Source organism: Papio anubis, chromosome 13 (assembly GCF_008728515.1).
Source record: "Papio anubis isolate 15944 chromosome 13, Panubis1.0, whole genome shotgun sequence".
Lineage (NCBI taxonomy): Eukaryota > Metazoa > Chordata > Mammalia > Primates > Cercopithecidae > Papio > Papio anubis.
In genome coordinates, this window is record NC_044988.1 from 105307760 (window position 1) to 105377925 (window position 70166).

Sequence of the window (70166 nt, forward strand, 5' to 3'; positions counted from 1 at the left end):
AAGCAATCCTCCCACCTCAGCCTCCCGAGCAGCTGAGACTATAGGTATGCAACACCACACCTGGCTAATTTTTTGTATTTTTTGTAGAGAGGGGTCTCACTATGTTGCCCAGCCTGGTCTCAAACTCCCAAGCTCAGGCGATCCTCCCACCTTGGCCTCCTACGGTGCTGGGATTATAAGCATGAGCCACCACACCTGGCCCCAGTAGGCTTTTCTTACTGAGGGATCTCCTGAGACAGGGCCTTGCTCTACTGCCCAGGCTGGAGTGCAGTGGCCAGATCACGGTTTACTGCAGCCTTGACCTCCTGGGCTCAAGTGATTGCCATGTCTCAGCCTCCCCGAGTAGCTGGGACTACAGGTACATATCACTTTGCCCTGCTAATTTTTGCATGTTTTGGTAGAAACAGGGTCTCACTATGTTGCCCAGGCTAGTCTCGAACCCCTGGGCTTGTCAAGCAATCCTCCTGCTGATCCTCGGCCTCCCAAAGTGCTGGGACTCCAGGCGTGAGCCACCGCTCACCCGGCCTCCTGAAGCGTCCTAACGGGAGACATGCATGAGTGCGTGTGAAGCCCGATGGGGTGATTCCCTCACCTGCACCCACCTGCCCAGGGCTGGGATGTACCGGGGCCAGCCCAGCACCCCCGGGACATTCTCAACTGAGGGCTTTGCTTTTCTGTAGAGGATGAGAATGGAAACACAGAGCCCCGGGCACCCTGTCCAGGGCCGTGCTTTAAGTTTAATGTGCATGGGAAGTCTGTAGCCCCAGGGCCCGGCCCACAGCTTCAGGATGGGGCAATTTCACAGTGTGGGAGCAGAGCAGGAAAGAAAACAGATAGGAGACCTATGAACTATGTACTTTGAATTTGCAGAATAAAAGATTTAGTTGTCATTCAAAAAACAAAACACAGGCCGGGCGTGGTGACTCACGCCTGTAATCCCACCACTTTGGGAGGCTGAGGCAGGCGGATCATGAGGTCAGGAGTTCCAGACCAGCAAGGCCAACATGGTAAAACCCTGTCTCTACTAAAAATACAAAAATTAGCTGGCTGTGGTGGCGCACGCCTGTAATCCCAGCTACTCAAGAGGCTGAGGCAGGAGAACTGCTTGAACTCAAGAGGCAGAGGTTGCAGTGAGCTGAGACAGTGCCACCGCACTCCAGCCTGGGAGACAGAGAGACTCCGTCTCAGGAAAAAAAGAAAAAAACAAAACAAAACACAACACAACACAGGTCAGGCGCAGTGGCTCACGCCTGTAATCCCAGCACTTTGGGAGGCTGAGGCAGGCAGATCATGAGGTCAGGAGTTCCAGACCAGCAAGGCCAACATGGTAAAACCCTGTCTCTACTAAAAATACAAAAATTAGCTGGCTGTGGTGGCACACACCTGTAGTCTTAGCTCCTCAAGAGGCTGAGGCAGGAGAACTGCTTGAACTCAAGAGGCAGAGGTTGCAGTGAGCTGAGATAGTGCCACCACACTCCAGCCTGGGAGACAGAGAGACTCCGTCTCAGGAAAAAAAGAAAAAAAAAAAAAAAAAAAACACAGGCCAGGCTCAGTGGCTCATGCCTGTAATCCCAGCACTTTGGAAGGCAGAAGTGGGTGGATCACTTGAGGCCAGGAGTTCGAGACCAGCCTGGCCAACATGGCGAAACCCAGTCTCTACTAAAAATACAAAACTTAGTGAGCATAGTGGTGGGTGCCTATAATCCAAGCTACTGGGGAGGCTGAGGCAGGAGAATTGCTTGAGCCCAGGGGGTGGAGGTTGCAGTAAGTCAAGATCACGCCACTTCACTCTAGTCTGGGCAAACAGTGAGACTCCATCTAAAAAAAAAAAAAAAAAAAATTAGACGTTGTGGCGTGCATTCGTAATCCCAGCTACTCGGGAGGGTAAGGTTCGAGAATCACTTGAACCTGAGAGGTGGAGGTTGCAGTAAGCCAAGATCAAGTTACTGCACTCCAGCCTGGGCAACAGAGTGAGACTGTCTCAAAAAACCCCGTCTCTACCGAAAATACAAAAAATTAGCCAGGCGTGGTGGCAGGCGCCTGTAGTCCCAGCTACTTGGGAGGCTGAGGCAGGAGAATGGCGTGAACCCGGGAGGTGGAGTTTGCAGTGAGCCGAGATCTCGCCACTGCACTCCAGCCTGGGCGACAGAGCAAGCTCCGTCTCAAAGGAAAAAAAAAAAAAGAAGTGAGATTTGTGGGCTGGGCACAGTGGCTCACACCTGTAATCCCAGGACTTTGGGAGGCCAAGGTGGGCAGATCACGAGGTCAGGAGATCAAGACCATCCTGGCTAACACGGTGAAACCCCATCTCTACTAAAAATACAAAAAACTAGCCAGGCATGGTGGCAGGCGCCTGTAGTCCCAGCTATTCGGGACTAGGCAGGAGAATGGCGTGAACCCGGGAGGTGGAGCTTGCAGTGAGCCAATATCGCACCACTGCACTCCAGCCTGGGCGACAGAGTGAGATTCTGTCTCAAAAAAAAAAAAAAAAGAAGTGAGATTCGCAACTTTCGAAAAGCATTTTTAGTATTTCTGCCCAAAGAGTTTAAACTAACTTTAGTTTTAAATCTAAACCTCAAAAACAATGAAGAGACCTAGAGGTGTGAAGAGAAACATTTTCTGAAAACATTCTTACTGAGCTAAAATACAGCCAGAGCTCTGCTAAGGTTCCCACACCAGTGGGCAGGGAAGGGAAGAGGAGGGGCTGGTTCAGAAGAGAAGTTCATAACAAACAGCTCGGAACTGACTGCTTCCAACAACAACGAGCAGGCTTCACAACAAACAAAACTCATTTTCTCATTTTAAGACACAAGTAATGGTAACGTTTTTTAAAACGAAAAAAAAGGAGGAGGCCAGAGGCAGGCAGGCGCTGCCGTGCTCAGGCCCAGCACCTGTGTCCTGGGAATACGGGCTCAGCTCCAGTCCCTTAAATCCAATACAACACGAGGCTTTGCCCACCAAACGACGCCACAAGACCGCCCACATGCTGCGGTGGCCCCGGCGCCCACTCCGGGTGGGAGCAGCGAGCACGGAGCCGTAGGGATGCAGCCTCCCAGGGACGCATGGGCTGCTTCTGCGGCACCAAGAAAAGACCAAGATAGGAAATAGGAAAAGGGATTTTATTAAAGAAAAGTCATCTGTGAGTGACTAAAGTAGCATGCTTGACGTTAACACTCTGGGTTGAAACCTATCTCCGTCAAATAACACGTGGACTCTCCAAGCAAACGTCTACGGGGCAATTCAAGCAGCAACTCAAGAGCCCAGAGGAGCACTGGAGAGGAGGCCATCACTCCACTTCCCAGCACGACAACCACTTTTTTGTAAACACCTGGCAGATGCTAAAAATACGGCTTTACACACGACCGTCACCGAAGTTTATAAGCAATAAGATCAGAGAGCGGGAGCAGCCGCGGCGCCTCTAACAGTCCAGGGCCGAGATGCCGAAGGTGAGTTTCAGGTGAGGTCCGCTCTGCCCAGTCTCCAGCCGCGCCAGGGGGCTGCTGTGGCCGGACAGCCAAGTGGGACGGCGCCACCTACGTGCGATTTAGTGTCTGGAAGATTCTAGAGATCTGCAGCATGACGGGACCCGTTTCTGGATCATTCATCCACTGGGTGCTGTTCAGCGGGTTCTCTAGCATGTCTTCAAAGGCTGCAGGGAAAACAGAGCCAGCCTGAGTGCCCATGCCCCCACTCAGCCAACAGGCACAGGCGTGACTTTCCTCTTCGGCAGCTTCCTAACGAAGAGGGTGTGTCTCCAATACAAAGGCCACACAGAGCTCACTGCTAAGTGTGCACTCTCAGGCTGAAACCCACCCAACTCTGCCAGATGCACCCATCAAATCAGATCTGATCACAAACAATCATGCACTCAATTCTGGCAGGTGGGCAGCATGCCTGTGCATGCTCATGGCACCCACACTCTGGGCAGCTGTCTGGCAGCCGCCAGGGCTCAAAAATCATCTCCCCCAACAACTCCACTTCCCACCCGGAGAAGGTCAGCAGATGCAGAAAGGACACACAAAGACACTGTTGCAAAGTTAACAACAAACTGGAAAAACGTAATGCTCAGCCTTAAGAAAATTACTTCTTTAAAAAACCAGCGCGTTTAAAATGCAACACAGCACTTCTTCAAAATGAAAACTTGGGTTTTAACAGCTTTACAAAACTGTTTCCCCCCAACAGGTGGATTTTAGCAAACAGCTCTCCACTCCACCCACTGTGAAGGAGCACACGTTCTGCTGGCTGCCGGCCCCTCTGCAGGATCGACGGCTCCATGCTGACCTGACACACAGGGATGCGCTTCAGCATAAGTGGCCCCAGGTCTACAGGCTCCAGGGACAGTGCTCACTACAGGAGTTCACAGCCATTCACGGCCCAGTAGCCCGTGGCTGAGCACAGAGCTCAGAGTGAATCCGACTTGGCTCTGTTCGTGATTGGAAACAACCCCCAGGCCCTGAAACAATCTCTGGTGTTCTGATTAAAAGTCCCCAAAAACCACTTTAAAATCTCTGAAAAAGCCAGGCGCGGTGGCTCATGCCTGTAATCCCAGCACTTTGGGAGGCCAAGGCGGGCGGATCACAAGGTCAGGAGATCGAGACCATCCTGGCTAACACGGTGAAACCCCGTCTCTACTAAAAAAATACAAAAAGTAGCCGGGCGCGGTGGCGGGCGCCTGTAGTCCCAGCTACTCGGGAGGCTGAGGCAGGATTATGGCGTGAACCCGGGAGGCAGAGCTTGCAGTGAGCTGAAATCTGGCCACTGCACTCCAGCCCGGGCGACAGAGCGAGACTCTGTCTCAAAAAAAAAAAAAGAAAAAAGTCCCCAAAAACCACTCTTAAAATCTCTGAAAAAGCCAGGTGTGGTGGCTCACGCCTGTAATCCCAGCACTTTGGGAGGCCAAGGCAGGTGGATCACAAGGTCAGGAGATCGAGACCATCCTGGCTAACACGGTGAAACCCCGTCTCTACTAAAAATGTAAAAAATTAGCCGGGCATGGTGGCAGGTGCCTGTAGTCCCAGCTACTCAGGAGGCTGAGGCAGGAGAATGGCGTGAACCTGGAAGGCGGAGCTTGCAGTGAGTCAAGATCGTGCCACTGCACTCCACCCTGGGTGACAGAGCGAGACTCCATCTCAAAAAAAAAAAAAAAAACCTCACAAAAAGTCCCAGAAAGACAATGACAACCTGATGTCTACGAGAACACACTATAAGGTACGAAACAGCTGTTTCACACGCAGGGCGGGGAACTTAATTTCCCATTTCCTCTCAAAAACAGCAAAATAAATTCTGGAAGGATGAAAGAGTTGAACAAAAAGATAAAGAGTTAAATATGAAAAACCACACAGATGATTATTTATCTGAGAATTTAATGTTTTTGGAGACAACGACTTGCTTTGTTGCCCAGGCCGGAGTGCAGTGGCGTGATCACAGCTCACTGCAGTCTTGAACTCCTGGACTCAATGATCCTCCCACCTCAGTCCCCTGAGTAGCAGGGACTACAGGCACATGTGCCACCACTCCTGGCTGATTTTGCTTTTTTGTTTGTTTGCTTTTTTTAGTAGAGAGGAGGTCCTGCTATGTTACCCAGACGGGTCTTGAACTCCTGAGCTCAAGTGATCCTCTTGCCTCAGCCTCCCAAAGTGCTACGACCACAGGCATGACCCACCATGCCCAACCTGAGGAAGGACTTTCTTCTCTATATCCTAACTTCTGTATGTCAGAAAATGCCACACAAAATTAAGAGAGCAAAAACCGTTTACAACACGCAACAAAGGCAGATGTGCTTAACATCCAAGAAGCTATTAAGGAAGCTCCAGGATTCATATTGCAATAGAAAAACAGATGCGCCGGGTGCAATGGCTCATGCCTGTAATCCCAGCACTCTAGAAGGCAGAGGTGGGACGCTTGCTTGAAGCCAGGAGTTCAATACTAGCCTGAGCAAAAAAAACGAGACCCCATCTCAACAACAACAAAAAAATTAGCTGGGTATGGTCGTGTGTGCCTGTAGTCATAACTACCCAAGAGGATGACTTGAGCCCAGGAGGTCAAGGCTGCAGTGAGCTGTGATTGCACCACTGCACTCCAGCCTGGGTGACAAAGCAAGACCCTGTCTCCAAAAAAAGAAAGCAAACAAATAGATGATATGCATACACAATATGTAAAAGAAGAAATGCAATGACCAACAGAAAAGTATTCAACATTGCTAATACCAAAAAGAATACAAGTTAAAACAATGGAGGTCTTGTCTATGATATGGAGGTGGGCAAGTGTGTGTGCTGGGGGCAGATCTTGCATGGACAGTGGCGCCATCACTGCACTCTAGCCTGGGTGACAGAGAAAGAGTCTATTTCTATTAGAAAAAAAAAAAAAAAAAAGTTATTGGACAGACCCCAGGGCAGCACACACTAATATCCTAAGGTATACAAACAGCTGGAGAGCTAGGAGGAATATACTTTCAGTGTAAAAGGAATCACTAAGAATAAAAATAAACTCACAAAAGACCATTCTCAAGTTTTAGAATTTGGGTACAAAGAAGATCCCTACTTTACACCACACACATACTTCTAGGTAGATAATGGACTTGAATAAGAGAAACTTTTAAAATATTTGGGAAAAAAATTTTAAAAAGGAAAACGTGTTTCTGACTTTGGGATAGGAGGGTTTTCTTTTTTCTTTTTTTTTTTGAGATGGAGTCTCGCTCTGTCGCCCAGGCTGGAGTGCAGTGGCACGATCTCGGCTCACTGCAACCTCCGCCCCCCAGGTTTGAACAATTCTGTGCCTCAGCTCCGGAGTAGCTGGGATTACAGGCGCATGCCACCACACCCAGCTAATATTTTGTATTTTTAGTAGAGACAGGGTTTCACGATCTTGGCCAGGCTGGTCTTGAACTCCTGATCTCGTGATCCACCTGCCTCAGTCTCCCAAAGTGCTGGGATTACAGGCGTGAGCCACCACACCCCGCCATGGAAGGTTTTCTTTAAAGCTTCACATCCTAAAAAAAACCACCCTGAAGGACATCAAAACATGGGATTCTGCCCATCAGCATGAGTAAATAAGCCAGAAACTGAACAACGGCATCTGCAGCACAAATAAATGGGAAAAGGGTCAGCACCCAGGAGGTGAGGACCTTTCTGAATGAATAAGAAAACAATCCGGGCCAGGTGCGGTGACTCACACCTGTAATCCCAGCACTTTGGGAGGCTGAGACGGGTGGATCACGAAGTCAGGAGATCGAGACCATCCTGGCTAACATGGTGAAACTCCGTCTCTACTAAAAAACACAAAAAACTAGCCGGGCGAGGTGGAGGGTGCCTGTAGTCCCAGCTACTCAGGAGGCTGAGGCAGGAGAATGGCGCAAACCCGGGAGGCGGAGCTTGCAGTGAGCTGAGATCTGGCCACTGCACTCCAGCCTGGGCGACAGACTACACTCCAGCCTGGGCGACAGAGCGAGACTCCGTCTCAAAAAAAAAAAAAAAAAAAAAAGAAAATAATCCAAGAGAAAAGAAGGCCAAACGCTGAGCGGAAGATCTCTCACGGCTGAGGTTCTACAGACGGCCAATACACTTCTGAAAGAAGGCCAGCCTTCAAGATCAGGGCATGGCCATCACAGCTTCCAGAGACACTTCCAGCCTGCTTGGGTGGCAAAGGCCCTCCCAACATCCCGGAACTCGGCTCCTGGGGACCAACAGGTCTGTAATCCCAGCACTTTGGGAGGCCGAGGCGGGTGGATCATGAGGTCAGGAGTTCGAGACCAGCCTGGCCAACATAGTGAAACCCGTCTCTACTAAAATACAAAAAATTAGCCAGGCGTGGTAATGCACGCCTATAATCCCAGGTTCTCAGGAGGCTGAGGCAGGAGAATTGCTTGAACCTGGGAGGCGGAGGTTGCAGTGAGCCGAGATCACGCCACTGCACTCCAGCCTGGGTGACAAGGTGAGGCGCTGTCTCAAAAAATAAAAAAAAGGGGGGGAACATCGCGAGTGGCACCACATGCAGACAACCCAATGACCCCTGGATTCCCGGTGCCTTCCATCAACAAAATACTCCACAACCCCCACAAAGAACACAGTCAGTCAGTCACAGAGCCCTGCTTAAAATGTGATTCTACTTACACAAAGGCAGTAACAAATAAGAGATTGTTTGAGGAGACACAAATACAGCAAAACTCTACAGGGAAGCAGAGAGGTAAGCCGCGGCCACGGCGACGGCCAGGCTGGAGGGAGGGATGAGGTGCGTAGGGGAGGGGCACCCCAGGCCCAGAGCTGAATGGCAGATACACGGCTATTAGTTTTATCCTTCATTAAAGTTACAACATCATATGTACTTTTGCATGTAGGTATCTGACAATAAAAATAAACAATTGCCACCGAAGACCCTGAGGAACAGTAAGAGCAAAAGCCCACACCACACCTTGTTCTCATGTGAGTTCCTAAGCTGCTGGTGTGGTCTCCACCCTGCTGGCCCTCGGAAAGCCACTGGCACTGGTTTTCTGAAGCCTGTGTCAGAGTCGTCGTGCAGGAGACAGTCACACCACGATCAGAACCTGACCTGTGGGCTCCATGGTGACGTAGCAGAGCTACACCCGCAGGATGCCAACCTGCATGGCAGGACGTGCTGCCAGCGCACGGCGATCCTCAGCGCTGGATCCTCCGCGTCGCCTCCACAGCACCTGCACGTCCTACGAGGGAACCAGCCAGCCTCCCCGACCCGCGACTTAGCGTAAAGAAGGCGCACATACCTAGCAATGTTTTTGGGTTGGTGAGGCCCAGCTGCACCACTGGGTTATCCAGGATCGCCTGAAAGAGAGGACTGTCGGGGTCGATGCCCTTGTCCAGCTCCTCTGGAGAGGGCTTCCGGTCCCCCAGCAGCCACTCGCACTGCAAAGCCAAGAGCACCAATGCCACTGTTAGCGCCTTCAGTGCCTCTGCAAGATGCCACCCGCAGCAGGCACAACGGCTCCTGCACCTTTCTATTGAGCCCCTGAGGCTGATCTCACTGGAAGGGACCCTACCATGAAGACAAGCCCAGTCTGGATTCACTGCTGTGCATGTCAGACCAGGCCAGACTGAGAAGGAAGAGCTAGTCTGCTTTTCTCTGCAGACGCTGGCATTGCCCAGCTTGCCTGTGGTCCTGTTATGGGCAGTCAGTAGTGCTGGAGCCATGAGGACACAGGCTCCTCATCTCTGTCTTGGAGGCGTGAGCCACCAACTCCACTGGCAGGAGGGATGGTGGGGGGGTGTCGGCCACCACGGGGCCCTCCCCAGGCACAGCTCCATCAGCCCAGCTGGCACGGGCACAGGGGCTGGGTCATTCTTGGAGTCCGGTTTAATCCAGATAAATGAACGGGTGTGGTGGCTCCATGCATGTAGTCAGCACTTCGGGAAAAGCAAAAGCAGGAGGATTGTCGAAGCCAGGAATTCAAGATCGGCCTGGGCAACAAAGGGAGATCTCGTCTCTAAAAAACTAAAATCAATTAGCCAGGCATGGTGGTGCATGCCTGTGGTCCCAGCTACTCAGGAGGCTAGAGCAGGAGATCCGCAGAGCCAGGAGGTCGAGGCTGCAGTGAGCCGGGAATGCTGCATTCCAACCTGGGGACAGAGTGAACTCTGACTCAAAAAATTAAAAAGGCCCAGTGTGATGGCTCAAGCTAATCCCAACTTTGGGAGGCGAGCAGGTGGATCTGAGGTCAGAATCGAGACTATCCTGGCTAAGCAACATGGTGAAACCCATCTCTACTAAAAATAAAAAAAAATTAGCCCCGAACCTGCAGTGTGAGCGCCCTGTAGTCCCAGCTACTTGGGAGGCTGAGGCGGAGAATGGCATGAACCGGGTGGAGGGCTACAGTGGCCGAGATCAACTTCACTGCACTCAGCCTGGGAGACACAGTGAGACTCCGTCTCAAAAAAAAAGATAAATGAACAAATTACCCATCCATAAAATATGTATATATAAAGCACCCTTTTAAAAAGACAAAGCCGGCCGGTACGGTGGCTCAAGCTTGTAATCCAGCACTTTGGGGCCGAGGCGAGGATCCGCGAGGTCAGAGATGTGACCATCCTGGCGAACACCGTGAAACCCCATCTCTACTAAAAATACAAAAACTAGCCAGGCCGAGGTGGCTGAGCGCCTGTAGTCCCAGCTACCGAGGAGGCGAGGCAGGAGAATGGCGTAAACCGAGGGGCCGGGCTTGCAGTGAGAGCTGAGATCCGACCGCTGCACTCCAGCCTGGGCAACAGGCGAGACTCCCGTCTCAAACTCCGCTTCGAGAATTCTGTATTTTATTTTATACTATTTCACGCCATCTATCCCTATTAATCTCACTTAAAAGAGCCACAACCCTTCCACATATGGCTTTCCTCCCATGCCTGGGGCACTCATGAGGCTCCCAGCCTCCTGTCCTCCTCACTACAGCCGACACTCACTGTTAACCTCACCACAGCCGACACTCACTCACCACAGCCGACGGCTCATTTCACTGCATTTGGCCTCTTGCAGCCCGACACTCACTCACTACAGCCGACACTCACTCACTACAGCCCAACACTCACCACAGCCCGACACTCACTCACTACAGTCGACACTCACTACAGCCCAACACTCACCACAGCCCGACACTCACTCACTACAGCCCAACACTCACCACAGCCCGACACTCACCACAGCCCGACACTCACTCACTACAGCCGACACTCACTCACTACAGCCCAACACTCACCACAGCCCGACACTCACTGTTAACCTCCTGACCCGACACTCACTCCACAGCCGACCTCATTCACTTTCTGTTAACCTCCTACAGCCCGACCTCCTCCTGGCCGACCTTACTCTTCCACTGTGCCACTCCACCACAGCCGACCTCCTCACTACGGTGGGCATCACCATTAACCTCCACCACAGCCCGACCCTCCTCACTGGCGGGCCTCCGTTTTTCTGTTAACCTCCACCCTGGCCGTGCTCACTCACTACGGTCATTGAGCCTTCTTCTATTAACTTACTCACCACAATGCACTCCTCCTTTCTGGCCGACCCACTCATTCACCACAGTAACCTCACCTGACCGATTGCTCGGTCGACCTCCTTTCTGACCCAACACTCACCACAGCCCGACACTCACTCACCACAGCCCGACACTCACCACAGCCCAACACTCACTCACCACAGCCCGACACTCACCGCGGCATTCTGTTGGTTGTTGTTCACTCTGAGGGCGTCTATCACCTCCTTCTCGTCGAATCCCATCTCCATCAGGGAAATGACAGCCTAGAGGACAGCACAGCCGTTAGCTCACTGGGGGTGGCAGGAGGCCGAGGAACCAGTGCCCTGCGTGCAGAGAGGGAGCCCTGCTCCCCGGCACCCTAGCGGGGGGTGCTCCCAACAGCACTGCGGACGTTCTCCGTCCACGTTCTCTTTCCTCACAGCTCTATTGAAACAGATCTTGGTTTTCAGCATCCTAAAGCCGAAGAAGCGAAGGGTATGACTGTAGTTAGCAGAGCCAGGGGGTCGGTGCAGCTCCCAGGCTTGTCTTCAGGGAGCCACAGGTTGTGGGGAGAAGCCACAGGTTATGACAGGTAGAAATGCATCGCTTATGTGGACATGAGGCAGTCAGGCCAACTTCAGACCCTTTCAGGTTTGTCCCAATGACTGTGTGGATAAGACTGTCTCAGCAGCCACTGCAGGTTTACCCCAGAGGGGCTTGTTACCCAAGAATAAGTGGCATTAGAGAAAGGCCACATCAGTAAATGCAATCTCAATGGAAACAAAAATGTCATTGTAATCCGTGAAAAAAGGTTTTATTCAGATGTTATCTTAGAAAAAAATATCCTAAAACTAATTTTTTAATTTTAATATTGAACAAAACTTAAGCTACAACTAAACATATACTAATTCATTTTTGGGGAAGGGCGTACATTTTTCTGGACACAATTCATGTAACAAGATAATACATCCTTTACTCTGGAGATTTATAACACAATGTTAAAGGGGTCTATCTTGAAAAAATATAAATAAATAAAAAGAAGGCTTTATCAAAATTTCAAGGGCCTCTCCTAATCCCTGAAAGGTCAGATCCCACTCTCTTGAAGCCCCCAGAGTCCTCTCCGTCTTTGTCAGTTTTCCGGCCACCATAAGGCCATAAGTGTAGGGGTGCCGGCCCCACACAGCTCCCAGCACCACCCAGGCTGACTTCATGCAGCACCGCGCCCCACGGACCGTGCGTGTCCGCAGCCAGTCTGGACTGCATTGTCAGATACTTCCAAGAGAACCTGGCAGAAAAAGACTTGAGCTGGGGTGGAGCTCAGGAAGGATGCTGGCTGGAGCTAAACTGTGTGCATGATCAGGGCAAAAGTCCCAGCCAGGCGCACTGGCTCACGCTTGTAATCCCAGCACTTTGGGAGGCCGGGGCGGGAGGATCACCTGAGGTCAGGAGTTTGAGACCAGCCTGACCAACATGGGGAAGCCCCATCTCTACTAAAAATACAAAAATTAGCTGGGCGTGATGGCACACGCCTGTAATCCCAGCTACTCGGGAGGCTGAGGCAGGAGAATCGCTTGAGCCCGGGAAGTGGAGGCTGCAGTGAGTCGAGATCGCACCACGGTACTCCAGCCTGGGCAACACAGTGATACTCCATCTCGAAAAAGAAAAAATCTCCGTATCTTCTATTTATGGTCCTTCCTGAGCCACATCCTAACTCAAGGAGCTCCAACAATGAACTTTGGAAGAACTCACCATACAATATTTTGGTATCAAAGTCATATAGAAGAGCCTGGAATCTATTGAATTCAAGGACAGGATGCCCTTCTCACTAGCTTCAATAGGAAGCACTCTCCCTCATTTGTACCTCAGCCCAGGAAATGATGCCCCAGTACTCCTGAGGCAACACCTGGCAGCCCCCGCCCTCCCTCCCAGCCCATGGGGGCAAAGACTTGCTTGTGTGCAGCAATGGGAGAGGGGCAGCCACTCACGGGCTGCAGGACCTCGGGGCCTGCCAGCTCTGCCCCTGGCCAGCAGGTATCCTGTCCACCACCAGAAAGGAACGGGCAGCAGGAAATCTGTTTTGGCCTCAAGTCAGAGCTCTCCAATCCTTTCTCGGTAACAAAGCTAATATCTCGATCTCTACTGGATACTTGCCTGATCTCAAGACTCATACAGAAACCAAAGGGTAGAAGGACTGATAGGCTGGCCCCTCAAGCCTTGACCACCTTGTAACCATTTTCATCAAAGACATTCTACAGAATATTCTGACACAGAGAGATGACAGGAGGGAATGACAATGGGGAAGATCTTAGGAAAATGAGCCCATTAAGATTGTTAAGAATGAGTATCTCTATTTAACAAAAAGGCTTAAGACGGCAAGAAAGAATATGACTAACAACCTCTAAGGGACCGTGTAGCACCACAACACGGGAGAGTGCAAAGTCCAGCCTCAGCGCACAAGGGACCCAGCTGGAGAGTGGCCGCTCCGCCCGACAGGCTTCCAGGATCAGATGTGAACTTGGCTCCCTAGGAGACAAGCACAACGAGACACACTTTCTGCTAAACCTAGAAATGCTAGATAAAAATAAAACAAAAATGCTTTTAGGCTGGGCACAACGGCTCATGCCTGTAATTCCAGCACTTTGGGAGGCCAAGGCAAGAGGATCACTTGAAGCCAGGAGTTCAAGACCAGCCTGGACAACACAGGGAGATCCCTATCTGTACAAAATTTTAGAAATTAAAAAATTAGCCCCGTTTGGTGGTGCGTGCCTGTAAGAGCTACTCAGGAGGCTGAAGTAGCATCATTGGAGCCCAGGAGGTCAAGGCTGCAGTAAGCCATGATTGTGCCACCACACTCTAGCCTGGGTGACAGAGTGAAACTGTCTCAAAAAAAAAAAAAAAGAGAAACTTTTAAATGCATAGCTAAACTCACAAGAAAGGGATATCCACAAGTGACAAAAACCAAGAAGGAAGAGACAGAAAACTAGCTCTGTGAAAGGGTGTGCACAGGGTCTAACGTCCACACACAGACAGAACGTGCGCCTTGGGCCCATGGGAGGTAGACAGTGGGAAATGAGACCCTTACTGAAAACGAGGACCCTGAAAAGATGAGAAGAGGGACTAGAAAAGCATTTGTCTCAATGGGATCTAACTAAACTGAAGAGCTTCTGCACAGCAAAAGAAACGACCATCAGAGTGAACAGACAACCTACAGAAGGCAACATTTTTACAATCTAACCACCTGACAAAGGGCTAATATCCATAATCTACATGGAATAAACAAATTTACAAGAAAAAAAAAAACCCATTAAAAACTGGGCAAAGGACATGATCAGACACTTCTCAAAAGAAGACAGCTGGCTGGGCGTGGTGAATCACTCCTGTAATCCCAGCACTTTGGGAGGCCGAGGCGGGCAGATCACTTGAGGTCAGGAGTTTGAGACCAGCCTGGCCAACATGGTGAAACCCTGTCTCCACTAAAAACACAAAAATTAGCTGGGCGTGGTGGGTGTGTGCCTGTAGTCCCAGCTACTCAGGAGGCTGAGGCAGGAAGAATCCAGCCTGGGCAACAGAGCAAGGCTCAGCATTACTGATCATTAGAGAAATGCAAATCAAAACCGCAATGAGATACCACCTCATGCCAATCAGAATGATGATTATTAAAAAGTCACGAAATTGGCCGGGCACGTTGGCTCAAGCTTGTAATCCCAGCACTTTGGGAGGCCGAGACAGGCAGATCACGAGGTCAGGAGATCGAGACCATCCTGGCTAACACGGGGAAACCCTGTCTCTACTAAAAAAATACATAAAACTAGCCAGGCGACGTGGCGGGCGCCTGTAGTCCCAGCTACTCGGGAGGCTGAGGCAGGAGAATGGCGTGAACCTGGGAGGCGGACCTTACAGTGAGCTGAGATCTGGCCACTGCACTCTAGCCTGGGTGACAGAGCGAGACTCCGGCTCACAAAAAGAAAAAAAAAAAGTCAAGAAACAACAGCTGCTAGTGAGGCTGTGGAGAAACAGGAACGCTTTTACACTGTTGGTGGGAACGTAAATTAGTTCAACCACCATGGAAGACGTATGGTGATTCCTCAAAGACCTAGAAACAAAAATACCATCTGACCCTGCAATTCCATTACGGGGTATATACCCAAAAGAATAATCGAAATCATTCTATTATGAAGATACGTGCACACATATGTTCACTGCAGCACTACTCACAACAGCAAAGATATAGAATCAACCCAAATGCCCATGGATAAGAAAAGAAACTGGGTAGGCTGGATAAAGAAAATACAGGACATACACACCATGGAATACTAGGCAGCCATAAAGAGGAACGAGATCACGTCCTTTGCAGAGTCATGGATGAAGCTGGAAGCCATTGTTCTCAGCAAACTAACACAGGAACAGAAAACCAAGCACCTCCTGTTCTCACTCATGAGTGGGAGCTGAACAATGAGAACACATGGACACAGCGAGGGGAACACCACACACCGGGGCCTGCCGGGGGCTCAGGGGAGGGAGGGCATCAGGATAAATAGCTAATGTATGCTGGGCTTAATACCTAGGTGATAGGTTGACACGTGCAGCAAACCACCATGGCACATGTCTACCTTTGGAACAAACCTGCACATCCTGCATATGTATCCCAGAACTTAAAATTAAATTAAATTTTAAAAGAAACAAAGGGCCGGGCGCGGTGGCTCAAGCCTGTAATCCCAGCACTTTGGGAGGCCGAGGCGGGCGGATCACGAGGTCAGGAGATCGAGACCATCCTGGCTAACATGGTGAAACCCCGTCTCTACTAAAAATACAAAAAACTAGCCGGGCGTGGTGGCGGGCGCCTGTAGTCCCAGCTACTCAGAGGCTGAGGCAGGAGAATGGCCTGAACCTGGGAGGCGGAGCTTGCAGTGAGCCGAGATCGTGCCACTGCACTCCAGCCTGGGTGACACAGCGCGAGACTCCGTCTCAAAAAAAAAAAAAAAAAAAAAAAAAAAAAGAAACAAAGAAAAGCGTTTGTCTCCACGGGACCCTGTGCAGGGAAGACCTGAGCTGTGAAGCCGGGGTTTACACTGCAGGGCATGAGGGGCAGGGGCCCCACTCATCACCGGCAGAAGCAAACTCAGAATCAGCCCAGGAGGATGTGTACAGCCTGGCCACAGGGAACTCCATGGAAGACACGAGCCCGCAGGTGAGGCCACAGCACAATGTCACACACCCCAGGGAAACCATCAACGCCACATGTGAGACAGAGCATGCACATGGAAGCCCTGACGGAGCGGATCTGCCGTCTGAGCACGTCGGAGAAGACAGAGACCTCCAAGGAGGAAGTAAGACCCGAATCAAAGAACAGGAGAGAGAAGGAAGAACGGGGAGATGAGGTGCGGGCGAGGAAGGTCCACACACACAGGCGCAGGGACCCTGCAGCCCTGCAGCCCGCACCATGGAGGCGGTTGGCCAGCCTGAGCGGCCCCTCGTTCACAGACACCCACCACAGCAGATGACCCTCCCGGTCTCTGAGCAGGACCCCCACCCCGCAGAGATGCTGCCGAATAGGGGCAGCTTGTGGACATGAGTGGTCAGCAGGAACTGTAAAATGTCGTTTTTCAAAAGGTGACGAATGTGGCAACAGAGAGGAAACTGGGGTGCCTGGATTCAAGCCGGGATAACTTACAGGGGTGCTCAGAAACTCGGGCCGCGGTCCAGGCTCGCCACTTCCCAGGCCCACCTGTAAACCCCTTCCCCAGCTTCTCTCTCTCCTGGGACATGAGCCAGCTCAGCCCAAGATCAGCCACACAGCCCCAGCCTCCTTTCCGTGGCGCCACCTCAAGGGAAGACACGGCGACTCTGCCTGGTGACAGGTCTAGTAACACATACCCGAGCATCAGCCCGAAACTCCCTTTTCCTCCGGATCTTCTTGAAGATTTCCGTGAGCTCATCTCTGGCCTCCTCGTCGGTGGTGCTGGCTCCTGCGGCAGCCTCAGGGGCGGCTGCGGTGGCCCCCTCAGCCCCTGGGGGAGCCTGGCCCGGAAGAGGCGTGTCTATGGTCGGATCTTCTGCGTGTTCAATTAGCCACTCCATGGCCTGAGGCACCGACATGCTGCAAGGCAAGAGACTCTTTCCAACACCCCCAGGCTAACGGACCGGGGCCTTCGCCTCCTGTCCATTCCCAAGAGTCTCTGCTATGGTAGTGACTTCTCCAGCATCAGCTGGTGGCCCTTATAATGAGAACCTGAATGAACACAGGTGCAACGGAAGCTCTGGTCCTTGCCTCAGACCACCTTGAGACCCTGGGCAGAAACAGAAGCCCGTCTAAGGAGAGGCGAGCGGACCCGGAGGTCTCTGCTGGGAGCTTAGGGATGGAGCGCCCCCGGCTGCCCCTGGATCTCGGATTATTCGTTTTAGATCTGAACACAGAAGCAGGACCAGTAACTCACACGGAAATCCTGAGAAGACTGTTAGAGGCCGTGTTCCTGCTACGAACGGGCTTCCCCTTGAGTTCTCATACAACGGCCCAAAGAGAATTTATACAACGACTGCTCTGCCACATTCACCCCAAAAACGCTTTGCAGGCCCATATTTAAGGTACCTCTTGAAAACCCCACACGTTAGGAAAGATTCAGTCAAACAAAGAGTTTAGGGTAGGAGGACGTCACCCACGGTGGGAGCCCCACAAGACCAGGCCCCACGTGTCTCCGGCAGGGGAAGGAGGCGGCCCCCACGCACTGGTTCAGCTGAAGGGCCTTGGTGGCTCTGTTCTCCGGAAAGCCCATCTCCGTGAGCTGCCGCAGGGCGGCCTCGTCCACGCGCTCGTCCTCGTCCTCGTCCAGCATCGCTGTGGGGAGACGACAGGGCCGTGAAGGCTCCAGCCTCAGGCCCAGGGGCCTTATCTGAGCACAAACATTTGCAGGAATGATCTGTCTGAGCTCTGCCTGCCCACCCTCAGGCGTATCAACAGGCGTTGCCGGTGAGGCAGGCCCCAGGCCCTCAGCACAGAGGTTCTGGTGGTGCGTGAGCTGCAGACGCTCCCCCAGGCAGGCAGCGAACCACGCCTGGAATGCAGCATCAGGGCTGACTCATACCATTCGCCTTCTTAAACAGTTCCACCGCATCTGGGTTCAGTGCTAACAGCTTCTGCGCCACCTCAATGAGAGACACCAGGATCTTCCGGAGTTCTGTCTGGAACTGCAGTGAAAAAAAAGGAGATCAATTCTCTAAATGTCCAGCAAACCTACTTGGACCTATGGCTTGCTCCCATCCTGGAACTCCGATCCTCAGAGTCGAGATGACACTGCTTTCCTGCAAGACAGCAGGATCAACTGAGGGCAAGGCAGGGGATCGGCAGGGCCAAGGGCCTCCCTGAAGGTGGGACTGAAGCCAGTGGAAAGGGACACGAACGCCCGGTGGCAGTCGCTCAGTGCTGGCCTGATACTCAGCCCGTGCCCAGTGAGGAAACCGCCGGTCCAGCCAGCGTGGGTGGGGGCGAGCTGAAGACCTCTCTGGCCTCACTGAAGAAAACAGAATCATCTGAGGCTCCACACCCGTGAGTCTGCCGGCCCCCGGTGGAGGCATGCCTGCCACACAGCGGTGGCCATCACTGTCCTCCCCAGGCAGGACAAGCTGTGGGACGGAACAGAGATGCCCTCCAGAACAGCGAGAGGTCAGGTGTCAGCTGTCCCTTCTCTCACACAAGCGTGAGCCTTGGTGTGGACACCACACTACAGAAACACCTGTGAGCTGGACACACACAGGATGGGAGACACACAGGCTGGCTGCTGGGGAAAAGTCACCATGCCCCGGTCGGCACAGAACTCTCTGGAAGAGACCCCAACAGGTTCATTCCTAAAATCAAACAGGGGTTATGGCAGCAGTGCCCTTAGGTCGGACTGGCATCAGATGAAGTTGGAAGCCAGCCGTCCTCCCACCCCGGCACAGCACGTGCCCCGCTGCTGGGGCGTCCACGTGAGCACTGCAAACACTTTTCTTTTTTAACTGAGAACGTTCTGATCCAAAATAACTCACGGGTTCAGATTTTTTTTTTTTTTTCTTGAGACAGAGTTTCGCTCTTGCTACCCAGGTTGGAGTACAGTGATGCGATCTCAGCTCACTGCAACCTCTGCCTCCCGGGTTCAAGCGATTCTCCTGTCTCAGCCTCCTGAATAGGTGGGATTACAGGTGCCCACCACTATGCCCGGCTAATTTTTGGTATTTTTAGCAGAGACGGGGTTTCACCATGTTGGCCAGGCTGGTCTCGAACTTCTGACCTCAGGTGATCCGCCCGCTTTGGGTGCAGAATTCTATCTAAACATTTCTGCCAAACCCAGGGCCGGACTGACGTTTTCCCAGGGGTATGTATCTTTCCAGCCCTGCCTTCAGATGGCTTTCCAACTCTCACTTGGAAATAATTTTTGATTTACAGAAAAAATGCAAAATAGTGCAGTCCTATAGACCCCCTCACTGACTTCCCCAAATACTCCTAGAGAATCTCCTCTTGCTGCCCCGCCCTGCGGGAACCCCCCACGGCAATCCCCCACACGGGGACCCCACGCGCCCGCCGCCGCTCTGGGCCGACACTTACATCTCTCATGTTGGTCTGGACCGCGGCCCGGTCCATGTTGTAGGAGGGCAGGTTGGCGGTGGCCCGGAGTATGGCCTCTTTATCTGGAGCTTTCTGGTCTTGTTTTTTCTACACAGAAAAGTAATCAGAAAGTCAGACATGAACGTAACAGCACCAAAAAGCAAGATGATGAAAACTGAACCAGCAGAGCTCTGCCCAGGAAAGACTCCGTCTCCTTCAGGAGCCAGAGGCGTAAACTCCTGGATGAGCTGGGGGAGCCTGGAGAGTTCTGAGCAAGGCCCAGGGACAGCAGACGTGTCCTCAGCGCCTGCTCTGCCGTAAATGAGAGTGAAGCGGTAGGTGAGGGGCAGAGCAGGAGCAAGGGTCACAGAACGACAACCACACGGGGGCTGTGGCAGGGCTGGGGCAAGGGAGGCGACTCCAGAAAAACCACCCAGGCTGCAGCTGAGCCCTGAGGCCAAAATCACGAACTCATCTCTGCTCCTTCTGGAAGCTCCTGACGGGCAGTTATGGCAGCAGAAACTCACGAGAACAAAAGTGATGGGAGAGGAACAGAACCGGAAGAGTGACAGCACATTCTCAGAAGACGGCAGAGGATGAGGATGGAGGGATCAGCGGAGCTACGAAGGCTCAGGCCAAGAGCACAGCATGGACGCAAGACCATTCCAGCCTCCTAGAACTGCATCGGTGGCAGGAGACAGGGAGCGAGCCTCAGGAGCTAGGACTCCATCCTCCCCCACCCTGCCCTGCGCTCCCCTGCCATCCAGTCCTACCGGCAACTCCCAGAGAGCTGGGCTTGAGACCCCGGGCCAGAAGCCCTCAGCTCATGAGAGGGAAAGCGGCACCCCCAGCACCCTCGACAGGGAGACCCAGCAGCAGGGGAGTGGGGCAGACACAGCCATGAGGTGGGAGGGGGCAAAATGGCAGGGTCTGCACCCAAAGGGCAGTGCCCCAGCCAGCCACCCAGTCCCAAAGCACTGCTAACAAGATCCAGGGCCTCTGGAAGGTGGCATTCAGCCACAGACAGCCGGCCAGACGTTTGAGGAAAGCTTCCAGCACAAAAGACAAAAACCCAAATAAAACAGGAACAGGCTGGGCGCAGCGGCGCACGCCTACAATCCCAGCCCTTTGGGAGGCCGAGGTGGGTGGATTACTTGAGGTCAGGAGTTCGAGACCAGCATGGCCAACATGGTGAAACCCCATGTCTAATAAAAATACAAAAATAAGCCAGGTGTGCTGGTGCACGCCTGTAATCCCAGCTACCCGGGAGGCTGAGGCAGGAGAATCACTTGAACCTGGGAGGTGAGCTGAGATCACACCACTGCACTCAAGCCTGGGTGAGTGACAGTGAGACTCTGACTGAAAAAAAAAGAAAAGGAACAACAGAAAGCAGCACAAAGTGAGGGGCCAGCAGGGAAGACGACAGTGTTTATGAGCCAGGACACACAGCCCGCAGAGGAACACACCAGAACGCTAGAAGACATCCGAGGAGGAGAACCAGCTTAGGAATTTAAATACGTTACAGCCAGATCAAAAAGGCTACAGAATGCTTAGAAGATAAAGCAAGGAATCCCTCAGAAAACAGGCCTACCGGCCAACTCATAAGTGTTACAGAAAGAGAAAAGAAAACAAGGAGATCAAAAAACCAATTCAGGACATTTTCCAGGACTAAATCTCCCAGAACCCAAACATCTGAATTTCCAGAGTCAATGCGCCAGGCAGAGCGAAGAGAAAAAGACCTGCAGCAGAGACACCGTGGAACATCCCAGAACGCTACAGCACACCAGACGGCAGAAGGTTCTAGAAGGAGCAGAGGAAGGGGAGGCCTCGGCTGGTGCAGGGAGGAGCGGCTCAGAGCTGCCTCGTGTGCTGCACACGGCGGTGCCCCCTCCACAGCTCCTGCGCTGGAATGCAAGGCCTCAAGACGGTTTCCCCTCCCGGGCACTAGAGGAAGTCAGGCTCCACCAGACCAAGGGACAGGTCGAGAAGAAGAACAAGACACCTGGTCCTGCGGCAGGCAGAACTCGAGGACGGCGGCACGCTCCCCGTGCCTGGCAGTTGCCCGTGCGTGGCTGCAGAGCATGAGCAGGAGGACACAGTCCACTCTGGGTCAGGTTACATCACGCGGCACAGCCGACTCTGGGGAAAGAGCATGATCCTTGGTGGGCCTCACCTAATCAGGCAGGTCCTTAAAAGGGATGGGTCTCTTTCTGGAAAGAGAGATTCAACACTTCAGAAATCCCGCTGCTGGCTCTGAAGGAGGAGGAGCCTGTGTGGGTAGGAATGCGGGCCACACCCAGGCCCTGAGAGCAGCCCCCAGCCGGCAACCAGCAAGAAAATGGGTCGGAACTGGACTCTGCCAACCGCCGGAAGACCTCAGGAGCAGAATCTTTCCCAGCCTCGGAAAGGAAGGCAGCCCTTCAGCACCCTGAACACAGCCCTTCGGCACTCTGATTTCAGCTCGAGACCCTGAGCACAGAAACCAGCTGAACTCACCCAGCCAGACTTCTGCCCTACAGAACTGCAAGCTACAAGCCGCGTGCTGTTTTAAGCGCCTACGTGCGTGGCGATTTGTTGGGTGGCAACGGAAAACTTGCATAGACTTAGCAAACTCTACCACAGGAGAGAGGCAGGAAAGCCAAGCTGTGCAGCAGGCCTGGAAGGCAGCGACTCAGACAGATGCGCAGGCCAGAGGGATCTGGAGGGACAGCCCCAGGAGAAAGGGAACACCCCGGCAACCTAACATCTGTGACCATGTTTCCACAAGCTTTATCAGCTCTGTGGAAGAGCATGAAAAAATCAGCGATAAGCCTATAAGAAACTCAACAAGCAAACGAAAGGAAGAGGCAAGTATTAATTCCAGGAAAAACAAAGTTGTGTGAGAAGGATGGATAATCTTAATCTATTTTGCTCACAGCAGAAAACTATACTTCAATTATAATAGTAATGAAAGCCCTGAGATCTTCAACCAGCATTATGATCTAACCTCAAGGGAGGAGAAAGGGAGGCACTACAGCTTCTTCGTTAAGAAGTCAATAGAGACTAAAATTGGTCATTCAAGGAATACTACTATACACATATTATTTAGAAATCAGGAAGAGAATTGTGAAAGATAACAGAGTTATGAGTGGTTGGGCCAGGCTTGGTGGCTTACGCCTGTAATCCCAACACTTTGGGAGGCCAAGGTGGAACAGACCACCTGAGCCCAGGAGTTCAAGACCAGCCTGGGCAACATGGCGAGACCCCATGTTTAAAAAAAAAAATACAAAAATTCGTAAAGTGGGCCGGGCGCGGTGGCTCAAGCCTGTAATCCCAGCACTTTGGGAGGCCGAGATGGGTGGATCACGAAGTCAGGAGATCGCGACCATCCTGGCTAACATTGTGAAACCCCGTCTCTACTAAAAAATGCAAAAAAAAACTAGCGGGGCGAGGTGGTGGGCGCCTGTAGTCCCAGCTACTTGGGAGGCTGAGGCCAGAGAATGGCGTGAACCCTGGAGGCGGAGCTTGCAGTGAGCTGAGATCCGGCCACTGCACTCCAGCCTGGGCGACAGAGCGAGACTCCACCACAAAAAAAAAAAAAAAAAAATTAGTAAAGTGTGGTGGCACACACCTATAGTCCCAGTTGCCTTACTCCGGGGGCTGAGGGAGAAGGATCACTTAAGCCCAGGAGGCAGAGGTTGCAGTGAGGTGAGATCGTACCACACACTCCAGCCTGATGTGCACTGCCTGGCTTGTGCCAACACGCCCAGCTAATTTTTTATATTTTTTGTAGAGACAGGGTTTCATCATGCTGCCCAGGCTGGTCTCAAATTCCTGGGCTCAAGTGATCCTCCCACCTCAGCCTCCCAAAGTGCTGTGACTACAGGCGTGGGCCACTGCACCCAGCCAAGACCACTAATTCTTATTAAAAGATTTGTAGTATCATTTGACCTTTTAAAAACATACGTCACTTTGACTTAAAAATTAATTCATAAATACAAAAATTAGCTGGGTATGGTGGCACACACCTGTGGTCCCAGCTACTCGGGAGGCTGAGGCAGGAGGATTGCTTAAGCCCAGGAGGTCAAGGTTGCAATGAGTTATGATTGTACCACTGCACTGTGGCCTGGGCAACAGAGTGAGATCCTGTCTCTGAAACAAAAACAAAAACTAAATTAAAAATTAATTTAGGGCCGGGCGCGGTGGCTCACGCCTGTAATCCCAGCACTTTGGGAGGCCGAGACGGGCGGATCACGAGGTCAGGAGATCGAGACCATCCTGGCTAACACGGTGAAACCCCGTCTCTACTAAAAAATACAAAAAACTAGCCGGGCGAGGTGGCGGGTGCCTGTAGTCCCAGCTACTCGGAAGGCTGAGGCAGGAGAATGGCGTGAACCCGGGAGGCGGAGCTTGCAGTGAGCTGAGATCCGGCCACTGCACTCCAGCCTGGGTGACAGAGCGAGACTCCGTCTCAAAAAAAAAAAAAAAATTAATTTAGGCCAGGCACGATGACTCATGCCTGTAATCCTAGCACTTTGGGAGGCCGAGGCAGGTGGATCACCTGAGATCAGGAGTTCGAGACCTGCCTGGCCAACATGGTGAAACCCCGTCTCTTGTAAAAATACAAAAAATTAGCCGGGCGTGGTGGCATGCACCTGTAATTCCAGCTACTCGGGAGGCTGAGGCAGGAGAATCATTTGAACCTGGGGGACAGAGGTTGCAGTGAGCCAAGATTGCGCCACTGCACTCTAGCTTGGGTAACAAGAGCAAAACTCTGTCTCAAAAATAACAACAATAATAATAATAAATTCATAAAAATATGAATTGACATCTTACAATGTTTCAGTTTGCAAATATTTGAAGAGAAAAGGTAAGCTCCTCAAGTTAGCTCCAAGCTACCCATCCAAGGGTCTGTGGGGCAATGGCTATCCGGTCAGACACCACTGTTTATATTAGTTATGGGCCTGTAAGTCTGAACACCAACAGTCAAACTGTAATCTGAGAACTGTGAATGCTGCCTGCAGCAGTTCCCAGAAACAGGCCTGACTCAGGGACAGGCGGAGGCAGGCCCAGATCTGTTCACTGCAGATGGGTGGGGCGGCAGCCTGTGTGTTACTCATGCGTGGCTAGGTGTGGCTGAAGATAAGGAGGGGACCCAAGCCCAGGGCGCTCTTCCTGGGGACCCATGGTCCCAGAGAAACCCCAAAATAGCTTATGCACTCCCAGGCATGGGCCTGGCCCAAAAGAGTTGGGCCCGCTGCTTCTCTGCGGTGAACACTCTCCTTAGCCTCTCAAAGCACGAGTAAGAAACTCTACCCTCGAGATGAGTAATGCAAAGACAGCAGGGGAAAGTGGCTGCCCTTCTTGCCAGCAGGCTCCACGCTCGGCCCGGGCTCGGGCCCTGCTGTGGGGTAGGACGTGCCACTTGCAGAACGCATCTTCCTCTGCTCAGTGAGCTTTCCAAAGTGTGAGCTTCTGGGGCAGCCAGCAAACACCACGCTGCACGGTTCTCCTAAGGGACACGCGTGAGTGGACGGCGCAGACCACGAGTCGGTAACGTGTGTGTGAATGTACACACCAAGGACATCCAGTTCTGTTTTGCAAGAAACAGACAAGACAGGCAGAACTCAGCCCCTCTTAGTATGAAGAGTGCAGGCTGAGTGTCCCCCATCTGAAATGCCTGGGACCAGAACCCCTCTTAGTATGAAGAGTGCAGGCTGAACGTCCCCCATCTGAAACGCCTGGGACCAGAACTGGTTCGGATTTCAGGTTTTTTCAGATTTGGGAATATCTGCATTCCAATAAATAAACTCGAAAAGCACCAACGAGCACTTCCATTAAGTGTCATTTCGGCACTCAAAAAGTTTCGGACTGCGGTGCATGTGGATTTTTGGATGGGGATGCTGAGCCTGTGCAGTGTGAGGCGCAGCTTGTCGCGAGTGCTCCCTCGCCGGCCACTCTCTGCATGCGCAGCCCTTATTCCGTGTGGAGGTTGGTTACCAACTTCCCTCCCTTTTTCTGTCAGGACTGACTTGGCTGCTTGAGAAGAGGAGGGAACGGGAGCACACGCAGATGAAGGCGGACAGCAGCACGGGAGTGAACTGTCACGCAGGATGTGCCCCTACTCTCCTCTCTGTCTCAAACAACTCAGAGGCAGGTTTTCTGTGCTGGTCCCGTGAGCAGGGACCAGGACTGACATGGATTAAACAGGCTCTGCCAGGAGAGAGAACCCCTTATAACCACATCTACTGTAAATGGCAAATATGTGGGTTGGTGAACAACTAGTATGGAGAACTTCTTTATAATTCTTTTTAAAAATTATTTATTTATTTATTAAATTTTGAGATGGAGTCTCACTCTGTTGCCAGGCTGGAGTGCAGTGGCACGATCTTGGCTCACTGCAACCTCTACCTCCCGAGTAGCTGGGACTACAGGTGCGCATCACCACGCCCAGCTAATTTTTTTGTATTTTTAGTAGAAACGGGGTTTCACCATATTGGCCAGGATGGTCTCGATCTCTCGACCTTGTGATCCATCCGCCTCGACCTCCCAAAGCCCTGGGATTACAGGCACGAGCCACCGTACCCGGCCTATAATTATTATTTTTTTCTTTTTTTTTGAGACAGAGTCTCACTCTGTTGCCCAGGCTGGAGAGCAGTGGCACGATCTCAGCTTACAGCAAGCTCCACCTCCCAGGTTCATGCGGTTCTCCTGCCTCAGCCTCCCGAGTAGCTGGGACTACAAGCGCCCACCACCATGCCCAGCTAATTTTTTGTATTTTTTTTTTAGTAGAGACAGGGTTTCATGGTGTTAGCCAGGATGGTCTCGATCTCCTGACCTTGTGATCCACCCACCTCGGCCTCCCATAGTGCTGGGATTACAGGCGTGAGCCACAGCGCCCGGCCATTTTTTTGTATCTTTTTTAGTAGAGACGGGGTTTCACCATGTTAGCCAGGATGGTCTCAATCTCCTGACCTGGTGATCTGCCCACCTTGGCCCCCTAAAGTGCTGGCATTACAGGCGTGAACCACCGCACCTGGCCTATAATTCTTAAATGTAAACTTCTACCAATCAAGGTCCCCAATTGCAAACTTTGAAATTTACCTTTTCTTCTGCTGAGACCTCAGCCATCTTGGGAAGTGGTGATGGAGCACGCTTTTTTATCAATAATAGGACGTCTAGAAAAAACAACATGTATATCCATCACACTGGTTATCGTTTCATATCCACAGAACGGCATAAAGGGTGCTAGATGCCCTGAGAACAGAACAGCAGGGGTTCGGCCAGGCGCGGTGGCTCCCATCTGTAATCCTAGCACTTTGGGAGGCTGAGGTGGGCAAATCACCCAAGGTCAGGCATTCGAGACCAGCCTGGCCAACACAGTGAAACCCCATCTCTACTAAAACTACAAAAATTAGCCGGGCGTGGTGACGCACACCTGTAATCCCAGCTACTCAGGAGGCTGAGGCAGGAGAATCACTTGAACCCGGGAGGCGGAGGTTGCAGTGAGCCGAGCACCACTGCACTCCAGCCTGGACGACAGAGCAAGACTTCGTCTTAAAAAAAAAAAGAAGAAGAAGAGCAGGGCTTCAGCTGGGTGCAGTGGCTCACTCCTATCAGCCCAGCACTCTGACAGGATGAGGCAGGCGATCACTTGAGCCCAGGAGTCCAAGACCAGACTGGACAACATGGCAAGACCCCATCTCTACGAAAATACAAAAAATAGCTGCACATGGTGGCACATGCCCACAGTCCCAGCTACTTGGGAGACTGAGGTGAGAGGATTGCTTGAGCCCAGGAGGTCAAGGCAGCGGTGGGTCTGACTGTGCCTCTGTACTCCAGCCTGGGTGACTGAGCGACACCATGTCTCCAAACAGCAGGGATTCCTTTGGTCTCCCCAAACCAAGGATCTACGCCGGCCTTCCCTCCCTTTCTCATGACATCTGCGTGGCCCCAGCTGAGGCACAAGCTCCCAGGCCTGGCACAAAGCCCCGGTGACCCGTGGCCCCGGAGGCGTGAACAGCATGGCCCCAGTAATTGTGCAACGAATTGGTGACAATCCTGCATAGGGCCCTCATTTTAACCGGCTCAGTTTTGAAAAAGTCTGTGAGGCTGGAGAGTTGACTCTTAACCCTCGGAGGTCAAAACCTGAGATGTGGCTCATCCTCAGCCCACGACGGTGACCACCCCCCACTGGCTTGGAGCTTGATGGCCATCTCAGTGGGTATCTGTTGCAAGACTTCCAGGATTTTCAAAACAGCTAACTTCAAGGAATTCCATCAGTAAAGGCATTATTTGAATGACATAACCAAAACTGATGTTAGCTCTTCAAGTGCCTTCAGACGCAAAACCATAAGCAATTAAATGGCCGTGTGTGTCTAACGCTGCACTAGAATGCTGACAACAATCCCCACAACGAAGGTGAAAGCTGCAGAGCCCCTGGAGTCTCTCGCTTTGCTCCAAACAGAACTAAAAGCAAAATGCACGTGTGGCGTCTCAAATGTCTGCTGCTTGTTTCATTTCAGTGTCTGCTGTTTTTCACAGGTATTCTATCACGGAACTCCTTTTAATAAAGGAAAAACAGAATGCTCTTAGTCGATCGCATTTTCGTGCTCGTGTCCAGCTCGGAACACTGACTCCTGTGGGTGGACCATCCCCTCCTAGCTCCAGCGCCCCCAGCAGCGCACGATGCCTGATGCCAACCCGCCCGCCCACGGCAGCCTTACCTTGGTCCTGGATGTTCTCTTCCAGGATGGTCCTGGCATCACTCAGCACCCTCTCTGAGGCAGCGTGGATTAATTTATGATGGGTTATACTTTTGGGATCTTCTAAGCTCCCATGAGCACACTGGGGAAAAATAGATATTTCAAGGTAGAAAATAAGTACATCGTAATTCTAATAACATAGGGCCTGGCATCCCAAGCCACACCTGGAATTTACTGGGTTTCCTTATGAGCTAAGAAATTACACCATGGATGAAATTCAAGAATTCCCACTAATAGTAGATGGCAAATGAAGCATCACAGCGCCAGATCCCCTGGGCCAGTGAGCTGATCCCCAGCCCACGGAGTACTCCTGAAGCAAGCTCCCAGCTCTGACATACCACACACCCTACTGACAATTCACAGCCACCAGAATTGCTTCTTTGGTCTAGAAAGATCTGGAAAATAATTTTAAATGAAAATAGCAGATCCATTGTTTTCTGATGGTCTAAAGACCTACCTATGTTTTGGGCAGTCGTTTTTCTTTCTTCCACAGATGCAAGAAAGGGGCCCAAGAGACTGCCCAGAAAGAAGAGCGGCTCACAGAGAGCCCGAGACTGGGATAGGAGGAGCACTTGGCATGATTGCTCTCGGCTTGGCCGAGTTCACGAAGCAACAGCCATGCTGCACCCTGAGATTGGGGTAAGAGGGGCACTTAGCATGACTGCTCTTGGCTTGGCCCAGCTCACGAAGCAACAGCCATGCTGCACCCTGAGATTGGGGTAAGAGGGGCACTTAGCATGACTGCTCTTGGCTTGGCCCAGCTCACGAAGCAGCAGCCATGCTGCACCCCTGGGCGGCTCGAAGGGGGACCGATGGGCACACAGTCACCAGGACCCTGGAAACCCTGCAACACCCGCACAGGGAACGGGAGGCAACACGTGGGCAGCAGTGAGGAGATCCCCCTCACACACACCACAGCCACCTCTGACCAGTGCTCACGGGGGACCTGGGAAGCCATCTTGACAGCTACCGACTGCAAACTCCAGGAGGACGTTGGAGCAGACGGCTATGATCCCTTCCAACCCTGCCATTACGAAGACCTCACAGCCAACTGCTGGCAGGGGTGGATCCTGCTCCTCAATTCAGCCAGCATCCTCTCTGCAAAACAGCACACAGCTGTCCCTGACTCATGCACATGGCACTGGCTTGCGGGATCTCTGCTTTCCTTTGGACACGGGGGCTCTGCGTGTCAGCTCATCATTTTGTGAAGAACGGCAAACACCGATGGTGCCACATGATGAAGACCAAGGTCGGCACATGTGCCTGCGTGTTCGTGCCCAAGTCAGTCCAGAGCTCCACGACTCCACCCTATTATCTATCTGCCTCAGCACCATACGGCCCGACACATCACACCACACCCCAGCACACCAAACAGCGCCCACCTAAATACCCACCGTTTCCACAGCCTGGCCTGAAAACCCTTCAGAACTCAGAGCTTGGGCGGCGAGAAGGCTGACTATTTTCTTGCTCTTACAGATCCCCTGAGGTTAGATGGTAGAATTACCTGAAGATCAGAAAAGGATGAAACCCTCAAGGGGCACTTTCTAAACCTGGTAGCGGGCTCAGCCCGTGGGTCAGGAGCATGGCCCAGCCTGGAGCGGGGCCGGGGCACCACCCCAGGACAGGCCGTCCTCGGACGTCTCAGGTGGCCGGGCAGAGGCCCCGCTGGCAGCTCACTTTCTACCTCCCTTTGCTGCCACAGAGGCTCTGAAACACCCAGCACACACAACTGCTTGCTGGGAAAGAAAATCTAAGCGCACACTTCACCTCTCAACACTGGCATTTGAAGAGTAACTGGAATTTTCTGTTACTCTCAAGACTGAAAACAGTTTTGAAAAAGGGGCTGTCACTCCTTCACACACAAAACTGGCCAGGCTGAGGGGATGTGAGGGGGGACGCGGCTACTGGGAAGACACACTCCTGCCATTTACGACAGGGCAGAGAGCCCCTCAAGTGCCTCTGGATTTGACAATGGCTCTGCTCCCCGAAATACCGGGGGTGCTTCTTCATGATCCTAAAGTTTGCAGGCCAGTTCATTTGTCAAGGTCAGAATATACAGACTACGAAATGCAATTTTCCAAAATAATTCTCCTACCGATTCCCAAAAAACCTGTAGTCCACGCGTCACCAGCACACCACAAACAATGTGGAAGCACTAGGACGACCACGTCACTCTGCTTCTTTGTCCTCGGCAGAAGCTGGGGTATGGCAGCAAAAAAGCCCCAGCCAAGGCCGCTGGAGGAGCGAGGCCCTCACACCCCCACCCCTCTACATCCTGCTCCTCCCCAGAAGAGCAGTGATGACTAGGTTTCTGCTTGTTCCTGACGCAATCCGTCATCGGAGGACCCACCTTCATGCGATCTAGGAAATGGAAAATTTAACAGCTATACTCGTAGGTACTGTGTTCTATTTTGGCAATTTCATGAACTCCTTTTTTTTTTTTTAAAGACAGGGTCTCGTTCTGTCACCCAGGCTGGAGTGCAGCGGCACAATCTGCACTCATTGCAACCTCCAGTTCCCAGGTTCAAGAGATTCTTGTGCCTCAGCCTCCTGAGTAGGTGGGATTACAGGAGTCCGCTACTATGCCAGGCTGTTTTTTACATTTTCAGTAGAGAAGGGGTATCGCCATGCTGGCCAGGCTGGAATTTCATGAATGTTTACGACACACACCAAAAACTCTACTGCACCACAGGTACGATTTTCCTAAACTCATTAACCACCTGTTGTACAAGACGGTTCCTCTGCCCGCTTCTCCATTCCAGGGCCGTGGAAGCTAGAGACCACCATGGTGATCCCAATTTGCACAAAACAGAAAAGGGAAAGACAATAGCAAGAGTTGTAATCATAAAGCCCCTCGATTCAGCAATGCACACCCAGGAGCACAGTGGGGAGAAGCCCACACCATGCCCCTCCAGGTAGAGGGGAAAGAGGAAGGATAAAATCATGCCGGTGTCAGCACGCACTAGGGACCTGGCGAGGAGCAACAAAGCTAAAACACACCAGACCTCACTGCTGACAGCAGGATGACATCCAGGGACCGGCTTCCAGAGAGATGTTCAAATACACAACTTGAGGGTTCTCTTTTCTGACTAATGCATTTTAGCCCTGCCTGCAGAACCACGATGGGATGCGGTGGTGGGGAGCCTTTCTGACTCTCAGCTCTGGAGTCCAGAAATTTATGTTGGCTCTTGTGGTGTGGAAATCCCCTGCTAGTCAGATCCTCCACACCTGCGGAGACCGCAGAGTGAAATACAATCTCAGTTTAAAGTAGGATAACGACAAAAAATCCCACATGATACAGCTCAACATCAGATGGAGTAAAAAATATCAGGAATATAATAATCAGCATCACATCGGAACTGGCTGCCTAACTGACCCCCGGTGCTCCTGAAATTCATGAGTGAGTATCTGCGGATCAGACAGCTCTCATTTCCTATTTCCTTTCATAAAAGAATGTCATGATGGCGTGTGCATCGCGCCCTGAGGGAGTTAAACTAAATGCCGCCCCAATGCAGGTGACATCCCGTGTCGATGCAGTGTGGGGTCCACGGGATATTTTTGACTATTCCATTAACCCACAAGTTTGTTTTGGTGCCACTCTGAGCCTGGCCCTGAACTTGCGGATATAAACCCAGCCGCCGAGGAGCTTCTGCACTGGCGCAGGGAGGATACGGCACCTCAGAGAAGTTTGTGGGATTTTTTTGGTCTGTTGTAGTGGATTTTTTTTTTTTTTTTTTTGGAGACAGAGTCTTGCTCTGTTGCCAGGCTGGAGTGCAGGGGCGCGATCTCATCTCACTGCAACCTCCACCTCCTGGGTTCAAGTGATTCCCCTGCCTCAGCCTCCCGAGCAGCTGGGATTACAGGCACGCGCCACCACGCCCGGCTAATTTTTTTGTATTTTAGTAGAGACGGGGTTTCACCATGTTGGCCAAGATGGTCTCGATCTCCTGACCTCATGATCCGCCCGCCTCGGCCTCCCAAAGTGCTGGGATTACAGGCATGAGTCACCCTGCCAGCCCGGAGAAGTTTTTTAAAACACAAGCAACTAGGCAAGCAACAACGCCTGGCTCAAACAGCCTGGATGCCCACAGAGTTACCGGCGCTGGAGCTTAGTGCTGCCCCGATGGTTGTCCAGACGGCACAATCATGCAGACTGGGCCAGAAGAAAAGCAAGAAAGCAACCAAAACATATGGACCCTTGAACGCAGGAGGCTCAGCCCCCTCCTTGGTGTGAACCCTGAGGACAGCACCTCCCAGTTGTTCACAGCCAGTGCGTTGCAGACCGGACTTGCCAAGCCTGCCTCTGACAGTTCCAGAACTTCACAGAACCATGCTCACAAAAGCAACTCGAAAGTACTCTATGCAAGCAGCTGCTATGGTAAGAACTGAAGTTTATCCTTACAGACCACACTTCGCTCAAGTCTAACGCACTCAACCTGTCAACACAGATAACGTAACTTATCACATGGAGTCGCCGCTAGAAAGCTGCGGCCTCCTTCAACCTAAATTCTGCCAAGCCCTCAGATCATGTCAAGTATAGACAGGAGGTCGGTCTGACACACAGACAGGCTGCTTAGCTGACCTTACTGAGTCCTTTAGAGACTCGAGAACTAGTGCCAAAAATCAGCAACCTAAGGAACTAAATACACAGGAGTATTTCGGGTGAATAAACTTTAACAAGTGTCTCAGCCAGGAGACCCTACTCCTGGGCTTTCCCTCTTGACCAATTTTACCTCTGCAGAAAAGCAGGGGCGCAGGGCCTTGTCCCGCAGCGACACTATTTCAGGCACTCCAGCTAAGAGGCACAGTGGCCAGCCCGGCTGCGCCAGCCAGGAAAAGAGCTCCAAGCAGCCGGCTCTGCGGGAAAGGGGAAGAGGAAGGAGAAGGGGCCTCTTAATGAAGGAGCCTACGTTAATTCTCAGCTCTCAGAGAGGCTGCTAAAAAAAAACCTCACCCCAACAGCAAAAAGGTACAACTGCTGGAAAGTCGTCAGGCCCTGCTCCGTCGGCGACTCCACTCTCCAGGCCTCAGTTTCCCGATCTGCCCCTAACTCCCTGCGTAGCTGCAGAGTTAACTGAGAGGCTGGTTGTAGAGGGCTCGGCCAGGCGGCTGGCACCGGGCGAGCGCTTAGCGACCGGTGTCCGCTGGCCAGGCCCGAGACGAGCGTCCAGAGGTGTGGGATCCGAAAGGGGGAGAGTCGGACAACCCGGCAGGAGGCGCTGCCTCCACCCCCGGAGAAGAGGGCCTGGGAGCTGCGGACTGGGCGGCGGACCCCAGGCCGGAGCGGTTCGGGGACTGAGGCAGGGTCCGCAGTAGGAGGCGTCCGGGGCGGGTGTTGGGGGCGGGGGAGGGGGCCCGGCCTTACGTGCTTGAGGCAGCGCTCCTTGAGCTTCTCCACCGAGGTGTCCTCGGTGGCCTCCTCCAGCCACTCGGCGCCGTCGGACGCGCAGATGTGCAGCCGCAGCACCTTGCCCGCGAAGATCTTCTCCTCCTGCACAAACATCCCGCCGCCGCCGCCGCAGGGGCCTGCGCCCGCCGCCCGGGCCCCTGAAGGTCACCGGGCAGACGGGCGGGGCGGGGGCGGGGCCAGGCCGCCCGCGCGCTCCTTCGCTGGGACGCCGCCGCCCCGCCCCGGGTCCCGTCTGCCTGGCCGCAGTCACTGGCTGCGGCCTCAGCGGTCGCCTCGCTCCCGCCGCTGCAGCCGCCGCACCGGAAGTGCGTCACGGGCGCCCCTGACGCATGCCGGGAGATGTGGTTCTCAGACAGGCGTCTCGCTCCCGCCGCCAGGGGCGCGCTGTGGCCACCGCAAAGGAACGCGCCACGGGGCGCGCCCGGAGCATGCCGGGAGCTGTAGTTCTCTGGCCGCTTCGTTGCTCCCCCACCTGCAGGCTCTTCCCACCCGGGGCACTCACCACGTGGGACCGTATAGGCTCTAAAGATAAAATACACGCTGGATCCCAAAGAAGTAACTGGAAAAAAGAATGTAAGGCATCTCGATAATGTTTTCATATTGATTACATGTTGAAATAATATTTTGTATCTATTGGGTTAAGTAAAATATGTCATTAAAATTAATTTCACCTGTTTCTTTTAACCTTTTTAAGGTAGAATTTTAAACTGCCTACATGGCTGCTGTGATATTTCTTGGAGTGCAGTGGCGCGATCTTAGCTCACTGCAAGCTCCGCCTCCCGGGTTCACGCCATTCTCCTGCCTCAGCCTCCCAACTAGCTGGGACTACAGGCGCCCACCACCTCGCCCGGCTAACTTTTTGTATTTTTAGTAGAGATGGGGTTTCACCGAGGTCTCGATCTCCTGACCTCGTGATCCGCCCGCCTCGGCCTCCCAAAGTGCTGGGATTACAGGCGTGAGCCACCGCGCCCAGCCTGCTGTGATATTTCTTTTGGACTGCACTGCTGTAGAACGGAGGCTCTCCAAAGAAATTGGCTTTAGGCCGGGTGCGGTGGCTCATGCCTGTAATCCCAGCACTTTGGGAGGCCGAGACGGGCAGATCACGAGGTCAGGAGATCGAGACCATCCTGGCTAACACGGTGAAACCCCGTCTCTACTAAAAAATACAAAAAAACTAGCCGGGTGAGGTGGCGGCACCTGTAGTCCCAGCTACTCGGGAGGCTGAGGCAGGAGAATGGCGTAAACCCGGGAGGCGGAGCTTACAGTGAGCTGAGATCCGGCCACTGCACTCCAGCCTGGGCGACAGAGCAAGACTCCGTCTCAAAAAAAAAAGAAAAAAAAAAAAAGAAATTGGCTTTAACAAGCCTAGGTGTCTCTGATTCACACGCAGGTCAGAGAGCCACTGTTCCCGCGAAGCCTAGGTTTGCGGGGCACCTAGGGGGGGGGAAGCCGCCCTTGGTGCAGGTGGTGCCAGGACTCATTGTCAGTGGGGTGTGACAAAGAGTCTTTGCTTGGCCAAACTTAGGCAGCCTCCTAAACCTTCTATGCCATCTGTGCTCTTCCTTGTAAAATCCAGTTTTAACGAAGAGCCTTGCTAAGTGAGTTTAGCAAGAACTCCCAGCGTCAATATCAGATCACCCTCCATGTCTGGTCAGGTTCCTCCTCCCCCAGGTGCTGTCTGATAGCTCCAGCCTCTCTTCAGCAAGAACCCTGTCAGGTCGATTTAGCCAGAACCGCCCTCATCCCTGATGTTTTCTCCTATTAATTTTCCATTCACTGACCCCACCCTGCTCCCTGGCTGTCAGTTTCCGCTTGCCCTTGCTGTATTCGGAGCTGAGCCTGATCTCCCTACGCACTGCAAGCCCCCGTGGTAGTGGTCCCTGTACCTAGCTCAACGGTCCTGAATAATGTCTTTCTTACCACACTCCTAAATATGAATTTCGTAGTTTGGTTAGACCTGAAGCATTGACTGATCTGTACTCATTCATCCCATTCATTTAAAAAACCTTTACTGCGCCGGGCGCGGTGGCTCAAACCTGTAATCCCAGCACTTTGGGAGGCCGAGACGGGCGGATCACGAGGTCAGGAGATCGAGACCACCCTGGCTAACACAGTGAAACCCCGTCTCTACTAAAAAATACAAAAAAAAACTAGCCGGGCGAGGTGGCGGGCGCCTGTAGTCCCAGCTACTCGGGAGGCTGAGACAGGAGAATGGTGTAAACCTGGGAGGCGGAGCTTGCAGTGAGCTGAGATCCGGCCACTGCACTCCAGCCTGGGGGACAGAGCGAGACTCCGTCTCAAAAAAAAAAAAAAAACCTTTACTGCGCAGAGATGAGTAAGGCACGGTTCCCGTTCTCAGAGCTTAGCAGTCTAACCTGGGAGGCTGTCTCCGTCTCTCACCTGCAGGTTTTTGCTCTCTCCACACCATTTTGCACACACGTGCTCATTTTTCTCCTGATAATTCCAACCTTGTCCAGATTCCATGTGTCCAGCTCAGCACTTACTAATTGCCTCTTATGAGCGGGAGCCTCTGCTACTCAGTGAAAATACGGTAGTGATTAAGATCAGACACCAGGATCCAGTCCTGGAATGGGGCATTTTAAACACAGGAAGCAGAAGTACTGACTATTGGGGACCCTAGTGCAGGCGGTGGTAGTATCGTGGAAGCTGGTGGAGGAGGAAGGGGAGGAACACCAAGGTGGTGAGCGGAGAGTGGGAGAAGCCAGAGGGCTTGGGGGGAGCCAGGTCAGAGCATTCAGACGTTGCTGTGAGAGCCACTAAAGGTGTGACCAGGTGGCAGAATGAATGGTGGTGGCTGTGAAGGGAACAGGGAAGAGGGCAGGGCATCCTTCCAGGGGAGCAATGTGGAGGGAGGGGAAAAGGAGAAGGGGGCTTCCAGTGGCCTGTGGGAGGGGAGGCCAGCAGGACTGGAGGGTGTAGACACAAGAGTGAAATCAAGGATGACTTGAAGACTTCCAATGTGGTTGGCAAAGTGCAGGGCAGTGCCACCCTTTGAAGTAGGAGGCAGGAGGAGGAGGAGGAGCCATTGGCCAGGAAGGCATTGAGTAGCTTTGGACACGGGGACCTGGATGTGCTGGAGGCATTCACACGGAGGTGCCCTGGAGGCAGCTGGACCTACAGGACTGAAGTTGAGGAGAGAAGCCCAGGCTGGAGACAAACACTGGGCAGTCAGCCTGGACCACATAGCAAGACCCTCTACAAAAAATAAGAAAATTAATTAGCTGAGCATGGTGGTGCACACCTGTGGTCCCAGCTACTCAGAAGGCTGAAGTGGGAGGATCACCTGAGCCCAGGAGGTCCAGGCTGCAGTGAGCCGTGATGGCACCACTGCACTCCAGCCTGGGCAACACAGCAAGACCCTGTCTCAAAAGAAAAAAAAACAAAACAGGCCAGTCATGAGCACATTGTTGGCAGCTGGAACTAAGGGGATGCCCGCCCCCTTCACATGTAGAGGAGCCCATGAAGAAAACAGAGAAGTGTGGTACGAGGAAAGTTCCAAGATGTGGCTCCATGAAACACAGGGTGGAGAAGATATTGAGGAGAAAATGGGGCCCGTAAGAGAAGAACCAGAAATACCGCGTCGTCTCAAGGAGTGTCTCCAGGGACCGGAAGGGGACTGGGGCCCAAGCCTGCCTGGCTGCAGATCTGGTATCTGCAGCTACCGTGATGCTTCGTAACACAACCGCCCTAAAACTCAGCAGTTAAAACAACCAACAACTCCTCAGCACTTCTCACAAATCCACGGTGCTGCTGGCCAGGCCAGGCTGGGCCGAGCTCATGGGGCGCCCGCCGTCAGCTGGCAGGTGGGCTGGGCGGGACCCCTAGGCCCTCAGCCTCGGTCTCACATTCCCCAGTGAGTTCCCACGGGAGTGTGTGGGGTCCACTACAGCATGTTTTTCAGCCTTTGCTCGAGCCGTGTTTGTTGATGTCCTCTGGACCAAAGTTAAAGAGGGAGGGGACAAAGTGACAGGGAAAGGCTGGAGCCATGGGAAGCCACCAAGAGGCCACAGATGCACCTGTTCCACCTTCCGAGAAGGCTAGGGGAACAGAGATAGGAGGGCACCAGCTGTGGGGGGCCCAGCGGCATGTTTCGATTGGAGAGACTGGGCGCGTTTCTGGGCTGAGCATGAGAGCGGGCAGAGGAGAGGCTGGGGCTGGAGGAAGGAGGAGGGGTGGGTGGCTGGGGAAGGGGCTGAGGCTAGGGCCTCAGGGGCATCCCGCTTGCTTCTGACAGGAAACATCTGAACCCCCCATCTTGGTATCAAACCCTTCCCCAGTCTCCCTGCTTCCTCCTGGCCACGGGCTTTACAGTGGGGGGACAGTGCCATCACCAGGACCCTGCAAGGGTCCACAGAGGCCACGCCAGCAAAGACTCAAGCCAAAGCTGGCCCGAGTCCTGGAGGGACCCCCGTGCCCTCCCGTGGAAGGATAGGAGGTTCGTGGTACTCTGAGGCTACTCCAGCCCCCACCCCGCTTCACCCACGAGGCTGTCAACGGACGGGTTCTCATTGTCTCCCCTCCTCTCATGGATCCGAGGCTGTTTCCTATAACAAATTGCCACCAACTGGGGCTGAGGGGTGGTGCTTAAAACAACGGAAATGTATTCTCGCCCAGTTCTGAAGGCCAGAAGTCTGAAATCCAGGTGTCTGCGGGCCACGCTCCCTCTGGAGCCACAGGGGAGGGTCCTTCCTGCCTCCTCCAGCTCTTGGGACCTCCGGGGTTCCTTGGCCTGTGGCCGCATGGCTGCAGCCTCTGCCTCCGTCTTCACACAGCCTCTGCTCTTCCCATGCCTCTCCTCCGTGTGCCTCCCATGAGGACTTGTCATTGGATTTAGAGCTGCCCTCATCTAGGATGATCTTACCTGGAGATCCTGAACTTAATTACATCTGCAAAAACCCTTCTCCCCAAATAAGCTCCCACTCGTAGTTCCAGGGTTGGGACACCGAGGTGTGTTTATCAGGGCCACCATCCAGCCCACCAGAGAGGCTTCGGGCCAACCCCCGGGTACAGCTGGAGCCCAGCAGGGGCTCCTCAGTGGCAGGCAGTTCCCACCCTGCCGGAGTCGTCGGCCTCTGCGGTTCTGATGCTGTCCTTTTTGAACAAGGGCTTATGCTCCTCCTCCCTCATTGTCTGTGTCAGAAGTGGCTTCTTGTGTCTGGCGCAGCCAAAGCACTCAGGCTGGCCTGGCCTGGCCCCTTACTCTGCCTCCTGAGTCTCAGTAAAGCCCCTCCCTCCCTCACGCCTGGGTTGCTCACGGCAGCACCAGCGCTCCTGCTTCTCTCCCTACCTCGAAGCCTGTGCCAATCCAGCCCATTCCTCAGAGCCCATTCCTCAGGCTCAGGGCCTCCTCCTCCAGGAAGCCCACCCTGGCTGCATCTCCTCTGGGACACCACTCAGCACATCAAGTATGTCAGCAAGGAGCCTGGAAGTTGCTGGAAGCCGCCTCCCTGTTGGTGGCAGCTCTGCCCCAGGCCGAGGTCAGCTGGCAGTACCTCCCCCCAGCCCCTGAATGCAGGAGAGGAACAGCAAGTACCAGAGAGGTCTGGGGGGAGTCCCTCTCCAGTGGCCAGGCTGTCCTGAGGCCTCCCAGGCCCCATTCTCTGGGACTCCCTAGGGGGAAGGGCTGGCATGAAGGGAAGATCCCGGAGTCAAATGGCCCAGTCTGGCATCCACACAGTCTCTTCCCAGTCAAGAGGCCTGGACAGGTTATTTTCTTTTTTCCTTTTTTTTTTTTTTTTGAGACAGAGTTTTGCTCTGTCACCAAGGCTGGAGTGCAGTGGAGTGATCTCAGCTCATTACAACCTCTGCCTCCTGGGTTCAAGTGATTCTCGCGCCTAGGCCTCCTGAGTAGCTGTGATTACAGGCGCCGCGCCCATACCCTGCTAGTTTTTGTGTTTTCAGTAGAGACAGGGTTTTGCCATGTTGGCCAGGTCGGTCTCGAACTCCTGACCTCAGGTGATCCGCCTGCCTTGGCCTCCCAAAGTGCTGGGATTACAGGCATGAGCCACCACACCTGGCCCCGTTCTTTTCTTTCTGAGCCTCCGTTTCCCTTTCTAGGAGCATTAGGCTTTGGTGTGGACATGGAGACATGACCCAGAGCCCCCTCTGAAATAGGACCTGCTGCCCCCATCCCTCAGCCTCAGCCTCAGCCTTGGAGGCCACCTTTGAGGTCACACCCCTCCCTGCGTGGCAGAGCTGAGTGGGGTATCAAGACCCAGCCATTTCAGAGGGTCTCCCGGCAGGGAGCCCTTCCCCAAGTCCCCTGCCCCCCGGCTGGCCAAGGCCTGCATGAAGGTTCGGCTTCTCCCTCTGCCCGACGCTGCCTCCCTGGCCTGATCCAGCAGGTGTGGTCCCCAGTGCACCCCAAACTCCACCTCAGCCTCTGCTTCCTGGGAACCCGCCAGGCAGGCCCCCCTTGGTGCATTGGTCCATTGTGTGTTTAGTGCCTACTGTGTGCCGGGTGCTGCTTTAGGCCCAGGGGTGCAGCAGGAAGAAGACAGACGAGGCTTCCCATCTGGTGGAGAGTGAGCCCCGTGCTCCCAGGGTGGGGGAGGGGCCTCTTGGTTACAGCAACAGACCCCAGCTCTGACCAGTTCAGGCAGAAAAGGAATTCACGGAGGGGTTTCTGGGGCGCTCTCAGAACCTCCTGTGGCCAGGAGGACCAGGCTGGGCCCCAAGACCATGCTGCAGAGGGGTCTCCAGGAGAGCCCACGGCCACGGCCACGCTGGGCACCCTACCCCACCCATAGCTATAGGAGCAGGCTCTGTGGCGGCAATGTCAGCCCTCAGATCTCCCTGCAGTGCTCAGGAAGGGGCAGGCCAGGTGCGTTCTCTGGAGCTGCCTGCCAGCTCCCCCTGCCTAGTTTGGTCTGGGCGTAGCTGCCCAAGGCCCTGCAGGGAATCAGCGAGGGCCCAGGTGACAGATTCCCTGCATCTCCAGGGGCAGAGCCAGTCCTGGCCTGAGGCCTGGAGTGAGGCTGCCCCAGCCTGTCCTGGCTCCTGCCGTGGCCCTGAGAGTTCCCTGGAGGAGCCCCAGCTGCCCTGGGTGGTGGCAGCTAAGGACATGGCCGTCCTGCCCACGGTCTCCCTGACCCCTGCCTGGACTTAGCTCCCTGGGCAGATGTGGCCAGAGCCCCCAACCCCCATATGGTGTCAGCACCTGGCTGGGCAGGCCAAGCAGGGTCTCCTGGCAAAGGGGGCTCCAAGTGTGACTGAGGTGGGGTGTGCCGCTCTCATCCACTGCACCCTCAGGTGGCCTGGACCTAACCCAAAACTCAACAAGCAGCAGCCTGGCCGTGGTGCCTTAAGCCAGCCACTAGAGGGTGCAGGTGAGCTGTCAGCCTGCCTGGAGGGGCGAGGTGGTGGGGGTGAGTGTGCAGGGGTGTGTGTGTGCGCGCGCGTGCCTGTGTGTGGACGTGTTGTGTACATGTGTGCATATGTGTGCACTGTGTATATGTGCTATGTGTATGCACACATGTGTCCGTATGTGCATGCATGTGTGTGTGCATGCGTGCCATGTATGCATATGTGTGCATGTTCATGTGGGGGGTGTGCACCTGTGTGTGGGCATGTTGTGTGCATGTGTGTACGGTGCATATGTGCCATGTATGTGCATGCATGTGTCTGTGTGTGCATGCATGTGTGTTTGCCATCTATGCATATGTGTGCATGTTTATGTAGGGGGTGTGCATGTTGCTGTGCATGTATGTATGGGTGCATGTGTGCCCATGTGTGTGAGTGACTCAGGGCCTCGGGGCTTGGGATTGCCGCTTCTGATCCACAAACCCTACAGAGGGCCATGCCAGAGCCTGAGCTGGGAGCAGGAGCTGGCCTGCAGGAGTGGGGGATGCGTGGAGCTCTGAGGACCCAGATAGCTCAGGTCAGCACCCCCAGAGAGGGGCACTGGAAATGGGCCGTAAAGGATGACTAAGAGTTCTCTAGGCAGCAGGAGGGAGGAGGTTGGAGGGTGGCACTGAGGCGTTCCGGCTCCCAGGGCCCTATGGGTGTGCTGGGGAACCCAGCTTGAAAAGCATAGCTCTGGTTCAACCCCCTGCAGCAGGAGACACTCAGGTGCAGAGAGAGGAGTGGATGAGCATCTCGTCACTTGGCCTGCTCACTGAAAAAGCCGGCATCAGGCCCCACACAGCCAGTCCCTGGGAGCTCCAGGGTCTCAGGACGTGGTCCCCCACCCTGCACACAAGGCCTCCCTCCATCGCTCTCCAGCAGCCCCCGAAAGGGACAGCCGCTGTAGGAGCGTCCTGGGGCTGCCAGAACAAGGCCCTGCAAACCAGGGTTCTTAAAACAATAGAAATGCATCCTCCCCTGTCTGGAGACTGGAAGTCCTAAGTCAAGGCACTGGCTGGCTTGGCTCCTTTCAAGGCTCCGAAGCGGGTGGCCGGCGGGGGGGTCGTCCCAGCTTTCATGGCACTCCCTGGTCTGTGGTCGCATCAGTCCAATCCCTGCCTCTGTCCTGTGTGGCCTCTTCTCTGTGTCTTCTTCTCTTCTTATACAGATGCCAGTCGTTGAATTCAGGGTCCACTCTAAATCCAGGATGATCTCATCTTGAGATTCTTAACTATTGATATTTGCAAAGACTCTGTTTCCAAATAAAGCCACATTCAGAGGCTGCAGGTGGACATGAGTTTTGGGGCCCCTTACTCAACTCACTGCACCAACAGAGAGGTTATGGGCATTCGCTAGGGCAGGGCATGTCCTCGTCACCCTGCTCAGCCTCAACAGCCCCGCCCTGTCCTTGCCCAGGGGAGGCCCAACCCGTCTTCACCAGACAAGTCTCCCATGAGCTTTGGCCTCGGTCTCTCAGCCAAGGTCTCAGGCTTTGTGACCTCAGAGGGGCCTCAGTTCCGAGTGTCCCGGCATGCAGAATGGGAATGGGATCAGGGGGCCGGGGAGCCGGAAGGTGGCTACACCCCCACCCTGTAGAAGTTAAGGCATTGGGAACTTATGAAATGTGAGTGATCCCAAGGTTAATTAATTATTACATTAAAAATGCGCCCGTTAAGGGGCCTCGCAAACAGGAAAGTATTAATCACCCGTTTCCTCAGACTGACAAGCGCATTTCCCTAAATTCCTTGGCTGCTGACTTAACCGAATGATAATCTCCCTGCTGCTGCCATTTCCCATGAAGTCACAGCTCATGAATATTCCAGCATCGCAATTTGCTTTTTAAAAGGACAGACTTATTATTTCATTTTTAAGTTTGCTGTCATGAATAGTAATTTTCCAACCCCTAAATAATGAAATGGCAGTGACCACTCTGGCCAGCTGGGACCCAGGAACTCAATGACACAACGGGGCTAGTCCCTGCCATCCCCTGGGAGACAGGGGATGCCAGGTCGCCCTGCACCAGTTCCCAACTACAGTCAGTCCATGGAAACAGCAGTTAATGGGTGGCCCTCCCCTCGGTACTTAACGGTTTATAAGCTGGTCCGCCTCCAGTTCCTGTCTTTGCAGCCACTCTGTTCATTGGGCCACAGCAGTTTTGCCATAGGTAACAGGTAGGGAAGCGTAGCCATGAAGTCAGACAGATGCCAAGTTCAAATCCTGACACTGCTGTTTGCCTGCTGTGTGTTCTTGGGCAAATCACTTAACTTCTCTGGGCCTTGGTGGCCTCATCTGTACAGTGGAATTGCAAACCAGGATCGGACCCCATGCTCACCCAGTGCCAGGGCTGGTGTTTCTTCTCCCTCTCTGCTGCCTTGGATCTGGAGAGACCAAGGACCAGACCCCACTGGCCTGGAGTTTAGATCTCCTCTTTTGATGGAGCAGAAATGATGGCACCGAGGGCTGGCCTGAGGAACAGCCACTTCAGCTTCCCTGGGAGCAGCTTCCCAGGGTGGTTTCTATTACTTAATGCAATTCCAGGCTCTCCCACGTGCCCAGGAAGCCATGGCAGCTCACTGCACACATGTTTAAGTGGCAAATCCAATTTCACAACTCCTTTCTGTAATTGCTCACGTGAGGAGGAGCTCCTCCTGACACCCCCTTTCCAGAGATGGATGGTGGTAAGTGGAACGGGCCCTCCTCACACCGTCCCTCCTCTGGGACTTGGCATCATCACCATGGCTGGCCTCCCTGTGCCCCGGCTGTTACCAGAGGGAACTTCCCTCTTGAAACCCCAAAGGCTTCCACCATGTCGGCCCCTCAGGATGGGAGCATCTCCCCAACTGGCCCCCAAGAAGACAGGCTCCTGGCTGTCCTGGGCTTCCACACCTTTTGCACCCACGAAGCTTCTCCCCAGGCATCTATAGCCCAGTCCCTTCGGCCTGGCCCTCTCCCCTTGCCCCATCACCTGGCAGGAAGCCCCCACCAGGCTTGAGTTAGGACCCCTGTGTCGTGGTCCCCCACTTGCAGGTCCTCTGGGATCAGCGCATTGAGCACCCCAGTTCCCGTTGTTTACCTCTGCCCCTTGTTGCCCTTGACAGACCGAGTCCAGGTCTCACCACTTCCCTATTGCTCTTGCCTGGGTGCAGGTAACAGCTCTGCCTGCACTTGCGCTGGATTGCTCTGAGTAAGTGAATAAATGAATGAACTCCTATCAGAGGGGCCAGTGACGCAGGTTTCCCCTGAAAATGATATGTGTTTATGGAGTGTGAGCCACTCACAGACGGCTCTGTGAATTATGTTTTCATTTGCACGGCCTGCGCCACAACTCACATTTCAGAGCAATGGTAAGAAATGTGACTCTGACCCGTAGGGACCCACAGGGCCACTCCCAGCAACCAGGGTAATGTCATGCAGGTTCCGGGGTTGGGGTAAACCTCCAGCATGCAATTAGTTGATAGCACTGTGTGAATGTAAAGTGTCGGCAACCCTTGGGTGAACACTGCTGACTCAGGACCAGGGTTTTACTGTAACCGGATGCCTTTACCATCCCCGGGAATCATGTCACAGAGTCTGAGTGGGCCTACTTTCCGGAAGGCTGCGTGCTCTGGGCTGAAATGGCATTCGTGGAACTTGCAGTAATTTGTCACAGGGGCCTGGTGGGTGGAGGATGCTGGGGGGCAGGGCTGTCTCACACGAGGGAGGTTTGGCATCCTGGTTCCTGGGCACTAAATGCCAACAGCACAACTCCTTGCCTCCCTGTTGCAAGAGCAACAACAGACTCTCCTAGGGGGAAGGCAATGACATCACCCCAGCTGAGAATTTGGTACCAGAAGGTCGCAGGCCAGAGGCACTCAAGAAAAGAAAAGAAAAGAAACCGGAGTTTCTGTCTTCCCTGAGCTGGCTTCACCTGGGCCCTTCCTGTTCTGGCTGGGCTGGGAAACCCTGGACCCCAGAAAGCCCTTGTGGGGTGGGGTTAAGAGGTCCAGGGAAGACAGGAACTTTCTCAAGGCCATGGGGGTGGGCAGTGCAGAGCAGGGTGGGACCCGGGCCTCCAAAGCGCCTTCTGGGGCACTGTTGCCTGCTGGGATCTTTCACTGAATCCCTCCGTCTCTTCTGGGCTGGGGCACCCCTCAAGTGCACAGCCTCCAGGAGGAACGTCCGCCTGGCCAGGGGAGTGCTACGAGCATCAGGTCAGAGGGGCAGGGGCCTGGGAAGTCTCCCCAAGCACCTTCTCTGCTTCAGCCAGAGGAAAAGAGTGGACAGAGAGCCCACAGAGGCTCCTAGGACCTCCTGCTCCTGCACCCAGGTCCAGAGGCACCGCCCAGGCAATCCAGGTGTGGCAGTGTCTCTCTCCAAGGTGCTGAAACGCCCCTCGCCTGGCCACCCTCCAGGCTGGAGTCCTTTCAGTCACAGGCCGCTGTCTCACCAACGCTCCCCGGACATACCAGGGCCCCTCATCAACACTCTTCACCATCCACATCTTTTTATTTTAAAACTCTAGTAAAATACGCATAACGTAAAATTGACCATTTTAACCATTTTTTAAGTGTATAGTTCATTTATTTACCTACTTTTTGTTGTTGTTGTTGTTTTAGATGGAGTCTCACTCTGTCGCCCAGGCTGGAGTGCAGTGGCGCCATCTCGGCTCACTGCAACCTCCGCCTCCCGGTTCAAGCGAAATTCTGTCCCCATTAACACTGACTCTCCATTCCCCCCAGCCCCTGGCACCCACCTTTCTACTTTCTGTCTGTATGAAATTGACTTCTCTAGGGACCTTATATAAATGGAAGCATATAGTGTTTGTTCTTTTGCAACTGGTTCATGTCACTTAGTACAATGTCCTCAAGGTTCATCATCCACATTGTAGCCTGTGTCAGAATTTGCTTCTTCCTTTTTATTTGTTTATTTATTTTTTTTTTTTTTTGGAGTCACTTTCGCCCAGGTTGGGTGCAGTGCTTGCGATCTCAGCTCACTGTAACCTCCAGCCTCTGGGTTCCAAGTGATTCTCCTGCCTCCAGCCTCCTGAGGTAGCTGGGATTACAGGTGCACACCACCATGCCAGCTAATTTTTTTGTATTTTTAGTAGGATGGGGTTTCCACCATGTGTTGAGTCAGGCTGGTCCTGCAGACTCCTGACCTCGTGATCCATCACCTCAGCCTCAAAGTGCTGGGATTACAAACTGGAGCCACTGCCAGTCAGTTTCCTTCCTTTTAAGGGCTGAGTAGTATCTCATTGTATGAATGGACCACACACTGGTTTATCCACTTATTTATTGGTGGACTCCTAAGTTTGCTTCCATCCTCTCTCACCAGCTCTATTATGGCTATACTTTATGAATGTAAGATAGTAACAAATATTTTGTGTCCCTAGTTTTCAATTATTTTGGGTGTAGACCCTGCAGTGGAATTACTGGACCATACAGTTGTTACTTTTTTTTTTTTTTTTTTTTTTTTGAGATGGAGTCTGGCTCTGTCACACCCAAGCTGGAGTGCAGTGAGTGCGATCTCGGCTCTTTCCTGGCTCCGCCTCCCAGGTTCACCTGCCATTCCTCTCCTGCCTCAGCCTCCCGAGTAGCTGGGACTACAGGTGCCCGCCACCACGCCTGGCTAATTTTTTGTATTTTTAGTAGAGATGGGTTTTCACCCTGTTAGCCAGGATAGTCTGGATCTCCTCACCGTGTGATCCGCCCGCCTCGGCCTTCCAAAGTGCTGGGATTACAGGCGTGAGCCACCGTGCCCAGCCTGAAATTCTATCTTTAATTTTGTTGTTGCTGTTGTTGCTTTCTGGTTTGGGTCGCGCACCGTCTTAACTGGTGCATCATCACCTTTTTTTCTGACTGCGTTTTGCTTTGCTTCACTTTGTATTTTTGCAGTGGGAGTTGCTAGAGGCAGGCAGGATGGTGGTGGAGAGCACAGTTTTTGAGCCAAACAGAGCTGGACCCAAAGCGTTGCCTCACCGCTCAGCCACACGTGACCTGAGACCGTCCTCAGAGGGAAGAAGGAAATGTATGTGGGGCATGGAGAAGAGCACAGAAGGAACACAGGGCAGCTGTTTTCATCGTCATCGTGGCAGGCAGGACTTTGTACTGAAGGGAGGACTTTAACGTGGAGGGCTGTGCACACAGGTGACTGTCCCACCTAGCTTATTCAGGGGAGGCGGTGGCTGCTGCCTGCAGAGGCTCCTCTTTTCCTCGCCAGCTTATCAGCTAAGCCGCAGGAGGCCCACCGTCTGTGGTGATGATCTAATGCTTCCAGTTCTGTGATAATGGCCTCTGAAGATGCACAAAATAGCTGATGTTTGGGCGCCCCCGATGCAGGAAGCATTCGGCACCGTTTCTGGGAACACGAGACATTTAAGTGACTTCCTTGCTGAATATTTCATGATTTACATTAATGGCTTTCTGGTGTTTTTCATAACAAAACTGTCCACATGATGATGGGTTAAAGTGTGGTTATTCCACCCACTCTCGCTGTGAAACACCATCACCCAGTGCCAGTCCCTGCAGTCCCCCTGCTGGCCCTGTCTCCCCAAGGGCCCACCTCCTCCTAAATGAGGCTCCCCTCCTGTGGGACAGGTGTTACCCATGCATCCAGCAGGCACCTGCATGCAGTAGGGGCTCTGACATGGGGATGGAGGCATTTGTGACAGCTCTGTGCCACAAGGGAGGGCCAAGGCCAGGGACCTGCTACACCAGCCAGCCTGCAAAGTAGCCTGGGGTCTGGGGCTGGAGGGACCCTCCCAAGCCCTGGTCCAGACGTCTCAGCTTTTGAAGCACATGACTTGCACATGTCATGACCTTGACGGGTTTGTTTGTGTGTGTTTGTTTGTATTTTGAGATAGAGTCTCACTCTGTCGCCAGGCTGGAGTGCAATGGCGCCATCTCGGCTCACTGCAGCCTCTGCCTCCCAGGTTCAAGCAATTCTCCTGCCTCGGCCTCCCAAGTAACTGGGACTACAGGTGCACACTACTATGCCTGACTAATTTTTGTATTTTTAGTAGAGACAAGGTGTTCATCATGTTGGCCATGCTGGTCTCAATCTCCTGACCTCAGGTCATCTGCCCTCCTCAACCTCCCAAAGTGCTAGGATTACAGGCGTGAGCCTGGCCTAATGTTTGTATTTCTAGTAGAAATGGGGTTTCACCATGTTGGCCAGGCTGGTCTCAAACTCCTGACCTTAGGTGATCCGCCCACTTCAGCCTCCCAAAGTGCTGGGATTACAGGTGTGAGCCACTGCGCCCGGCCGACCTTGACAGTTTTCAGAATTGCTGCTCAGGTTTTGTCGGGCATCCCTCAACTGGGCTCTGTCTTTGGTGTTCCTCACGGTTGGACTGGGTGATGGGTTTGGCGGGAAGAGCATGCAGGTGACACACCCTCCCACCACACCGCACGGGGGGACGCTGCCAGCATGGCCTTCACTGCCAGTGTTGACCTTGGTCACCTGGCCGAGGAGAGTTTGCTGGTATTTGCTTTGTCATCAGTGACTGCCACCCTCCCCCCCTTACTGTCTTCTCTGGAAGATGCCACTAAGCACAGGCCACACTTAAGGGGTGGGGACTCAGGTCCACCTTCTTGGGGGGTATCTACATACATTATTTGGAATTCTGCTTGAGAGATGCGTCCATTATCTCCCACTACTTGTTTATTTCATCTTTAATTTACAGCAGAATGGACGCATGTGTCCTTATGTTACACTGTGGGTTATGACCTGGGGTTATGCTATTTTGTCACTCAAGTTGTCCCAGCATTGGCCACCGGGAGCTCTTTTAGTTTGGTTCCTGGGCCCCGTTGACATATCCCCATCTGTTTTTCCCTCCAAGGGATTTTTAAATACATATTTCTAAAATTTGTAATTGTGGTAAAGAGCACATAACATGAAATTTACCATGTTTTTTCTTTTTCTTTTTTCTTTCTTTCTTTTTTTTTTTTTTTTTTTTTTTGAGGTTGAGTCTCACTCTGTTGCTCACACTGGAGTGCAGTGGAGTGCTCTCAGCTCACCACAACCTCCGCCTCCCGGGTTCAAGTGATTCTCCTGCCTCAGCCTCCAGAGTAGCTGGGATTACAGGTGCACATCACCACGCCCAGCTAATTTTTGCATTTTTTAGTAGAGACAGGGTTTCACCATGATTTGACCAGGCTGGTCTCGATCTCCTGACCTCATGATCCACCCGCTTCAGCCTCCCAAAGTGCAGGGATTACAGGCATGAGCCACCGTGCCCTGCCAATTTCCTACCTTTTTAAGACTTGAATGTCCCCATGAATCCTTAAATAGTGTGATAATAAGAAATATCTATTCCGACTTTGTCCAAGATTCCTGGCACAGGCTGCTAAAATCCTTGGAATCCCTGAGTGACAAGCTTGCCTTTGGGATGCTGACGAGATGGCTGGTGGCTGGGAGCCCCTAGACAGCTTCAGGGTGGGGGTGGTGCCCTGAAGGACCAGTTGCCGGTTAGAGGGTTGGAATCTTCAACCCCATCCCCTGACCCTGGGAGGGGGAAGGGGCTGGAGGTTGAGTTCGTTCCTGATGGTTGATGGTTTGATCAGTCAAGCCTATTTAATAGAACCTCCATCAAGGCCCCTAAATGATGGGGTCCAGGGAGCTTCCGGACTGACGAGCACATCAAGGTGCTAGGAGTGTGTGCCCAGAGAGGACCCAGAGGCCCTGGCCACCCCGCACCTCACCCTGGACATCTCTTCCATCTGGCTGTTCTGGAGCTGATCCTTTCTAATAAACTGGTAGCAGTAAGTAAACTGTTTCCTGAGTTTTGTAGGTCATTCTAGCAAATGAGGAAGAGGTTGTGGGAACCCTCGATTTACAGTTGGTCGGTCAGAAGCAGCGGTGGCCCCAACGGGAGACTGGCAGCTGAGGTGGGGGCAGTCCTGTGGGACTGAGCCTGCCTTCGGGGTCTGTGCTAACTCTGGGCAGTTGGTGTCGGCATTGAACTGAGTTGTTGAACACCCCCCGTGTGTGTCTACAGAGACCTGGAGAATTGGTTGGTGTGGAAAATCCACACATTTGGTGTCAGGGTGTGGTGCGGTACAAACACCCCGAAGCCCTTTTCTGGACCACCCCAGGGCCTGCTAGTTTCCGGGAAGTCACCACTCGAGAGGTAGAGGGCAGCAGATGGTGGCAGATGCAGGCACAGGGGCTCCTTACCCACCCCCGTTCCCCTGTGCAGCCAGCTGGGCTCCCCTGTGCAGCCAGAGGGCGAGGTCCTCCTTGGGTGGAGCATTTCCCTGCACACAGCCGTCGTTAGCTCAGTGCAACGTCACTGAGAGCTGGGAGAACCTGGGCCTTGGGATGAGGAGGGGTCTTAGAGAGATCTCGCACCTTCTCTCTGGTGCAGGGTGGGGGTGGTGGGCAGAGGTGGGACACGGCGACGGGGAAACCACCCAGCCAGGGCCCCTCTCACTCTGCAGGGGGTTGGCATCCGGCCCCCATGGTGCCTTAGAGCCTCTCAAACCGTATTCCATAACTCCAGTTGTAAAATCATAAAAACCAGAACTATCCGGAGCCTCTTAGAAAAGCCGGGCACGTGCGGTGCAGGCTGGACTTGAAGAACACAAAATTCACCCTTTCATGGAATGCACGGCCTTTCCAGAGGATCCCTCTTTTGTTTCCTTTGTTCCATTCCTTCCCATTCCCCTTCCCCCCTGCCTGGTTCCTTCCCCCCCAGAACCCCATGGCCCTGTCCTGAACACCCCAGAACCCCTTCCGTTTCCCAGAACCCCCTTGTCCCTGGTTTTCCCTGGTTCCCCCCCCAGCGGCCCTGGGTTCCTTCATCCCCTGAGACCCCTGGGCCACCCCAGCCCAGCAGCCCCTGGGGACACCCCCAGACCCCCAGCAGGCCCTGGGCCACCCCCCCAGGAACCCCTCAGCGGCTGGGACACTCCCCAGAACCCCCTACCAGCAGCCCTGGGACACCCCCCATCCCCCCTCAGCAGCCCTGGGACACCCCCCATCCCCTTCAGCAGCCCTGGGACACCCCCCATCCCCTCCAGCAGCCATTAGGACACCCCCAGAACCCCTCAGCAACCCTGGGACACCCTCCGTCCCCCCAACAGCCCTGGGACACCCCCTAGACCACCCCAACTAGCAGCCCTGGGACACCCCCCAGACACCGCTCGGAACCCTAGGACACCCTCCATCCCTCACTCAGCAGCCCTGCGACAGCCCCCATCCACCCCCCTCAGCAGCCCTGGACACCCCCATCCCCCGCTCAGTAGCCCTGGATACCCTATTAGGGCCCCAGTTTCTCTACCTCCCCACGGGCTCTCCTCTCAGACCCCAGCGACCCCAGGTGAGGGCCTGGGGGTAAGTCCAGGTGTTGGGCCTCCCTAGTGTCTACCTCACTCTCTGTGCTTCTCCAGGCATCAGCCCCTCTGCAGGGACGGGACAGGAGCCAGCAGAGGCGGAACCCTGGGCCAGGAGTCAGTTCCCCATCCCAACGTGCTGGGCTCCGGGGAAAACTGCTGTCTCCACCTGGACTCCATCTCCTGTCTGTCAACCAGGACTAGCCCTCTGCAGGCTTCCAGCTCCAGCCTGGCACTGGCTTGCAGTTGTCAGGATAGACACCGCTGAGCCTGAGGGCGGAGGCCCTGGGTGGCTCTGGGTGGGGGGTGACCAGCAGCTCTGACAGCGAGGCGCATGGGGCAGGGCGCGGCAGCTGGAGGCCCTACCACATGTCACCGAACTCTACCAGAGGGAGGCCAGGAAGCCCAGACACCAGAACCACCCCAGAGCCCTCTGAAGGCATGACAGCCGGGGAGGAAAATGAGTCCCCAGACGCAGGGGCAGAGCAGAGCTGCCGGGAACCAGCAACAGCAGCATGGCCAGGGCGGCTGCCAGCCAAACCCGGGAAACAGGACCGAGCTGGGGCACCAGCCACACAGAGAGCATAGGCCCCTCCCAGGGCCCTCACCCACTGCCCTGGGGGATGCAGCTGCAGGGAGGAGGAGAGGAGGTGGCCTTCCTTCCTCAGCCAGACCCTGCCAGAGCCTCCCCCGCCCCCTTCCCCTGCACCCCGTCCCCTCCTCTCTCCCACCAGAAGGCTGGCCTGGCACAAGGACGCCCTTTAATTGTTGGAAACAGGAACGTGGAATATGAACCACAAGGACACTGGGTTTCAATCTGGCTTCAGGATCCAGGCACACAGCGCTTCAAGCCCGGTCCGCATCTGCGGCATGGGCCTCCTGCTAGGGCGTCTGGGAAAACCTAGACTCTGGGGACCGGCAGGGACTCAGCTGCAGGCGGTGGTGGCCTGTCCCAACCTGGGGCCATGTGGAGGGCAGTCCTGGGCCTGCAGACCACCCCAAGCAGGAGTAGACATACCTGCCCTTCCTCCAGGGACACCCAGGGAGGCCCGGCACCCAGGAAACACCCATGGCTGAAGCAGCGCAGCCGGAGCCTCGCAGCAGGCAATGCAGGACTACGGCCCTCGCTGCCTCCTCCCACCTCGAAGCCCAGCTAGGGTGGGGGTCATTCCCATCTCCATTTCCACAGCCAGCCCCTGTGCTGAGTTCACGGCCGGCACCCGTGCTGAGGCCGTGCAGGCCTGGCCCAGGAGGGTGGACGTTTCCTTTGTCTTTTTTTGAGATGGAGTCTCGCTCTGTTGCCCAGGGTAGAGTGCAGTGGCGAGATCTCGGCTCACTGCAACCTCTAGTTCCCGGGTTCAAGCGATTCCCCTGCCTCAGCCTCCAGAGTAGCTGGGATTACAGGCGCCCACCACCACACCCGGCTCATATTTTTTGTGTTTTTAGTAGAGATGGGGTTTTGCTGTTGGCCAGGCTGGGCTCCAACTCCTGGCCTCAAGTGATCCGTCTGCCCAGGCTCCCAAAGTGCTGGGATTATAGGGGTGAGTCCCCATGCCTGGGCAAGGTGGGCGTTTCCATCCACATTTGTGGGTGAGGACTGTCCCGGTCATGCAGTTCCCATGTCGTGGTGGCAGGACACGCACCTGCCACCCATATCCCTCCTTAGACAGCATATGGGGCAACTGAGCCAGGCTGGGAAGAGGAGCGGGCTGCAGACTCGGGGAGGGTCTACGGGGGGTCCCTAGAGCTGTGGGTGGCCTCACTCCCACAGTGGCTGCAGCACCCACCCATCTGGCTGTGCTGGCCCCTGGGACCCTGCCTCTGGCTGGCAGCACAAGCTTTAGGTGGTCACCGCTACTGCTACTAAGAGATGGGTAAACTGAGGCACAGAGAAGGCTGGTGAATGGCTGCAGTGGGTAGTTCCTAGAAATTAATCAGCTCCCTCCTCCCACCTCTACTCCTACCCCCATCCCTCCAGCAAGACCAGAACTTTCAGGAGGAGCAGGGTCTGAGAGGCACCCCCTCAGTCAGCTGACTTTGCTGTGCAGGGCCCCCCAGCACAGTTTTGGGGCTCAGGTTGGGGGTGGTCCCTGAGCCTAGTGCCTCACTTCCACTCCTCCTTTGGCCTCTCCCCACCCCCCGTGGCCAGCCTGGCATCAGCGGCCTGGGCACCACGGCTGGGCCTGGACACACGAGCTGCATTCAGATCTGGTCCCTGACGAGGAGGCGGCGGGAACACAGTGTTCTCTTGGTGCCTGGCCAGACAGCCTGGCCCCTACCCTCCTCCACTCAGGCACTTTCAGCAGTGGCAGCGGAGTCTCAGGCCCTGCCCACTCCCAGACACACACTGTCTGTAGCCCAGGGCCTGTGGGTGCCCCCTGCCAGCCTGTGGGACAGCGACACAGGTAAGGGAGGTAATGGGGGAACCCTGCTGCCCTGGGCGAGGGGACAAGGACCCCACAGGGGCCAGGCCTGGCCACCACTGACGCCAGGCTGGAAAACCAGGACATGACCCTCCCCCACCCTGCTTGCAGGTTGTCACGGGACACGTGGCCCTGCCCAGGCATACTGGGAAGTGTCCTGGCGGCGCTCCACTCAGCGCAGGTCCCGAGGAGCTACAGGCATGACTCTGCCTTGAGAACTCCCCCCAGCCTGTTCCTTCCCAGCCTTGGCTCATGAAGCTCCTCGAAGGACCACAGGCCTTCCATGGCGCAGCCCTGCCACGAAGCCTCTCCACGTCTTGCCTCCAGCATCACCTGGCCGAGATGGACCTAGGGCATCCTTCCCAGCATCACCTGGCCGAGATGGACCTAGCGCATCCTTCCAGGGCCGAGGTCGTGGCCACATAGCCCCCAGTCAGGAGGGATGACGCCCCCTCCCAGAGGCCAGCAAGGTGGACATGGAGACCCCGCTCTTTGGAGCAGAAAATGGTGTTGGATGAGGGGCAGAGCTCGTCCCGGGTCACCAGACCTAAGACGCCAGAGTCAGGATCTGACCCGAGTCTCCAGCGGGTGCCTGGCCATGGGTTCAGCTGTTCCACCTCTGTAAGGATTCGGGGAGCAGGAGGAGAGAGCCCCTGAAGTGAGGGGACAGTGGGGCCTTGTCATTGGGAGGACAGGTGTGTGGTGAGAGCCAGTGATGGGAGCATGGCCTGGACTGGCCAGGAAGCGGTAGGCCAGGGGAGTAGAGGTAACAGGGCCCACTGACAACAGGGCATCTTCTCCAGGGCCTCATTCAGTCTCAGACCAAGTTTATGCATCATTTTCCTCCTATTGACAATTGATCAGCCACCAGCACGGATGCCTCAGGGCCACCAGCACGGATGGCCGTCAGCCAGGAGGAGATGGGGGTCCTGGGGGTCCACACTAGTGTGCTGTCATCTCAGAGCTGGAGCAGCCAGGGAAGGGAAAGACATTTGGGGGGCACAGCTGGCCGCCACCGCCCGCTGAGGTGGGTCTACAGCAGGGGCAGGAAAGAGAACGTTCCAGCAAGAAGTGGAACCCCACTGATAGCCCCAGCCTGCCCCCTCACCCACCTGTCCCCCATCTCGGTGAGGACAGCAGGTGTGTTCTGATACCCTGTCCCTGCCTCCGTCCCGGCTGTAGGCTGGTCCCGTGTCACACCTGGTGGCCTCTTGCTGCTCCGTGGCCTCTGAGGCCCCAGGCACATGCTGGGTCCTGCCCAGCCCTCCCCTCTTCTGCTCTCAAGGGGACCCCTCCAGGAGACCCCTCCCTGCCCAGCGGCCCAGGGGGCTGCGTTTCCCAGCTGGTGCCCGAGAGTGGCGCCCGCGTAGTAATTCCTAATTAAATAGAGCACAAAACAGGGGCCCGTCTAGCGATGAGCCAAACCAGTTGGATTTTGAAGAGCAAATATCCCGTTAGCACCACTTCTGCCGAGTCCACATGGCCGTGAAGCGGAGACATACGGGAGCTCGGTAATGAATATGGAAACCTTCTTTTCTGGTATTGCTCACTCATAAACGAAGCCGCTTTATGGAGCACGAGCAGAGGGAAAACGACTGTGCCCAGCCTGATTTATCTGCTCAGATGCTTCGTAGTGCTTCAGATTAATAAAAATATTTAATAAAGAATCAAGAGGGTTTATCTGTAATGCAAAGAGAATCACATTGCCTATATTTTTATTACTGAAAAATTGGAAGCAGGAAGAAATAATGATATAAGCTACCGTATAAATGACAAAAATACCCATTCTGGCTATGTGCTTTGTGCGCCAGTCCCTCGCCGCCCTCTAAACATAATCTATTCGCGTGCCTCTTTCAGCTGATTCCAGAGCCTGCTCTGCACTGTGGAGTTTAATATCACCCTGTTCTCAACTGCACAGGAAAGTGATTAAATAAGAAATAAATTCGGCTGTCATTGCATTTAAAATCAAATCAAGGATCATTTGTTACTCCAAATGAAGCAGTTCTCCTTCCCTGCCCGTAAGTAGGCTGCTGTTCGCTGAACCATTTAGGGATGTATATATAGTAAACTCCCGCATAATGGCTTGTACTCTGATATGATCTTTATGGCGCTGCCGCTCCGAGCGCCCGGAGCGCCCATAAGCAGCACATGGCTTTTTTAATTTAAAGTTATAGGTACGAGACTTCGCGGTCCATCCGAGTCTCATTGGAGGGGGCCCGTGTGAGATGTGGGGGCCACTGCCCGGGGCCCCTCCCCCTGCATATCCGCTCAGCTGCAACCAGCCCTCCTGTCCCCGGAGGAGGATGGGGGAGGGGAAGGAGCTAAGTCAGGTCCTCAGTGATGCACCCCTAATCCCAACCCAACCCTAAAGGGCAGGAGGGTCCGGGAAGCTGCTCACAGGCAGGAAGTGGAGGAGGGGGCTCTGCTGAGCTCCGTGGTGGGAGGGGAGTGCCGGGAGATAGGACGGCACAACGGACCCCATCCCGTGCATCCTCCTCACCTAGAGTTGCCGTCTCCAGGCTCGAGCGCCCCCCCGATGCCTGGCAGTGGCCGAGAAACAGAGAAGGGCTGGCGGGGACGAGGAAGTGGAGCAAGTCGACTTGGGGCATCGCGTGGAGGGCATCGTGGGCAGCTGTGTGAGGGGCCAGCCCAGTTGCTGGGCTAGCTTGAGGGCAGCGGGCAGTTGTCCCATCATGCCCGTGTCCCCGTCCTGTGGCTGCAGCAAGAAAGCCCACAGCCTGGAGGGCTTAATTCAACAGCTGCTTTCTAGAGGCCGGACGCCCACAATCAGAAACAGACGGGCTCCTTCTGAGGGCCCGAGGGGAGCCCCTTCCGCCCTCCCGGTCCCGGGGCCTGTGGCTGCAGGTCCCCAGTCCCTGCCCCAAGGGCCTGCGTCTCTAACTCCCCTTCCTGTAAGGACGGTTTGTGGGGGCACATTGGATGAGGGGCCCCCCACTCCAGGATGGCCTCATCTAAACCAATCGCCTCTGCATGACTCCGTTCCCAAATAAGGTCCCTACGGAGGTTCTGGGGTTGGGACTTGGACGTATCTTTCTGGGATGACACAGTTCAGCCCGTGGCAGTCACCCTCACACGGATCTTAGGGTCTTATCTGTTCTTATCTGGCATCCACGGGTTGGAGAGAGGCAGGGTGACTGGTCTTATCTGTTCTTTTTTTTTTTTTTTTTTTTTGAGATGGAGTCTTGCTCTGTCCCCCAGGCTGGAGTGCAGTGGCCGGATTTCAGCTCACTGCAAGCTCCGCCTCCCGGGTTTACGCCATTCTCCTGCCTCAGCCTCCCGAGTAGCTGGGACTACAGGCGCCCACCACCTCACCCGGCTAGTTTTTTGTATTTTTTAGTAGAGAAGGGGGTTTCACTGTGTTAGCCAGGATGGTCTCGATCTCCTGACCTTGTGATCTGCCCGTCTCGGCCTCCCAAAGTGCTGGGATTACAGGCTTGAGCCACTGTGCCCGGCCGTCTTATCTGTTCTTATCTGGCATCGATGGGTTGGAGAGAGGCGGGGTGACGGATTAGTACGTTTCCTGAAACTTTATGCCTTTAAATGCTAAAGTCAGCTGGGCATGGGGGCTCATGCCTGTAATCCCAGCACTTTGGGAGGCCGAGGCGGGCAGATCACATGAGGTCAGGAGTTCGAGACCAGCCTGGCCAACATGGCGAAATCCCCTTTCTACTAAAAATACAAAAATTAGTCGAACCTGGTGGTATGTGCCTGTAATCTCAGCTACTTGGGAAGCTGAGACAGGAAAATCGCTCGAACCCGGGAGGCGGAGGTTGTAGTGAGCCAAGATTGTGCTGCTGCACTCCAGCCTGGGTGACAGAGCGAGACTCTGTCTCAATAATAATAATAATAGTGATAAGGCCGGGCGCGGTGGCTCAAGCCTGTAATCCCAGCACTTTGGGAGGCCGAGACGGGCGGATCACGAGGTCAGGAGATCGAGACCAGCCTGGCTAACACGGTGAAACCCCGTCTCTACTAAAAAAAAATACAAAAAACTAGCCAGGCGAGGTGGCGGGCGCCTGTAGTCCCAGCTACTCGGGAGGCTGAGGCAGGAGAATGGCGTAAACCCGGGAGGCGGAGCTTGTAGTGAGCCGAGATCCGGCCACTGCACTCCAGCCTGGGCGACAGAGCGAGACTCCGTCTCAAAAAAAAAAATAATAAAATAATAATAATAATAGTGATAAATAAATAAATGCTAAAGCCTACTAGGCTATTTTTTGTCGGAAAATCTCCTAAAACTCACCTCCCAGTGCCCTGCCTTCTCTGGGAGAGCCTGGGAGTCAGACTGGGAGAGCATCCTGGAGGTGGTGTCGGCCTCCTCTCCCTGCCTTTTTCCTCCTTCTACCAGAAGGAAGGCCACAAGCTGCCACCCACCTCTGGCTCCTGGCCTGGCCCTTCTGGCCAGGGCTCCCGTACCCACCACTGTGCCCCAGGCGTGCGGCCTTGCTGACGCTGTCCCCTCCCCCAGCTGCTGAACACGAGTGGGTCGGTCTCCAACCCTCCCCCAGCTGCTGAACACGAGTGGGTCGGTCTCCAACCCTCCCCCAGCTGCTGAACACGAGTGGGTCGGTCTCCAAGCTTCAAGCTGCTTGAGCCCTGTGAAGTGCTCTGCTCACCTGTTGATTGGGACTCGGGTGAACACGAGGCAGCGGAGGCAGTCAGAAAGGATGCAGTGGCCGGGCGCGGTGGCTCAAGCCTGTAATCCCAGCACTTTGGGAGGCCGAGACGGGCGGATCACGAGGTCAGGAGATCGAGACCATCCTGGCTAACATGGTGAAACCCCGTCTCTACTAAAAAAATACAAAAACTTAGCCGGGTGCGGTGGCGGGCGCCTGTAGTCCCAGCTACTCGGGAGGCTGAGGCAGGAGAATGGCGTGAACCCGGGAGGCGGAGCTTGCAGTGAGCTGAGATCCGGCCACTGCACTCCAGCCTGGGCAATAGAGCAAGACTCCGTCTCAAAAAAAAAAGAAAGAAAGAAAGAAAAAGAAAGCGGGGGCCAAGGGTCCCCAGCCTGAGGTGTGGGAACTGGGCCCCTTCCTCTGGGCTCCTGGGGGAGGTGGGCGCACTGTGTTCCCCGGACAGCTCTGTCCCGGCTGCTTGCAGGCCCCTCCCTTGAGCAGGTTGATTTTCAGTGCTCAGAGAACAACAAATCACTCTCTGACAGTAATGGGGATGAACAACAGACACTTAATTATGAGGCCACGAGACAGCGCGATTATTAATTTTAAATTGTGCAACCCAGTCCTGAAGGCTGAGCCTGGAGTGCTATCCCGGGGGCTCACGGGGGCCTGGGAGCCACAGGGCTGGCCAGGGCTCAGAGACTCGGCTGGGCACTAGACTTGGGGGGCACAGGGCCGTGAGGCTGGGGTACTCCTGGGTGGCCCTGACCTCCCCCTCCCCACAGCAGAAGGCCCAGGGAGAAGGCTCTGCAGAGCCTGGCGTGGTCCGGGCTGCAGGCTACCTCCCATGGGCTGACGGGGGCGTGGGCGGGGCCAGGACTCTGGCGCCCCAGAGGTTGGTCTGCCAGAGTACTCCAGGACTGATGAGGGTGCGACTGTGCCAGCTCCCCACATCCACTGGGGGCCAATTCTGGCAGAGGGGGCCCACGCGGGGATGGCCTAACCCTTCCCAAAGCAGTCAGAGCAGGGGCTTTACTCTGTGCCTGGCTGGGGCCTAGGCCTATGACCACTCTCCTAGCCAGAGTTGGTGGTCAGTGTCTGCTGGGCAAGGAGGGCATCTCGGAGGAGACGCAGGGACCCCTGGAGGGGATCCCAAAGGCAGATCACATCCCAGGTCCCTGGAGAGTCACAGACCAGACACGCGGCATCAGCTACTGTACAGAGGCTCAAGGCGGAAACCAGTGCAGGGCTGACCTTGAAAGGTGATGGGGGGCCTGTCCCCAAGGCTCGATGACACTTGTGTTCCTTTCTAGGGCTCCTCAGCTCTACCCAAATTTGCCATCTCCCAAAGTCCTTTCATCTCTAGCCACAGGGGTTCTGGATTTCCTCCGTGTCTACGGGGACTCAGGAGCTGCGGAGGTGGCCGTGGGGGGTGGCACGGGGACACAGCCCTGGACAGAATGGGGACACAACAAGACCTGGGGACCTGGGGGAGGCTGCAAGGCTGAGCACATCCAGGGACAGACTCCCGGCTGGCTCCTGTGGGAGGTCGGCGAGAAGCCCGGTGCCAGGCCAGGCAGCTTGTGCGACCGACTGCGCGGCAAGCTGTCGGTGCTGGCGGCACTTGGCAGGCGGCGGCGGCAAGGGGATGTTTGCAGACTGCCGCCGACAGCTTCCCGGATGAAATCTCCCTGGTTAGACTACGCAGAAGTGAGCAGTGCCTGCAGGCGGGTCTCGGAGGAGCGAGAGGCGGCAGAGGGGCTGCTGGGGCTGTCGGGCCCTTCCGGGGCCTCCCACTGGGTCTGCCCACCCGCTGTGGGCCTGGCCTGGGGCCTGGATCCAAGCCAGCACCCTCACACCCTGCAGGCTCCTGGATTCTGGTCTCTGGGGCAGTCGTGTTAGGCACCAGGGGAGAATTTGGGGGAGGGCTCTGTGGGGAGGGAGCCTCGGACCTCTCTGATGGGAAGCCCCTCTGTCTATTATCCCAGGTGGGCCGCACGGCTGAGGTGGGCAGAACCCCCCCCCTTCCATTTAGGGTAAATTCCTTCCCCAGGAGCTGTGGGAGCATCTGCAGGCAAAGACGGGGCAAGCTTGCCGTGGTGGCGTTGCCATTTGTCACTGTTTCTGTTTTTTTAATTCAGGAAGCACACGCACAAAGCATGCATGGAGCGGTTTCGTGGAGCAGACGGCGTCACCGGGCACATCGGAGGGTCGCACAGGGAGCGCAGAGCCAGCCTTGCGGCCTCTGGCCTCTGCAGGGGCAGCAGCTCCCCGACCTGCGCTCCCCATGCCCTCCCCTCTCCACGCCCCTCCGTAACCCCTCCCTTCCCACCCTTTCCCTCCCCTCTCCACGCCCCTCCCTAACCCCTCTCCTCCCGCCCTTTCCCTCCCCTCTCCACACCCCACCGTAACCCCTCCCCTCCCGCCCTTTCCCTCCCCTTTCTCCCCATTGCTCCTCTCCTCTCCTGTCTTGAGGTCAGACAGTCACATCACAGCCCCGTTCTGTTTGATCTCCCCAAGAACCCAGAGATGCCGTATACAGATCCCTGCCCTCCTCCCTCGTCCTGCCAGTTTCAGGGTGCCCCTATATGTAGGGCCCTCTCTGCCCTGTGCCTCTAGCTGGAGGCGGAGGCCCCAGCAGCTTCCACAGTCTCCCCGTGGCAGGGCACAGACCTCAGCCCTGGGATCCACCGGGGGTGGAGGCAGGGTCACTGCCACCTCCCGGGGCTTGGGCCCAGCCTCCCTGGTGGCATGTGCCCGTGAGTCTGGCGGGGTCTGGCCATGCAGGTCCCTCCCCCTTTAGGAACCAGGAAATGGAGGCTCTGAGAGCCAATGGCATCCAGTCCTTGGGCTGTGACGGGCAGGGGAGCAGGGGCAGGCAGCTTGAGGCCCAACCCAGGGGGACGGCAGGGCAGACACAGCCCTGAGCCCCTGTGTGCAAAGTAAGTGGGAGACACTGATCTAAACACGTGAGTTCAGGCCATGGTGGCTCACGCTTGTAATCCCAGCACTTTGGGAGGCTGAGGTGGGCGGATCGCTTGAGCTCAGGAGTTCGAGACCAGCCTGGGCAACATAGTGAGATCCCCATCTCTACCAAAAATTACAAAAAAAAAAAAAAATTGGCCGGGTGTGGCAGTGCACACTTGTGGTCCCAGCTACTTAGGAGGCTGAGGTGGGAGAATTGCGGGGGTCCCGGAGATGGAGGTGGCAGTGAGCTGGGAGGTCAAGACACTGCACTCCAGCCTGGGCAACAGACTAAGACCGGTCCGGAAAAATAAAATACAAACCCGAGTTCTTGGAAAACCAGGACGAGGGCTGTGAACATGGTTGGAGTTTTGAGTGTGTTGTCACGTGAACAAGAGGCACCACTTGTCTGAAGTCTGAAGAGGCTCCCTGCTGGGGCGGCCATGACAAAAGGGAAGGTGTTCTCAGCAGAGGGGTTGGGGTGGCCAAGGCCGCATGGCAGAGACCCGGCAGAGGACCAGACAGGATGGAACGGGGGTCTGGCGGGGAACAGAGCTGGGGGTCGTGAGCAAGGAGAGACCCCATGGGGTAAGGGAAGCTCACCAGAAAAGCACAGGAACACCCACCTAAGTTTTGATTTTAAATGAACAGTGCATTTTAAAAATAGAAATATGCCACCAAATTGGATGGATCATATACTAGAAATTGATTTGCTGAGTATGACTTGAGAGTCCCACTGTCAAGCTGTTAAAAGTATTTTTTTTTTTTCTTTTTTTTTTGGGGCGGAGTCTCTCTCCTGTCGCCAGGCTGGAGTGCAGTGGCGGATCTCAGCTCACTGCAAGCTCTGCCTCCCGGGTTCCGCCATTCTCCTGTACCTCAGCCTCCTGAGTGGCTGGGACTGCAGGCGCCCGTCACCTCGCCCGACTGGCTTTTTTGTGTATTTTTAGTAGAGGCAGGAGTTTCTGGGTTGGCCAAGTGGTCTCGATCTCTGACCTCAGAAGTGATCTCGCCCGTCTGGCAGCCTCCCAAAGTGCTGGGATTACAGGCTTGAGCCACATGCCCGGCCAGGTGTTAAAATTATTTTATGTGTTCCCTCTGGCCAGAGGGTGAGGGACAGACCCTTGCAGCTCAACTAGCCACAGGAGAGACCCCTTCATGGCTCACCTGCCCTGCAGGAGTCTGATGTGTGTTCTCCTTCAGGGGCAGCCACCTCCCTCTGGGATCTCCTGGCTCTTTCATCCCAAGGTCCTTTCTTGGAGGTGACAAAGAGGGGCAAAGGAAAGCCCTTAGCCCAGTCCCACACCAGGGCCCCCTTCCTGGAGGAAGTCAGGGCTTTACCTTGGTTGACCTGGCTCCTAGGTAGCAGGTGGCCCCTGGCTAGACGCTCTGCAGGCCCCAGACACTTCCAGCACCCCAGCCTCCTGCCCAGGCTAGGGGTGTTCCTGTCTTGCTGGGCACCTGCAGGGCCTTGCGCTAGGCACAGAGAGGCCATGCGGCTCCCGGGGCAGCCCAGCCCTTGGCCAGGCCACTGGCCCGCACCGAGGCCTCTCTGCTCCCCGGCGTGGATGATAAATGTCTGCCAAGGAGTGATTACAAACAGTGCAGCTGCCGGTTACAGGAACTGTGGCCGGGCGGGCGTGGCTCTGCCGGCGGTCGCGAGGGCTCAGGCTTCGCAGGCTTCGTCCGGTCTGGAGACTTGACTGCCCCCCCTTCTTTTTCTGGAGGGACAAAAAGACCAGATTTATCGCGGCCATAAGAAATCATCCGAGCACTTAGCAGCTTCCAGCCCCTGGTTTGAGGGGAAGCTGGGGCGGTGGGGGCTGAGATGGGCTGGCCTGCAGGGAGTGGGGGCTGGCCAGCTCCCGAAATCCCCCTTCCTGAGGCTGCTCAACCCACCAGGAGCCCGGGGAGGCTGCTGCTGGGGGAGGGGCTGTGGCTGGGAAGTGCCCCCGCCCCCTTTCCCCACCGCCCTCGCTCAGCGAGGCTTTTCTCCTGGGAGAGACAGAAGAAGCCCCGACCAGCCAGGACAGGCTGGGGATTTAGGCCTCAAGGTTGTCCTTGCGGCCAGAGATGTCCAGCAGCAGCAGGCTCCCCTCCCAGGCCCAGCCTATGCCCTGCAGAAGGGTATACCCCTCACAGCACCAGGTCCCCTCTCCCAGCCTGGTCCTCTAAGAGTGGCCTGGGCCACATGGTTTCACCCCTCTGATTTCCTTCACCCCTTGGTTTCCTTTCCTGCAAAATGGACAAAACGGGCGGTTTCCGGTGGATTCCAGGGCACCTGCCAGGCCTCCGAGGACAGCTCCGAGGCGTAAGGGGCTCACCCCACAGGAGCTGCTGTGATGTTCTGCCCCTCGCTGGCCTCCTGGGCCCTGAGGACGGAACGGAGGGGCAGGCTCTGGAGCTTGAGGGTGTGGACCTCGGGGGCTTTGGTACTTCCCCGCCACGCCTTCAGTGCAAATCCCAGCGATCGGAGCTGTAGGTGATCAGACTCCAATATTCAAAAATAATCGGTGGGCCTGAATTTCCATACAATAACTGTCTTATTAAATCTAAATTTAATGTGTATTTGGAATCCTTAATTTAAAGTGTTACTGCGCCCACCATCTGCTCCACTCTCTAAATACAAAAGCAGCCAGCACATAACTCAGCGCGGCTGCGGAAAAGCGCGGTCCCGGGAGGGGCGCGCACCACTACTGCTGCTTCGGGTCTGCCTGGCCTGGCCGGCTCTCCCTGGGCAGCAGCACCCCAGGCACTGCAGATCCAGGCCGGAGAGGTGTCTGCTCCTGACCCAGTATTCGAGGCTGCAGGAGCTCCGTGGCTGCCTGGCCCTCTACCCCTACCGCTGGGGCTCTGACAGGCCTGGACTCTGAGCCTCTCACCTGGATTCAGGCCGTGCCACCACCTGCCCGCCCTTCCCTCCTGTGTCCTGGACACCCTGCAGAGTCTGCTCCTGGCCATCTCCAGCAGGAAGACTTCCCCTGCCGCCCTGACCACTGCCGTCTGCCTCCTCCCTGATCTGACGTGAGCCAGGGCCGCTAGGTGACCCCCTGGGGTTCCTTTCCTGTGAACTCACTGGTACCTATGGCTGCCTCTGCAGGGGCCACCCACCCTGGACCCTGGACTCTGAGCCGCCAGCCCTGGGTGCTTACAGAAATGCTCAGAGCCAAAATTGCTTCCCCGAGCATCGGTACGGCCTGGAACAGCTCCCTTGCCTTCTCTGTAAGGGGGCATGGGGCTGCGAGGGGCTAGGAGGGGTGAGCCCAACATCTTTGGTGGCTTGAAAGGGCAGGGGTCTGCGGACTCTGCAGCCCCCTCCTCCCTGCCTGCTGGCTGGTCACCACCCCCCACCTTCTGTGGCCCTTCCTGGCCAAGTCCACCCCTGGCTTGGAAGGGAGGGTGGGCCCTGCGGGGGGCCAGAGTACCCAGGGACAGCCCCTCCTGCACCAGGGAGCCCTCAGCCTTGGGCCAGCCCCTGTCACCCCGGCTCTTCCCTGTGATCAATAACGTCCCGTGGGCTGGACTCCCACTCCAGGCCAACCCCTCACCATGCCATCCTCTGCAGGATGAAGTCAGAGCCCTAGGAGGGGCCAGCAGTGCCCCTTGAGCCTGGAGTGGAGGCGAATGGAGTGGGGGCAGAGCCATGTCTCATCCCTGTGCCCGGGCCACTGGGGGCACAAATGTGCAAGGAGCCCACCACCCACCTGCCCATGTGCAAGCCCTGGGCATGACAGACCCCACTCACAGCCAGCCCTGGTGAGGGCACCCGGCCCAGGTGAACCCCCCAGCACCAGGTCCCCACACAGGACAGTGGCTGGTGGAGGGCACAGCTGCACTGGCCTGATTCAGATTCTCATCTCAGCTCCACCACTCACTAGCTGTGAGGTGGCTTTTTTTCTAGCTTTTTAAAAACTGTGGTAAAATGCACAAAACACAGGTTGCCATTTTAACCAGTGCAAACTGTATAATCCAGTGGCATTAAGTACATAAATAATATTATTGTGCAACTACCACCATTATCTAGTTCCAAAACCTTCTCCCACAAAGGAAGCCCCGACCCCATTCAGCAGCCACCCCTACCCCTCCCTGGCCACCGCCCCAGGTCCCGGCCACCCCCGTCCACCATCTGTCTCCACAGAGTCGCCTGCTCGGGGCCTTTCGTATCAATGGAGTGGGGCCGCACACACCTTCTGTGGCTGCCTTCCCTCACTTAGCAGAGTCTTTCCAAGGGTCATCCGCGCTATGGCTGTGAACATTCGTGCACACATTGTGCCAGGAGGGAGCGGCCAGGTCACGTGGTGATTCTGTGTGTAACTTTTTGAGACCTGTTTCCACAGGGTCTGAGTGCGCCATTTGACATCCTCACTGACCATAAGATCTGGAGCCTCTGGGCCAGGCGCGGTGGCTCACGCCTATAATCCCAACACTTTGGGAGGTTGACACAGGCGGATCACGACCTCAGGAGATCGAGACCATCCTGGCTAACACAGTGAAACCCCGTCTCTACTAAACAAAATACAAAAAATTAGCCGGGTGTGTGGCGGGCGCCTGTAGTCCCAGCTACTCGGGAGGCTGAGGCAGGAGAATGGCGAGAACCTGGGAGGCGGAGCTTGCAGTGAGCCGAGATGGAGCCACTGCACTCCAGCCTGGGTGACAGAGCGAGACTCCGTCTCAAAAACAAAAAAAGATTTGGAGCCTCTGGAAGCCACGACGTTCCCATCTGCTAAATGGGAATCATAACCTCTGCAGCACGTGAGGAAGCGCGAGGGAGAGGATGGGGTCTACTTTGCCGAGGGTGCACGCCGCGGCTCTGTCACCATGATGACCCACGAGCCTGGTCTTTGGAGGAAGCACCAGGCCTGTTCCACCATCTGCACGTGCTGGTGCCAGGTAAGCTGTGGAACTGAGCAGAACCAAACGGACTCCAATGGAACGGCTGAGGGCACTTCTGGCCCCGAGGCTCTGCTGAGCCGCTGTGAGCCCATGCTGGGTGGTCACGCCTGTCTCAGCTTTGTAGCAGCAGGTCTGGCCTGATGCTCCAGGAGGCCGCTTCGTTCTTGGCTCGGCCCATGGAAACCATGAGAATCGGAGGTCCTGTGTGGGGCATCTGCGATGTACCAGCCACGGAGCTCGGGCACACCGTAGCGTCTCAGGAAATACTGAATGGACACTGTTTTCCAATTTCCATGACACATCTGTAAGATGGCAATTGTGATCCCATTTTACAAAATCTTAGACAAGTTAAGTGACTCTGAAAGTCCCCCAGCCAGGAGATGGAGCTGGGACCCGGTCTCAGGCCCACCTGGCTCCCGACGGCTAGGCCGCTGCACACATGTGTGCAGGTTGCTACTGCACAAGGGCACTCGGCTGAAGGGGAGGAAGGGGCGAATCTCCATTCCCCATCCTTTCTCCCTCCCCACCATCACATGCCGGGCACTGCCTCTGCCCAGGGGCTCCTTGTGATTGTCACAGAAGGCCGAGTGGTCTGGTGGGTCTGGGGCCCATTCTGTGCTGCTGGCTCACCCTCCGCACAGCAACACCACGGGAGCCATTTCCACAGGCGCTATTTTCAAGGGCACTATTTGCCTCTGTTGTGTGACAAGGGTGGGGGCCGGAGAGAGGCCTGCATCCCTGACCAGAGCCCATGAGGGAGAAGGCAGCGCAGAACGGCACCGGCCTCCGTATGGGGCTCAGGCTGCGGGCTCGGGCCCTCCGTGTTCTGGCTTCCAGCACGGGAGCAACAGAGGGCATCCTGCTGTGGTCAGTCCTCCCTTGCCAACCGGGGAGGTGGTCATTGTTCCATACAGAGAAGGAGACTGAGGCTCAGGGTGGCCAGGACGTAAGCCCAGGACCCTTGCCCTTCATGGTCCTCTCCACTCGACCCGCCCATCTTGGGTAATTGCGGTGTTTGGATCCAGCTCTTTCTCGGTTTTTTGGCACAGAATCCCCCAGTGAAATCCTTCAGGGGGCCCAGCGTGTGTGTCAGGCAGCTGAGCTTCCATCTGGGCTGAGCAAAGTCTGTCTGACCAGGCGTTTCCTGGGGTGTCCTACACTCAGGCACTGCTGTGTGCTCTGTAAAAATGGCCACTTTGAGCGCCCCCCATACCTTGCTGGTGAGCACCAGCATTATCCCATTTTACAGAGGTGAACACTGGGGCCGAGAGGAGCTGAGCTACACGCCAAGGCCAAATGGGGAGCACCCCAGGGACCCCCACGCCTCCCAGCCCGAGGCCCGGGCCAGTGCTGCGCTGGGCACAGCTGTGCAGCCTCCCCACCCCCTCAGGTTCCTCTCTCCAGCATTTCCCCGGGAAGTTGTACATATTTTTACGGAGCTGGTTCTCCACCCGGATCACAGCCGCGGTCCTAGCGGTAATTGACTGCTCTCTAATCAAATTGATTTCCATTCCAGTGAGTCCTGCCGTCCTCTCCATTCCAGGAACGCTGTTCTAGCAGGCGGAGCTCCGTACAAATGCACCATCAAACTGCAGAACGCAGAGCGCACCACGGTCCTCTCTGCCACCTGGTGACAGCTAAATGGCCTGAGGGCTTAGGCCTAGCCACTCACTGATGCACTCCCACTGGGGAGAGGCACACACCCCGGGCTCATCTGCATCTGACAGGAGGGTTTGGTGCCTATTCGGAGTGGGTCAGACTGTGGGATTTCTTTCCCATGGAGTCCCACGGGAGCCTCGCCTGTCCCCACTCGGCTGGGGCTGGCCCGGCCATTGCCTTCCATTCCTGCAGTCCCGGCTTCTCCTCTTGGCTGTGGCCCAGCGTGGAGCTGGTTGGTTCCTCCTTCTGCACACTCCAGCCCGGGACTGAAGCCCCTGGAGTTTCCACATGGGCTGACCCCAGAGTCGGCTCTGTCTAGGCTGTTTCTGGGTCTGCTCGGACCACCGCCTCGGGGGCACAAGAAGGAGGGGGTGGTCCTGAGGCTGTGATTGTCCAGGGCCCTGTGGTTCCTGGTGTCTGTGTGGAGGGACAGACCCGAAGCCCATCAGGGCTGGCAGGGACATTCATACTCAGCCTCCTTCAGGTGGGCGAGGAGAGGGGTGGCCTGCCCAAGGCCCCAGGATCCCTGCTGCCCAGCTCCTGGCCTGGCCCCACCACCTGCACCCTCAGGTGGTGCTCCCAGATGCTGGAACAACTTAGGGGGGTGCCTTGTGCAGATGGGGGACCTCCTGGGACTATCCAGGCCTTCCTGGGTGACCACACCTGTGGGTGGAGTGATGGGGTCTCCAGGTGTCTCCTCCTCTGTCCCATCAGAGGGAGCCTGAGTTTTAAAGCCAATGCAGCACTCCCTCAAAGCTTCACGACTGACCACAGTGGCTCCCAAGCCAGGGACTCTGACAGGAGGTGACCCCCATTCCTCCTCCCCTGGGTGCGAGAAGCTGGAGCCCGGTGGGGTGGGCATACAGAGAACCAGGAGGAGCAGGAGGAGCCTCTGTGGGTTCCCCTGGCGCTATCAGGAACCAAGGCTGCCAGCCCCGCCACTCCAGGGTGGCACAGGTGCCTCTGGGCTGGCTCCAGAATCCTGCCAGCCTCTCTCTGTGCCCGGGCCTGGGGGCCTCTTTCTGCCACAGCCACTGTTACCATGGAGGAGGGACCCTGTCATCAGCTTCCTGCCCCCTGGCCAGCACCTGGGCTAGGTTGGCACTGGAAGTGCCACACGCTCACATCATTCACACGCCAGGTGAGATGCCAGCTGGGAGCAGGGCTCCCCAGGCCTCGTTCACAAAAAGCGTGGGATGCCCCTGCTGGCCCTCGGCTGTGGCTGCCAGTTCTCACAGCCTCAAGACTCTGATTCCAGAAACTGAAGCCAGAACAGACAGGTGCTACCCAGGGACCTTCCCCCGCCCTGGGACCTCTGTCATGGGCCCTGTGTCCCTTCTGATGCCGAATCCAGTCACCAATCTCCGACTCTGTGGTCATGCCTGGCTGTTCTGGGGCAAGCAGACTGCTGGTGCCCCCAAGGCCCCTGTAGCGGCTCTGCTGTGACTTGGCCTCTGGTGGCACTGAGATGGGCCTAGAGCAGCCCTGCCCCCAGGCAGTGGGACCCTCTATCTTCCCATCCCTCCACTGCGGGCAGCTCTGGGGGGATGGGAAATAGTTTTATTTATTTTTATTTTTATATTTTTTTGATGGAGTCTTGCTCTGTTGCCCAAGGCTGGAGTGCAGTGGTGTGATCTTGGCTCAATGCAGCCTCTGCCTCCCGGTTGCCTAACCACGCCCAGCTAATTTTGTATTTTTGGTAGAGATGGTGTTTCACTACGGCTGGTCTCAAACTCTTGACCTCAAGTGATATGCCTGCCTCGGCCTCCCAAAGTGCTGGGATTACAGGCATGAGCCACCGGCCGGGAAATGGTTTTAGTGCAAATGCCATAAGCAAGGCAGAGGCTGGGAGGCAGTGAGGCCCACACTGTCAGCAGCCAGGCAGGGGCGGCCCAGCCATGCCCCGGGCCCCAGGGTGCTTTGTCCTCCCCTGCTCAGCAACCTGACCAGGCTTCCGAAACCCCGTTATCAGCAGACTCAGATCTCAGGTGCCAGCGTCAAAGAGAAAAACGCATCCTTGGAGGATGCCAGATGAGTGGATATAGAAACTCCAAACTTCAGGCCTGGCGCGGTGGCTCACGCCTGTAATCCCAGCACACTAGGAGGTCGAGGCAGGCAGATCACCTGAGGTCAGGAGTTCGAGACCAGCCTGGCCAACATGGTGAAACCCCATCTCTACTAAAAATACAAAAATTAGCCAGGCATGGCGGCGGG

General features: G+C 55.1%; 1 protein-coding gene across 5 annotated transcripts; it reads right to left on the reverse strand.

The window, feature by feature from the left end:
• Positions 1-3098: 3098 nt before the first annotated feature.
• On the reverse strand, positions 3099-34034 carry UBAC1 (UBA domain containing 1). Of its 5 annotated transcripts, none has more exons than XM_009187859.4 (10): positions 33657-34034; positions 28253-28373; positions 26631-26704; positions 19548-19655; positions 18052-18154; positions 17696-17804; positions 16847-17069; positions 11170-11256; positions 8735-8873; positions 3099-3649 (listed from the first exon to the last, which is right to left on the reverse strand). In XM_009187859.4, exons 1-10 carry the CDS (start codon positions 33792-33794, stop codon positions 3534-3536), a joined length of 1218 nt encoding a protein of 405 aa, XP_009186123.1. In that variant the 5' UTR covers positions 33795-34034; the 3' UTR covers positions 3099-3533. The 5 variants fall into 5 exon arrangements, with proteins under 5 accessions (XP_009186123.1, XP_021782745.1, XP_021782747.1 ...); XM_021927053.2 differs by having other exon boundaries at positions 17630-17804; positions 33657-33999; XM_021927055.2 differs by lacking the exon at positions 26631-26704 and having other exon boundaries at positions 17630-17804; positions 33657-33994.
• Positions 34035-70166: the final 36132 nt, after the last annotated feature.

What these genes read in the sequence shown, in the direction of transcription:
- UBAC1 (XM_021927053.2), bottom strand. Translation starts at nt 33,794, where the DNA reads ATGTTTGTGCAGGAGGAGAAGATCTTCGCGGGCAAGGTGCTGCGGCTG. An exon ending in AGGTCTCAGCAGAAGAAAAG is followed by an intron (nt 19,656 to 26,630) that starts GTAAATTTCAAA and finishes TTTTCTGTGTAG; the next exon opens with AAAAAACAAGACCAGAAAGC. An exon ending in TCCAGACCAACATGAGAGAT is followed by an intron (nt 18,155 to 19,547) that starts GTAAGTGTCGGC and finishes TTTTCACTGCAG; the next exon opens with TTCCAGACAGAACTCCGGAA.